The sequence below is a fragment of the Nilaparvata lugens genome, chromosome 1 (assembly GCF_014356525.2).
Source record: "Nilaparvata lugens isolate BPH chromosome 1, ASM1435652v1, whole genome shotgun sequence".
Classification (NCBI taxonomy): domain Eukaryota; kingdom Metazoa; phylum Arthropoda; class Insecta; order Hemiptera; family Delphacidae; genus Nilaparvata; species Nilaparvata lugens.
Genome location: NC_052504.1, coordinates 56,662,846 through 56,734,934, shown reverse-complemented (window position 1 = coordinate 56,734,934; position 72,089 = coordinate 56,662,846). Strand labels below are relative to the sequence as shown.

Here is a 72,089-nt window from a genome sequence, read left to right as displayed (position 1 = left end):
ATTTGCCGACTTTTTGAGTACCGGTATCTTTGGCGGAGTTAGGTATCACTTTAAAGGATGGCCACTAACGACAGGACAAGAGTTGATTATTATTTAACAAAAATCCCAATTAAATGCAGTAAATCACCCCGAAGACTTCTGCTACTGCAAATATTGACAACAGGGTTAACAGCTAGATGGAAATTCGATGAGAGCTACTATCCAAAAATTATTTGCAAGCCCGGGAATCGAACCCGGTACCTCCTAATTGCCAGTCAGGAATGCTCACCCTTACACCAAACTGGCAATCTCTGGATAGCAGCACTCATTTTATAGGAAGCCATAGCGGCCAACTATTCTACAGATGTAATTAAATTAGAGATTGCATTTGTTCACATTTTTTCAACATGTGTTGTATAAATAAATAAGGCCCCTTGGAGCGCTGGGAAAATAAAAGACTCTTACACTTTTTAGCTAGGTTGCACGATAGATAAAAAATCTGAAACTTGAAATTCTCAAATTCTAATTATTTTTAAAATGTGACCATGTGATATAGGCTATAAAATAAGACCACCTTGGAGCGCTGAGAATAAGCTCAATTAAAACCTCACTCGATGAAATATTGAAAAGTTAGTTTGATTTTTAGGGTGAAATTTCTGAATAAAGGGCATAAGCCTACATTATTTCTAAATAACAATCTTCAAACGGGGATGAATTTAAAAATGTTAAATATGCCTATACGTTTCTGCGCCTTGTTTCAAAGTAGGTTACTTGTATAAGTATAGGCTACCAAATTGTATCCATATCGGACCATAACTGCAATACAAACAAACAGATAAACGCCGATTGACTTAAAACATAGAATTCGCTTCATTCATTTGATTAATAATGTCTTACCAATATTTGTTCAGCTTCCTTCAACTGACGTTGTAGTTGTTGAATGTCTTGATCTTGTCGTTCGACTTCCGCTTTCAATGCATCCATTTTTTGATTGATTTTTGCTTGTTCACTGGCAAGTTTGAGGGTGTCTTTTAACTCATCATCTTTGGCGACTAGCATTCGGTTAGATGTAGCTGTTCCTGACCATTCAACTTTTGATGTTTCATTGCAATAGTATTTTCTATGATTTCCCTGTGAGTAGAAAAAACGTATAATTTATAAAAAATGATTTATAAAATTTTATTGCAATATTTTAGAATTAATTCTACTATTTTGCAGGTTGAACTAAAATTCTTATAAAGATAGGCTTAGGTACGCCAAAAACTTAGGTTTATATTTGTATTATGATTTTTGTTAATATTCATTCAAAGCAATGAAAATTTGGTCTCCAGGTTTTTCAAGAATCTAGGGCTTGGCATAATTTATACTATTACATAAATGGATAAATAGCTTATAGATATAATATATACTTACTTTGTAATAAGCTCTATGTCATCGATTATGGATAAAGTTTTTCTCCGGTACTTAAGCTTGTCATTGATCTTGCCATTTTAGACAAATTCGCAAAATAGAACAAACAAAAAATAGAAATGGGGAATAGAACTACTAATAATCGAAACACTATTTCGTTATAGTAGAGGTCTGGTTTACATTATTTTTCTTGTTTACATTGATCTCAAAATAATATCACAATAATATAACCTATAAATCTTTGATTTGGATCAGAATCAGGACCACAGAATAGGTACAGAATGGAAGTAAACTTGTAAACAAACGCCTATCTCACTATAACAAATGCTTTTTACATGACGCAAATACTAGATACAGACCACTCGCGGTCTCAGACAGCACCGTATCGCACACAGTGAACTCTAAACTAACTGGAACGGGCTGTCCAATGCTTAGCTACAACCTAAAGTGTGTAAGGCGGAGTGAGTGAAACAGGCATACCGTGTGGGATTCCCTTCTCTCTCGTACTCATACATTCAAGCAGGCTGTTGCAGCTCTTGAGTACGATTTTTCATTTTTAAAGTTTAAAAACGGATTTGAATGAGTATTAGGGCTATTAATATTAGATCACAACCTTTTCTCTTAAATATTGTGATGTATTTGTAGTGAAATGCGTAGAATTGAATAAAAATACGACCGAAAAATGGTGATGTATTGTGTTGCATTTGGATGCAAGAATGGGCATGTTAAAGGAAATGAAATACCATTTCACAGGTAAGTCAAAAATTTTTATTCTGTTAATTAATTTGTAGAATCTTTTTGTTTTACATACATTTCCAATACTTCTTTCTAATTGATCAGTTATTGACCAAAAATAAAACAACAAATTTGGTTATATTCCTAGTAAGTTATACCGTAGTGTGATAGTTTCTATGTTTATTGAAATTTGGCCTACTTTATAGCATATAAAGTAAAAAACATAGTTGAAGAACAAATTAATCCTTATTCAAAAAAGAATAAATAATATCTGATGCAGAAATTGTGAAGTTTCCCTACAAAGACTATCATTCATTCTATCACACATTCTATGTATGATGTAATTCATGGATATAAATTTGGTGTAAGCATCAGCATATAATGAATATAGTATATTATCATAATATTTGTATACGGTATATTATACATTTTTTATGGTATTATTATAAATTTAGTGTAAGTAGCAGCATATAATACTAATATAATCTGATAGTATAATACTATAATCTAATAGAATCTATAAGTACGAAAAAATAAACATTTAATGAATTTTGTGTAAACACAGCTTTACAATAATGATTGATAATTCTGTGTTATCATCATGAGATGACATAATTTATTTTAGGTACCTACTTTTATTTTGAAAAATATGATATTGCTATCAGCTGATTGTAATTAATTTTTGAAATCTTCCCATTTCAAATAAATTTAATAATCGTTCAATTTACAATTATAAAATAATTTCTGTGTATAATTATAAGTGTATTATTGTTTATATAATTTATAATTATAAAATAATTATTATTTAACATATTTTACTGTTTGCTTATCATATGGTCATAACTATAATACAATTGATGTAATGTTTCTTCATAGATTTCTTTGCATCATTTTTTAAACTCCCACACTGATTTGAAAATAATGTTATCAGAATACCTAGTATACTGCTATCATTACATAATTTAATAATCCTGTGTTATTGAATCATCATAGTTTATATTATTTACCTACTTTTATGTGAAAAATATGAGATTGGACTATGAGCCTGTTTTTTATTCCCAATCATTTCATGACAGTTTATATATGTCCTTGTTGAATAAAGAAAAAAAAATACCGTATTATAATTATAAACCCAAAGATATCTTTAATAGTGAAGCTGTAGAAATGCTCCTCTAGCATGGAAAAGTATGCGCTTGCGCTAATAACTTATTTGCTAGAGCAGTTCCGTTCACAGTGATAACTGTTACTGAGCTGTGTCTGGCATTCAGTGGAACTGCAACTGATTCCATGCAATGCACGAAAACACAACATAACCTCTTTATGTCAAAATCAAAACTTGTAACATAACCTCTAGTCCAGTCAAATGATTGTTTTTAAGAGTTTAAGAAAACAGCCCTGAAAAAAATTTTTTCAACGGTTCTATACATATTTTTGGTCGCTGAATTTGAATCTGGAATGAGCTGACACACCAGAGGGGGCTTCACCCCCAAAACCTCACAAAGTTTCGGACTTTTTCAATTTTTCCATTAATCTCGAGAACCTCATATTTTTCGAGAAAAATCATTCTATACAAAATTAAGGATAATAAGATTTCTGATAAATTGAGTGGTCATACAGGATTCTACCATTTTTGATCCAGACTACAAATTTCCAAAAAAGGGTATTTTTCAAGGGTTTACCAAAATTATTCAATCCTACAACTCTACCCAATACAACTTAGATATTTTACTACCAATGAATAAAAATCACATATCATGTGAAAGAACATGAGTGTGGCAATGTAACTCACTCTTCATCACTAGCACCATCATCATCATCATCATCAACCAGCTCATACTAGACTTTAAATACCTATGTTAAATAAGTTGTCTGGAATAAATTGAAATTGAAATTTGATAAAAAAAAATATAGAAAATTCCTTCTTGAGTGTATTTCAAACCATATTCCCATACAAAAGGAAATGGTCATTTTATATATTCAACTCATTTACCATGGCTGCCGACTGTACGAGCTCATTCGTTCAGGGTTCACGAAAACAAAGTAACAGTTATTTTTCCAAGTAGCAGGTTACAAACTGCTCCAACTCGAAACAGATACTACGCTTGCGTAGTAGAAAGGAGCAGTTCTACAGCGAGCCTCGCCTATATAGGAGGATCATGACGTGGAGTAGGCAAAACCTTAGACCAGTTATAGAATAGACAAGCTGGGAAGTCCACGAAAACATGTGAACTGTGGATTTCCGCGAATAAACCAAGGTTGTCGTGTGCGTGAAGCGACCTAGTTTGTCGTCGTTCCAGTTTGACGAAATAGCCCAATTGTCCTGATTTTTTTGGTTGGGATGGCTGGCGATACAGGAGCTTCTCTTTGTCTCAGAAACAGAGTACGGCCAGCAACAGTCACAGTTATAACATAGTTATTCAAAAGTAGTCTTTGAGTATCTATAGTGAGGTCCCGTTATAATGGTAGTGTACGATTTGCAAATGTGAAAGAGTTAGGGGTTAGGTTTTATTTAGGTATATTTAATAATGTTTTTTTAGGATAGGTTAGGTTTTTGCTTAAAAATTGCAATATGCTAGAAGGGGCTAGGGTCCAGGTAGAGTTATGTTTTTTGATGTTCAAAGGTAAAAGGATAGGTTAGGGGGTTAGGATTTTGCTCTGAACCACATGTTTGTGAACATGTTCATGAAATGAACCACATTTTAGTGAACATGTTCATGAAATGAACAAAATGTTTATGTTTTGTTCTAAAGATGACGAACAAATCCAAGTATTAAATGTGAATGTTAGAGGTTAGGTTTTATTCAGGTTTATTTAATAATGTGTTATTAGGATAGGTTAGGTTTTTGCTTTGAAATTGCAATATGCTATAAGGGGCTAGGGTGCAGTTGAAGTCATGTTTTTTGATGTTTCAAATGTGAAAGGATAGGTTAGGGGGTAGGATTTTGCTCTGAAATCTAAATTATTAAATGTGAAGGGGTTAGGGGTTAGTGGTTAGGTTTTTTTGTTTTATATAATATGTTCCATAAGGTTAGGTTAGTTTTTTGCTTTAAAGTTGCAATATGCTAGAAAGGGCTAGGGTCCAGGTAGAATTATGCTTTTTGATATATTTTCAAAAGTGGAAAGATAGGTTAGGATTTTGCTTTGAAATTGCAATATGCTGGAAGGGATTAGAGGTTTTTCAAATAGTTATGTTTATTGATGTTTAAATGTAAAAGGGGAGGTTGAGGGTTCGGTTTTTGTTTTGAAATGACAATATGCTGCCTTAGTTATAGTGTTTTTTAACATCAGTTAATAACAACTGTTATATTTTATTAATTATATTTTTCAAAAGTACTCTTCCTTATTAAATAAAATAATAATATACGATTGTTATATTGAAGTAAATGATAAATCATCATTGGATAATAATATTTTCATCAAATAGAATGACGATTGGCTCCAGTTACAGTGCTCGGTAACCATCATCACAAAGAACGTTACATTCAAAGAACTGACTGAATGGAACGGGAAAAACCCGTTGCTAACGCATGCGCGATACGGTGCTGTCTGAGACAGAGAGTGGTTTGTCTGGCGATACTCTGCGACCCAAACAAACTCTACAGAATTTTTCGGGGTCGCAGAGAATCGACTGCCCTTGAAACCACCACAACCAACGAGCTAAAATATAGTAAACTATAGAGTGGCAAGTGGCCGCTATTCCTGTTACGAATTGAACATGGGCAGCCATGACAGAGAGTGGCAAGAAGCGGCGGAAAATTGAATAGCCTTATTGATATTATGGGAAGTTGCATAAAAGACAAGACGCAATCAGTTATATTTATAAATACTGTATTGAATTTTTATTGAGCATTTTAAATATATGTATTAAAGTTGTTATGCATCCATAAAATTAACTGTTTGAATTGCTTTATTCGAAACCTTGATGAAATTAATATAGCCTAAGTAAGTTACAGTGTTAATACTGCTTAGCCGTAAGTGCTCTACTAAGTTGAAATGCTATATCATAACTACAAAATTATGATTTCAGAGATTGGATTATTTTATGTTATTTTGACTAGGGAATTCGGAACTTGTTTATGCAGACTTTTCTTTGATACCAGCTTACAGTACTTATTTACATATCTCTAAGTTCAAAACAAGAAGGCAAAGTATGATAGTGAAAAAATAACAAACTAAGGCCGGTATTAGACAGTAATATTTTTGTCATATGTAGATCATATGAAATAGTTGTATGAATCATATTTCATATTTTTTCATATCATAGAACTATTACCATCTAATACCGGCCTAACATGATTATATAATGTAAGCTGATGACTAAAGTTCATTCCAGTCAAGTTTGCATACCATCATCATCATCATCAAAAAATCATAAATATCATAAATATCATAATTAGTCATAGAAATCATTTAACTCACAAAACACACCTATTCCTGCAGTGGCAGACTGGCTCTTCTTGAAATCTTGCCTCTCACTGTCATGGCTGCCTTAGTTGGCTGTGTAACACATTGAGAGCGCTGTATACACACCAACCCAAAGACCTTAAAGAGATCTTTAAGGTCCTTGCACCAACCAAAGACCTTAAAGAGATCTTTAAGGTCTTTGACACCAACAGCCGCTCTATGGTTTACTCGTCGCTTACGTAACTGTAGATACTGTAGAGGTTACCTACCACAGCATCGACAAACCACAGCATCGACACGACATAAACGGTGTACACACGTACGTTTGCTCGGGTGAGCATACGTGTATGGGCTTGCATTCACACGTCTGGACACTGTTCGCTGAGGCATGTGGGCGAACCGGAACCCTGTCGGTATTTTGGCGTGCTCAAAGGCGCCTCGGGCGAGCATTGAATGTACGTGTGGACGCGATTTTGCCATACGGGTGAGGCAAAACGTAAACATTGAAGGCGTCATAACCTAATTCCAATGAATAATGATTAAGGTTGATGAATGACAAATCAAATTGTGATCCAATAACTAATTGTAAATTGTAGGATTTTTGTAATTTTGTAGGATATGTGGATTGTCAAATATTTAAATAAAACATGCATGGAGTATATAATTTGTATCATGATTAACAAATTTAGAACTGCATAATTTAAGTGAAAAAAGCTTCTCTACAGGGTTCCTACAAGAAAGTATAGCTCAAATATTATTTTACTATGGCTATCAAATCATCTTGTGTTTGTTTCATGTTATCAATCAGAGTTGTTAATTAAAATTGTAATCTTCAATATGATGTTATAACGTTTTAGATAGCTAGGCTATCTATAGGGAGATTTATTCAAACTTTGAACTAGTATTCCCTTAAAGGTAAATCTTGAAGCTAATCTTTTGGAAAATCTTGTTTTGTCATGTGTATGAGCAGAGTTAGTTTGAAATGGGCAGCAATTTAGTATTTGATTCAATTTATGGCTAACTTCCTTAAAGAAGACTGTCAATTTTGTGAGACAGTGTTAAGTGCTTTGATTAGGTCATCAAAACTTCTGGAATTATTGTAGAAATTTTCTTTTTTTGAGATTCAGAATAGATATTGGAAACCAACAAATGAATCGCCAAGAATCTCAAAGTTAGAGCCAATCATTCTTGTGGAGTTATTGCTTCCCTCATGATGATATCATTGTTTAGATAACTAGTTGAATTAAATTCAGTATATTAACAAGATAATGTTTTGACAACCTAATAAAGTTTGAATGTCAATCTTATGTCATGTAGCAATTTATTTCCTTACTTCAACCTACAATCGTTCAACCCACCAACATCGCTTGTCAAGTTTTATTTTTGATCTTATTATATAAGTCATTGAAATAAAATGATACTGCTGCAATTTGTGATAACTATCTTCAATGATGGAATGACGCCATTGTTGTCATGTTGTGGAAATCTACATCGACCATGTCTTCGTGTCGTCTGCAAATCAGATAGCTTTTTGAATGCCGAGGCATACGTGGATCGCGTCCACAAGACGTACAGTGAATGTTGAGGCATATGTACATACGATTGTTCGCGTGAATCTGTACGGACGTGTGTACAAGGCTATAGCATCGACAAACCATAGCACCGACAAACCATAGCATCGACAAGTCACGTGACACATCTATGAACCGAAAACCGATATCGAATAACCGCGCAAAATAGAAATAACCTAAAAACTTATCCTGAAAAGAAAACAAAAGTCCGTACATTGTATATTTCATTATATCATTAAGCCTGAGGCTCAATATATTTCAATGATAAATAAAAATTCATTTGAAAAGCTGTTGATAATAATTGTTTTCTATTTATTATTCTACTAAGACTTCATTTATTATATTATTGCATGTTCATTAAGTAAGTTGGTCACACTTCCATAGATGTACCACGTGACTTGTCGATGCTGTCGTGTCGAGGCTGTGTGGCAGGCCTAATTTAATTTTACTTGTCGATGCTATGGTTTGTCGGTGCTATGTCGTGTCGATGCTGTGGTTTGTCGATGCTATGGTGGTTCCCCTACTGTAGATCTAGTAGGCGACAGTGAACTCTATACTAACTGGAAGGGCTATCCAATGCTAAGCTACAGCCAAAAGTGTGTCAGGCGGAGTGAGTGAGACAGGCCTACCGTGTGGGATTCTTCTCTCTCGTACTCACACATTTAAGCAGGTTTGAATGAGTATTAAGGCTATCAGTATTAGATCACAACCTTTTCTTCTTAAATATTGTGATGTATTTGTCGTAAAATGCGTTGAATTGAATAAAAATACGACCGAGAAATGGTGATGTATTGTGTTGCATTTGGATGCAAGAATGGGCATGTTAAAGGAAATGAAATACCATTTCACAGGCAAGTCAAATATTTTAGTCTATTAATTAATTTGAAGTAACCTTTTTGTTTTACAAACATTTCTAATATTTTTTCTATATTGATCAGTTTATTTGACCAAAATTAAAACAACAAATTTGGTTATATTCCTAGTATATGGTGATAGTTTCTATGCTAATTGAAAATTTAGGCCTACTTTATAGCATCTAGAATAAAGAAACATAGTTAAAGAACAAATTAATCCTTATTCGAAAAAAATGAATACAATGATTAATAATTCTGTGTTATCATCATGAGATGACATAATTTATTTTAGGTACCTACTTTTATTTTGAAAATATGATATTGCTACCGTATCAGCTGAATTGTGATTAATTTTTGAAACCTTTCCGTTTCAAATGAATAATCATACAATTTATAATATTATAATAATAAATTATTTAGCATATTTCACTGTTTGCTTATCATATGGTCATAATTATTATAAAACAATAATTAATATAAATGTTTGTTCATAGATTTCTTTGCATCATTTCTGAAACTCCCACACTTACATGATTTGAAATGTTATCAGAATACCTAGTATATTGCTATCATTACATATTCAATAATCCTGTGTTATTGAATCATCGTGAGTCCACATAATTCATTTTATTTACCTACTTTTATTGTAAAAAATATGAGATTGTTATCAGCTGAATTGTAATTAATTTTTGAAACCTTTTGATTTCAAATTGTTCATTTTACTCTGGTAATTATGTAGCATGTTTTACTGTTTGCTTATCATAGTCATATAATATAATAAAATGTTTCTTCGTTATTTGCTTCATTTCTGAAACTCCCACTCTTACATAATTTGAAATTACATCAATGCACACCTACATAATTCTACATTCATAGCCTGCTGTAAGTATACTTACTTGCATACTTGTGATGATCCCACTGGAAGCTTTGCAGCCATGGTCGTCGTTTGTCCGATTCAACTTGAGGTCAGACATCCTCCCAGAACTCTTTCATGGAATAGTAGTTCTTTTCCAGCAGATATGTCTTCAAAGATTTTCTGAAGATTGCAGGATCACTATACCTCCTTATGTCTAAGGGGAGCCTGTTAAACACCCTGCTGGCTACATTCCTTGTACTATTCAAGGCTAGTGTTGTCCGTTGTCTATCTATGTGGACGTTCCCTCTCTGCCTAGTATTGTGGTGGTGAATGCTGGAGTTTCTTTCAAAATGATCAGGATATTTCAGGATTGTTGTCGCTGACTCCAGTATGTACACATCCGTTAATGTTAACACTTGTAACTTCCTGAATATTGGTTTGCAATGTTCAATATAGTGTGCACCACTTATAATTCTGACTATTCTTTTTTGCAGTAAGAATACTCTTGTGCAAATTCCCCAGAATATGATGCCATATGTTAAAACACTGTGTAAGCAGCCATAATAAACTTTCATCAATACTTCAGTGTCCACTACTTTCTGCAGGCGACGTGCAAGGCAACACACTACGTTTAATCTCTTAGCAACATTATTAATGTGTTCTTCCCAACGTAGATTGTCAGCAATGTGTACTCCCAAGTATTTGGCATTTTCATTCAGTAGGCCTATATTATAAAATTGAGATATTTCCTCAAACAATAAATCATAAATCTTTCCTTTGACAATAACAATAAATCATATAATCCAAAAAAATGGTATATCCTATCAAAATAAACATAAGACTGTGTTTAATAGTTTCAATTAAACACAGCCCTCCTTTGACTGTGTACAAACAAAATTCGGGATTGGAATAATAAGGACTATGAGCATGTTTTTCATTCCCAATCATTTCATGACAGTTTATATTTGTCCTTGTTAAATAAATAAAAATTAATAAATGATGAGCTTCTCTGAAATCTGGCCCAAAGTTATTCCCTTGCTTGTGAAAAGTTGACAATACTAAAACTACTGCAGTCACAAATGAAAAAAATCTCTTCTTTATTCATATTCAACCTATTTCATCATTTTTGCTCTCAAAAAGTTAACAGTGAACTGCTCAATAAAGGAAAAATAACGCTTCCATGGAATAAGACATACAATATAGAAATAAAATAGAAATTGAAACTGTGCAATGCATTTTCCCATGAGAGCCAATGTGTTACAAAATGACGAATCCCACAGCAATGCGGGTTGCCTATCTTTATCAGCTGCCTCACTTTCTTTGTGTTGCTAGTCCATTCCAGTTAGTATAGAGTTACTATATTTTAGCTCGTTGATCAGCAGCTTCTCTTTGTCTCAGAAACAGAGTAACGGCCAGCAACAGTCACAGTTATAACATAGTTATTCAAAGTATCTTTTGGTATCTATAGTGAGGTCCACGTTATAATGGTAGTGTACGATTTCAATGTGTTGCTATCCTTGTCTATCGTTCAACAAATGTGAAAAAGTTTGGGGTTACGTTTTATTATTTAATAATGTTTTTTTAGGATAGGTTAGGTTTTTGCTTTAAAATTGCAATATGCTAGAAGGGGCTAGGGTCTAGGTAGAGTTATGTTTTTTGATGTTTCAAAGGTAAAAGGATAGGTTAGGGGGTTAGGATTTTGCTTTGAACCACATGTTTGTGAACATGTTCATGAAATGAACCACATGTTTGTGAACATGTTCATGAAATGAACCACATGTTTGTGAACATGTTCATGGAATGAACCACATGTTAATGTTTTGCTCTAAGATGATGAATAAATCTAAAGTATTAAATGTGAAAGGGTTAGAGGTTAGTTAAATTTAGTTATATTTAATAAAGTGTTATTAGGATAGGTTAGGTTTTTGCTTTGAAATTGCAATATGCTAGAAGGGGTTAGGGTACAGTTGGAGTTAAGTTTTTGATGTTTCAAATGTGAAAGGATAAGTTAGGGGGTTAGGATTTTGCTTTGAAATCTAAATTATTAAATGTGAAGGGACAAGGGGTTAGTGGTTAGGTTTTTTTTGGATTATATTCAATAATGTTTCATAAGTTAGGTTAGGTTTTTGCTTTGAAATTGCAATATGCTAGAAAGGGCTAGGGCTCAGGTAGAATTATGCTTTTGATTTTCAAAGGTGGAAAGATAGGTTAGGATTTTGCTTTGAAATTGCAATATGCTGGAAGGGATTAGAGGTTTTTCAAATAGTTTGTTTATTGATGTTTTTAAATGTAAAAGGGGAGGTAGAGGGTTCGGTTTTTGTTTTGAAATGACAATATTTATCTGACTTAGTTAGGGTATAGTGTTTTTCAACATCAGTTAAATAACAACTGTTATATTTTATTAATTATATTTTTCAAAGATACTCTTTCTCTTATAAAATAAAATGATAATATATTAATTATTATACTGAATTTAATGATAATGATCATTGAATAATAATATCTTCATCAAATAGAATGACGATTGGCTCCAGTTACAGTGCTCGGTAACCATCATCACAAAGAACGTTACATTCAAAGAACTGACTGAATGGAACGGGAAAAACCCGTTGCTAACGCATGCGTGATACGATGCTGTCTGTGACAGAGAGTGGTTTGTCGTTGATCAGGACACGAACAATGTTGCCACTACAAGTTACGAAAAATTAAACTTTTTCAATAATATACTATGTTTGATCTGGCTCAGAATGATTAAAATTTTTAACGAATTTGAATCAATTGATAGATATTGGATCAGAAAAGTTCTAAATGATATTGAATAGAATCGAAGAAAATAAAAAAATATCTTGGAAGTGTTTGTTTCAGTTGGCTGAAATGTGCTGCTTTTCGTCTCGTAGTAACGTCGTCTGCTGTTTGTCAGTGCCACTGTCAAAATTTTGTTTGCTATTTGCTAGTCGGTATCCAATAATAATTATGGTGTGATAGGTAAATTGTTGTTTTTCTAATTGAAGTGTAAAGATATGCGTATTTAAAAAAAATATTATGCTTGTATTCATGTTTAAATTGCATTTTAATAATCATTATTGATACCAATTATTATTTGTAAGCTATGGTATAGTGTAATATACAACTGGGATTGCAAGCTTCAGATTAACGATTGACAGGTTGGTTCTACTTTTATTTAGCCTTATTATTGTATATAATGTTATCTTAATTTATTAAACTAGTTTGATTGAATTTGCCATCAACATTATTTTTTTCAAAGTATAAAACAATAATAACTTATTTTGAATCATTTATATTTATTGAATCATTTTAATAACGGAACTTATTTTGATCATTGGATGAAGCACTACCTAAGTTTTTTGAGCTGTGATAATTTTGAATATTCTATTTTGTCTAACAATTTCCAAAATAAAAAGCTCCGCTTCAATCATTTTAGGTTATTAGAAGATTTTATGATATACCAACGCCCATCTCTACTCAAACGTTTTTATAGTACGGTACGGTAAAAAGCTCTAGATAGATAGATATATATTACGTCTGGTTGGTCTCAACGGCGTCAGACAAGTCAAAGTGCTAGCAAAAGCTAGACACCATTAATTTTTCATGAAATTTATATCTAGTATACAGGGTGATTCATAATTATGGTAAAATAATTTGATACGTGATATTAGAGGTAAAAATAAGAAAAAAAGCTCTTATAAACATATATCCATAAACGCTTCATTAGCGAGCTATACAGAGTGAAAGATTTCGCCCGGAATTCAGTTCCTCTGGTGAAATACACCGATGCTGAATTGTTTGGGGACTAGTTTTTGAAAAACTTATCATGGATTCATATAAAACTAAACTATTCGAATAAAACTAGTCTGGAAGCTGTAGTGTGAGTAGTTTTCGAGAAAAAAGTTGAAATAGGCAAAACATCTAAGTAGAAAAACACAGACTTCTACGTTTGATGCTCAATAACTTTCTTTAATGACCAGTAAACAAATAATTTTTCGCAATACAAATTGAAGAGAATTTAATTCTTAAAAGAATCATGTAAGCTGTGTAAACTAAATTTGAATAAAAATTCAATAAAATGTATTCTTATGTAGTATATTACACCACAAAAATTTGCTGTTTCATGAGGAGAGAACTAATAACTTCTATAGGTTGTAGCTGATTGCAAATAAAACATGCATTCAAATAACAGCTGTTCCAAAACAGCTGATTCATTTTGTTCTAAATAAGAGAATATTTGAAAGAAATTATCAGCTGAAAATTATTTTCAGAAATATTTTAACTCACTGTTGAAAAAAACAACAAACTGTAAGTTAGGCTTACTGTTAGTAACCGCGCTGTGTATTTTGATTAATCTATTAACCAGTTATTTGTAACCATTTCACTGTGCTTTTGTGTTAAGTGTTAATTTTTTTTTAAATGGCAGGTAATTTTAGACATTATTCATACCCCGAATTAGCTGAAATGCATTTAATGTATGGGATGGGACACTGTAATACTGCAGTACTGAAGCAAGACGTTTGTATCAAGAGAATCTTCCTAACTGAGTAGGTTCAAGTTCAAGATTTTTAGCCACTATTCATCAACGTATGTCAGAAACAGTCTCTTTGATGTCCAAAGAGCACATTTATGCAGGCAGACCACGATCTACTATGACTGTTGAGTTAGAAGCTCTTCATGAAATTTATGAACATCCAGAGAAGAGCAGGAGAGAATTGTCAGTGCAGTTTTATGTCAATCAATATATTATTTGGAGAATACTGAAATGGCAACAATTACATCCATACTACCACCAGAAAGTTCATACTCTATTGCCACAAGACTGTATTCCCCGTGCTGGCATTTGCCGATGGTTTTTAGAAAAACTTGTTAACTCAAACTTTTCAACAACCGTTCTATTTACTGACGAGGTACACTTTACAAGATTAGCTATCGTTAACGTCCACAACCAACATATTTGGGCAGATGAGATTCCTCATGCCATCAAGCCTAATCGTCCACAACATCAGTTTTCAGGAAACATTTGGGCAGGAATCATAGGAGATCATCTACTTCTGTTTGAGCTTCCTTGCAGGTTTAATGGCATAATCTACTGAAACCTTTTGAGAGAGGAGCTATTTATCTTACTTGAAGATGTACCTCTTCAGTTGCACCAAAACATGTGGTTTATGCAAGATGGAGCTCCAGCACACTTCAGTGTTGCTGTTCGTGAACACTTGAATCACAGCTTTCCAAATCAATGGATAGGCCGAGGTGGGCCAGTACCATGGCCAGCTAGGTCACCACACTTAAATCCTTTGAATTTTTATCTTGGGAACACTTGAAAACCTTAGTTTACAATACTCCGATTGATATCATTGAAGAACTCCGATTAAGGATTTTGAACGGAATAGAAATGATAAAGCAGACTCCTGAAATATTTGAACGGGTCCGACAATCCATGAGAAGACGTCTGAACATATGCATTAAGAACAACGGAGGTCACTTTGGACATCGTCTTTAGTCTTCTGGTATAAGTTTAATGTCATTTAGATATGTTACTTTCATATAAAAATAAAACTTCATAAAAAACCGAATATTCTATTTGCAATCAGCTACAACCTATGAGTTATTAGTTCTCTCCTCATGAAACAGCAAATTTTTGTGGTGTAATGTACTACATAAGAATACATTTTATTGAACTTTTATTCAAATTTAGTTTACACAGCTTACATGATCCTTTTCAGAATTAAATTCTCTTCAATTTGTATTGCGAAAAATTATTTGTTTACTAGTCATTAAAGAAAGTTATTGGGCATCAAACTTATAAGTCTGTGTTTTTCTACTTAGATGTTTTGCCTTTTCAACTTTTTTCTCGAAGACTACGCACACTACAGCTTCCAGACTAGTTTTATTCAATGTTTCAGACATTTTTCCATATGAATCCATGATAAGTTTTTCAAAAACTAGTCCCCAAACAATTCAGCATCGGTGTATTTCACCAGAGGAACTGAATTCCGGGCGAAATCTTTCACCCTGTATAGCTCGCTAATGAAGCGTTTATGGATATATGTTTATAAGAGCTTTTTTTCTTATTTTTACCTCTACTATCACGTATTAAATTATTTTACCATAATTAAGAATCACCCTGTATAATTACTATTTGTCTTTGACTCTTATTACAGTAGTCAAAATAGTCCTTCAGACTATAAAAGTACCTTTAGAAATAATTTCAAACTTCGTGTAAACTCTTTTATCGTTAATATTTCTCGCAACCGAATTGGTAGTACTTGGTAAATCTTTCTACCAATATAACTGGGTTTTTCTTCATACAAAGTCAATCTATGATATTCCGAGAAGGTACACTTATGCCGTGTATTATATTCATGCATCTTATTAATAGTCTGTAGTGAACACCTTCTAATATATACACACATTTCCAAAATATAGAGACAGGGAACACTGAGAACCTCCATTTCAATAAAATAGTCCCTACAATGTGTTTGTGGATGCAACCTCAACATAGTGCGCAATGCTTTCTTTTGACAAATGAAAATTTGCTGAAGGTTACTCTCTCTAGCTCCCCATAGGGCCACTGAATATGTAATATATGTGACTCCACCAAGCAATGATAGACCGACTCCAATAGAGGCTTAGCCTATTATTTAATTTACTTAAACTCCTTAAGACAAAAATTCAACTCGCTATTTACTTTCAATCTTATCCAATTGTTCCCCCCAACCCAGCCCTTCCTCCAGTCTCACTCCTAAGAAGTCCGTTGAGCTCTTGATTACCAATTCCGACTCTCCAATGAATAATTTAGGTGTTTCATTGTGTCTTAACCTCCTACTCTGATGGGTTTGTAAACACATATAATTTGTTTTCGAGGCATTCAACATCAATTTATTATTTGCAAAATATTGGCAAAGACTATTCATCTTAACATAGGATTCAATTTCCAATTTTCTCAAGTCTTGGCTTCTTGTCACCAGAGTCGTATCATCTGCAAAAACATACAGATTCTCAATGGGAACCGACCCTGCAACATCATTCACATAGATCAAGAACAATAAGGGGCCCAGAATAGAACCCTGAGGGACCCCAGAAACAATTAATTCAGGCTTTGATCGTGTGAATTTTATTTTTTTTTTTAGTTTCATGTTGAATCTGTGTGACTTGATACCTGTTTGTCATATACGAATCCACCCATTTCAATGCAGAGCCCCCAAAACCATGAAGTCTGAGTTTATTCATTAACAGATCTAAATTTACACAGTCAAAAGCCTTGGAGAGGTCGGCAAAACAAGTGATTACCGCCTCTCCCGACTCAATCGCATCAATACAGTAGTTGAGGAAATCTATTAGTAACAATTTGGTAGACTTGGATCTGCGGAACCATATTGCTTATTACAAAGAATGTCGTTATCCTCCAGGTAATCTATAAGCTGATTACAAATGTTATCTCTGAATAGCAGAATTAAACAATAAATTTTTGATGCTATAGTCGATTACAATATTCTCTTCACGTTTTTATTTTTCTATAGGCCTATTCTACCATTTTTACATTATAAAATAAGAATCAATCCAGAAACTTTCTCAATCAGCAATCAATCCAAAGAATATAGGCTACAATAACTTGCCCGAATGAAAAAATAAATCAAAGTCAATTAAAATAGTTTATTTTCCTCATTGCACTCCTGCGCATTGGCTTTTATCAATCAATGCTTCGTAACTTCATTTCAATGCTTATAAGTCATAATCAAACATTCTTTATAGGCTATCTATAATTTTTTCACAAGTAGATTTTTATTTATTTATTTTATTCCTCAATCACAACATTAAATTAATTATTGGTAGTGAATAAACAGGATAAACCCAAAACTTTTTCTCTCCATTTTTGATAAATATAGTTTAAATGGGATATGTAAACATATAAATAAATAAGTAGGGTGAACCGATGAATTATTACTGAAAATTAAAACTTGAAAATGTATCAATAAATGAGAAAATATTGAAAAAACTTGATGAATTTGAAGCCAGAAAATACAAAACCCTTCACTAACACTAACAGCACAGCACACAATTCATTGTAATTGTTCTATACAAAACTTGTATTAATCTTAAACTGATCTCATTTTTCTCTCTCCTATTTCAGCGCTGATTCTCAACATCTCGACACAATTTAAATTTTCATGTTGACCCGCTGCCCAATCCGCTAGTCATGAGAGCAGTTGCCGATAAATGGAATTTGGGAGTGAAGGCCAGGTCTCGCTCGGTCACGATTTGAGGAGTTTGGAGACAGTTCGCGCTCTCCACCAAACTGTAATCTCTCTCCGCGTCGCTTTGGAGCAATCTCGCGCCGAGCTTCATTCGCTGCGCTCAAAGTTCCAGACTAATTTTGATCAGTCCCTTTATACCAGCACTATTGAGAAATTATCGTTGGAGAATCATATTTTGAGACAACGGGCGCTTTCAGCTAGTCACGGCAATTTGAACGCTATTACTAACGGTACAAGGGCTGTGTCGGCTAGCCATGGCAATTTAAGTGCTATTTATGACGTCCCCAGGACTGTATCGGCTAGTAACGGAAATTTGAATGTCATTCTAGACGTGCCCAGAATATTGCCATCTAGTAATGGAAATTTGAATTCTATTCTTAACGTTCCCACCACTGTGTCACCTAGTACCGGAAATTTAAAGACGATTTTGAAGGTTCCTAGATCTGTATTATTGTCTGATAACGAAAATTTGGAGGCATCACCCAGGTCTGTTTCCTATAGTAACAGAAATTCAAATACGATTTTAGACACCTCGAAGGCTTCATTCTCTAGTAATGGGAATTTAAAAACAATATTGCACGCTCCCCCACAAATAAAAGTCTCAATGGAACCAGACACTGTGAAAGAGAAAGAATCAGAACAAGTAACAGATGAGCTAGATGAAGTAGTGGAAGAGGACGAAGTAGAGGGTTACGATGAGAGAGATGAAGTGTTTGAAACAGATAGTGATAATCTACAGAATGGAGAGGAAAATAAAACAGGGGATGAGGAGGATGATAATAAGCCGAAGATAACCAAAGGAGAGTCGGAGGACTCTGAGGAGGTGGATGATATTGAGCTCATATTCACGACTGAGGACACCAAAGAGTTGAGTGCACTTCAAGAGGATCTAGTTTCGATTGCTGAAACTGACTGTTGGCCTAGTAAAGGTGGTGGCAATGACGGTTTGGATGGTGATACCAAGAAACGATGGACACATTCTGTGCTGGTTGAGACAGATATTTCCAAGTGTGGCATATTTGATGAGAATGATGAGCCTCACATGCCTGATCAGGGAAGACGGTATACCTTACCGGATCCCGCTCCTCACCGCCCTATAATCCGCACATTGTCTGGTAGTAGAAGTCAGTTGCTGGATTGTAGTGGTAGTACACCACAGCCCACACGACCGTTGGCTGTCAAATTTATGCAGCACAATAATAGCATCAAACAACGCACGGCTCGTCCGATTTTGGTAGAGAAGGAGACAAGTAAACAGGAGTCAGAAGCTCAGACAGATATCACAGCGCTTCCAGCCCACTGGCGGTCGGAGAGTTATCTGGCACACAAGGTGTCCTATCAGTTCACGACGTTACCGTCTAAATTCGCGTTCCCTGTGCAGACTCCTCCCAGAAAGCACTCGTTGAAGCTGTGTGAGAAGACACAGGAGGCTAGGAGGGTGTTATTGTCTGATATCAATTTCACAAGTATGGTGCCGGAGTTGTCTAGGAGTGCTGATCATCTGTGTAATAATGAGGGCGTGAATATCAATGCGAGTATGTTGTGTAAAAATTATCCGCGGGCCTTTTCCTACATGAAGAACCCGGATGTGATGTGTTCGGGATGGTCGCCATGTGAGTGCACGGGCCAGATGAGCAGCTGGGATTGCTACAGGAGTGGAGGCGGATCTTCGATGTTGTCGATGATGCAGTCGCCGTCGGCCCAGGACCTAGTCGACCACCAACCCAGGAGGCGTCACTCGATGCGGCCAAGCACTTCGTCGACGGACACGTGTTGGGGTTCGATGACGTCACGCGGAGGCGCCAACTGGTCGGTGCCCTCGTCACCGACGCACTGTCGTCGCTCGAGGAGCATCCCCTTGCATCAGGACGGTGGGGTGGGGGGAGGGAGCGGCCGCAGGTCGGACTCGAGGTTTATGTCGTCATCAGCGTCGTGTGGACGCGCCCCCTTCCGCAAGGCTAGGAATCGGGTCACCTTTCAAGGTAAGTCAATGTTCCAGTTCGTTTCAAATCTATAGATTACTACAGTATTCGTATTCTATTAGTATTTTACTCCTCTTTCTCATGACAAGTATAATACATTTCAAATCCAGTTTTCTGTTACTATCATCATTACGGAGAATTAATTTTGACGAAAGTTTGTTTGGGATTATGTAAAAAATCTGTGGTGAAATTTACATCAATACTTTATCTGATAAAATAAACTCCAATAAGAAAACTATTGCGGTCTTCCTGGATATACGCAAAGCTTTTGATACAATACCTCATAATACTTTGTTCAATAAACTGTAGTCCTATGGTTTCAGAGGAGTCTCGCTTAAATTGTTCAAAAGCTATCTGAGTAATAGAACCCAGTCCCTAGCCATAAATGATCAATACAGTGTAACTAACTTAACTTCTTATGGTCTTCCTCAAGGTACTGTACTTTTTCCCATCCTTTTCATACTCTATGTAAATGACTTTTTAAATTTAAGACTTCTAAACTCAACTGTGATATCCTTTGCAGATGATACTGCAGCTATTTTTCACGGTAATTCATGGAATGAAGTTCATACCATAGCTGAAAATAATATGCTTTTAATTAAGAAGTGGTTAGATAAGAATACCTTAAGTTTAAATATTGAAAAAACTAATTACATAACTTTCTCAATTACATAACTTTAGATTATAATAATTAAGAGTAGAGTTTATTGTGAGAGGAAAATCGGATCTATATTTTATTAAGTACTCAATTACGGTTTTTATGTATAATTGACGTAGTAATTTAGGCAGCCTAACGAGAATCAAGATTTGAGACTCCATTCTCAGTGCAATTTAAACATGGGTAATTGTGATTGTCCCACCATTAAAAAAGTCAATAATACTAAGTATTTGGGAATCATAATTGATGAAAACCTTAAATGGGATGTTCATATTAAATACATATGTAGAAAAATTAGATATTTATATTTAAATTTTAGCAAGTTAACAGAATTCTTAATAAGAACCACCTGAAAATGATGTATCATGCTCTAGACAAGTCAATTCTGCAGTATGGCAAAGTTGTTTGGGGAGGCTGTTTCAACTGTCATATTGCTGAATTATTTGTAGCACAAAAACTGATAATTAAAACTATATTAAGCAAACTCAGGCTCTATCCAACGGATATGGTTTTTAGTGATTTTGAGGTCATGACTATACGTCAATTATACATAAAAACCGTAATTGAGTACTTAATAAAATATAGATCCGATTTTCCTCTCACAATAAACTCTACTCTTAATTATTATAATCTAAGGGGCACTGCTAACAAATATGTAACCTATAACACTAATATTGAATGTATAAGGAGGCAATCAATTTACATAGGTACTAAAATAATAAACCTCATTCCAAATCACTTTCTCATGGACAATAAGATCAGCGGAAAAATCAAACTGGATATAAAAAACTGGACATACAGTAATTTATTCTTCCATTTAGACATATGACTCGAGATTTCTGCTCCAGCATTGTTTCTTCATTAGTTTTTTTATTTTTCAGTGGACTCGCTTACCTTTATTTTGAGTACCTATTCCTCTGTTTTCTTCCTTCCCCCCATTTCTCCCTTCCTCTTCTTCCTCATTACTTCTCTTCTCTTCTTTGCCTGCCTATTACATGGGAAACCATAGTTGGCTAGGTATCTTCCTCTCTTTTTTTCTCTTCTGCAACACACCCAAACACTAAGCCCATGGTTATTTTATATTTGTAACATGTTATTGTGTTTTATTGTTTCGTGAATCTTTGTAATTTTGTTTTGTCTTGTTTTGTGTGTTTTAAATGAATTGAAAAAAAATGAAAAATCGGCGGCGGCGGTTTAAAACTTAGAAGGACAACTCTTGAATAGATTTAATAAAACTGATTGAAAGACAATACCAAAGAATGAAACTTCAAGAAATTGCACACTTCCTAAATTTTAAAGATATTTTAGATAAGAATTATATTGAAAAGTAGCATAAGCTTCAGAAATATTTTCCAGCGTTATTATTTTTAAAGCCTAATTGAACAATGAATTTCTAGTTTATCAACTTTCTATTAGTATTTACTTACGGTGAGATTCACCTTAAGCTGTCAGTGATGGTTGAATGGGAAGAATTGAAGTATTCATAAGGAATGTCAATGAATTTTATTAGAGCGTCAGATGTACTTTTACCATTTTTAAACCGAATTGGTTCTTGTTGATTATTTTGTTAAGATTCAAGAAAGAAACAACTCTTGACTTTATTAGTTTCTCCATTATTTTAGCAAGGTTGCTGATAAGACTAATCGGTCTATAATTACAGGGATTAGTCGGGTCACCTTGTTTGAATAGAGGTTTTATTTTGGCTGATTTGAGGTACTCGGGAAAATATCCCTCCTCAAAGAATCTATTAAAAATGAAAGCGAGAGGTTGAGATATAAAATTGGCTATTTTCTCCAGCGTAATATTACCTAGACCATCAATACCAGGACTGCAGTTGTTCTTTAGATCTTTAATAGTTGCCTCAACTTCAACTGGGCACGTTGGTCTCATAAAAAACGTATTATCGATATGTATTGCAGGAAATCGATCACCAATATTATCAGGGATATTGATAGTTTGAGCTTGTAATTTACCCACATTTGTGAAATAATTGTTGGGGGAGTGAGCATCAAGTTCAGTACTCTTGTCCTTGATACTGTCCTCACCTATAACTTCGTTTATGCACTTCCACAACTTCATGCTGTTGTTATTACAATTTTCAATTTTCCCTTTATAGTAGACTTCCTTTGCATGATTTATTATCTTATTCAAACCATTACGATAAGCCTTATATTCATTCTTTAAGATATTGTTATTAGGATCTCTTCTGAGTCTAGAATGCATCTTGTCCCGCGTGATTATTGATCTTATGATGCCTTCAGATATCCAGGGCTTCAGGGGACGAAGTCTGTTAGGTATCACTTATACCTTCTTGCATTGATTGATGAGACTCGTCAAACGATCGACAAATTTATCCACAATAGTGTCAATGCTTCCATTCACGGTATAGATTTCTTCCCAATCTTCATTCCTTATGCGTTCCAATAGTGCATGATAGTTGATTCTAGTTAATGTGTTTATCAATACGTTTCTATTATCCTTATTGATAGGATCCTTCACCATGTTCAGTACAACCGCGTAGTGGTCAGTTATGGTGGTCCTAAATATAGCTCCTTTAATGGACATAGAATGGTTGCCTGAATTTTTATAAAAAATGTGGTCAATGCAAGAATTTGTTGTGGTTGTTACTCTGGTATCACCAGTTATGTAAGACTTAAGAATTCCCACACCCAGACTTGTTGTCTTTGTGGGGAATATTCACTATTTATCTAATGTTTCTGCTGCTGTGTTACTTTTTTTTTGTGAATAAAGATCATTTGAATTTGAATTTGAATTTGACTTATAGCCATTACTATTGAAAATATGCAGATAATCTTGAACAGGAACACTAGTTGAATGTGTATTTATATTCATGTCTCCCGCCACACATACATTTATTCCATTAGGAATTTTACTGATTTCATTACTCAGACTATTAAGAAAATTATCAATATTTTGATTACTTGGTGATCTATAAACCCCAATCACAATAAAATCATCAATTCTTAAGTCAGCACTAACTACATTGGCATCAGTAATATCGAGTGAAACTTCATTGAATCTTATGCAATCTTTTATGTACATGCATAATCCATCACATTTATTCTGTTTAGTGTACTTATTTATTGCCGTATATCCAGGAATATTGAAAATGAACGGCACATCTGCAGTCAACCAGGTCTCAGTTAATATTATAATGTGAATATCAGTTTTCAATTCATTGAGGCAGCAAATAAACTGATCGAAATTAGCATTCAAACTACGTATATTCATAGATATAATATTGAAACACTCAGCATCCTTATTTCTGTCCTCGTGAAAGTGATAGTTCAAATAATCGTCGATTACATCTGTTTCATTTTCTGTTTCTAAAATATTAAGAACTTCTTCAGTGTCACTCATAACTTACATCATCAGGTCCACTTCTCTTTTCCTTGTTCCATTTAACAAGCCCCTCACTATCTATGAATTTAAGTTTCTTAATTAGTTTGTCCACAGCATCATCTACCAGACTGGTTGTTAAATACCTGAAAGTTTCAGTGTGTCTAGACAAAGCAACAATCGCATGGGGCATGCTGTTATAGATTTCATTCTCCTTGTACTTAATTCTGATTAGAAAAAAAATTATGAGTATGCCCTTGTGCTTCGTGGATTGTGTGAAGTGCAACATCCTCTCTCCACTTTATAGTATCACCCACCATAAGTTTTTCCTCTTGGGTGAATGTCAATATCAAAGTGTCGGGTTGTATCAGATGGTATTCCCCATTTCTGTATGTAGGCAGAATTGAGATAGCTCTTTCATTAAGCGTCGTAATATTTTTATAGACAGTGGAAAGGACAAAACAAACATCGATAGGACATCTACGAGTTACCGTTTGTCTTGTAAAAGGTTCGCAGAATTCAGAAATTTTATGCCATCTTGTGGCATAATTACTTCTCTCAATATAGGGTATTTGGTTTGCGTCACCAACTACAATATATTTCTGAGGCCTTACTCAAGTTAGCAATAAAACCGATGTAACCCGCATGCATAAGTAGAGCTTCATCAATAAAAACTCTATTGTATGTTTTATTCTGATTATGATTTATTATATATGAGCCAACTGTCCTGTAATCAAGCTTAAGACGATTACAATGTTTTCGACCATACCTTTCAATGACAGTTTCATGGATTGCTTTAATACCTGCCCGTGTTTGAGTGAGTACTAGATCCTTGCCAGGCTCATGATGCGAGACTATAAAGTAAGATTTACCACAGCCGGGAACACCGTCATACCATTTTATTTTAAGAAGTTTACACTCATGAAGAGTTATTTTTTTATAGTTTTTATTAATTCGCTATTCAGCATAAGTGTAGTATTACGTGTGACTAAAACATATCGTTCTTTAGTAGAGAATTTTAAAGTATCCTCTTGAAATTCTACGTAACTTCCACCCTGCTCCAAGTAATATCCCATTCGGTATTTAGAGTTTGTTTTGAATAGGAATCTTTTCAAATTATTATCATAGATATTCATATTGTTATTCAGGACGCTTATTAGTTCATCACCTGATATTAACATGTTTCTATGCGTGACCCTAAGAAGAATATTCTTATATATTTTAGCATTATCGTTATCAGTGTTTTGAAGTAGGGTCCGTAATTCAATCATAGAGTTTATGAATGCTTCACGTTTATTATTATCTTTAAAGAAACCCACAGGGTACTCAACTCCCGGAATATCAGATAGCTTAGGTATATTAAGAAAATTAATTTCACAATAACCTCGATAATAAAAAATAAACTTCAAATCTCTAGCTCCTATGACAGTACTCAAGAGTTCAGTGGCACGAATATCAAAATAAGTTTCACCCAGATTGTTAAAAGAATCAATTCCTATAATCAAAGGGTAATTGAATTTACTCCAATCATTTATTCTATTCAAAAAATCAATAAGTACCCCATTTTCACCATCATTTAATATGAAAATAGGAATGTTTTTATCAGAAAACAAAACTCTTATACTATTAGAATCCCGTAACACATTCAGGTGATTCCATTCTTCAAGAGAGAAATATTTTTTATTTCTAAGCAGAGAAAGACCTTTGGATGTTTTAATAATATTTCCTATTTTTGTAAAAGATATCATAACATCAACCCTCTCACCAAAATTATAAACCAGACTTATCTTACTTTTATCAGTATTAGTTGTTACGTAGAAACTATCAATTTTGTTAAGGATGGAATTTAAGGTAATCATTTTGTGTTGTGTTGATTGCTTGATTTTACTATCACTATTATTTTTATTTATCCTCAGTGTATTTAATATTTTTCTTTCAGATTCCATAATCAGTTCTATCAATTATTTGTTGTAGCGCTTTTTGATAGGAAGGGCACTCTCTGTCACCTACTTTGTGATCGAAAGCTTTTTTATCATTGCGGCAATTTAAACATGAGGGCTTTTTGTCTCTATTAGGGCACTCTTTAACATCATGTCCTGTAGTGGAACAGTGACCACAGGTGTTTTGTGCTTGAGTGCAATGCTTACTGATATGTTAAATTTTTTGGCACTTGAAGCAACGAGAGACGACAACATAGTCTCCAACTCGGCACACCCTCCAATCAATACCAATCCGCGATTTGTTAATAAATTCTTTTCTCAATTCACCAGTGCACTCCACTACCCAGTGCACGGTGTTTTTGTTTTTCGGTCCTATTTTAAAAATCGGCCTGAAGTTTCTCAAGAAATTTTCCCTACTCAATGACGATGACTCGAGATTTCTCTCAAACACGTCGTTTGCCAATTCAGCAGCAGTTATATCTGCAGCGATGTGATAAAGAATTATTCTTGGCAATTTGGATTGTGGCTCGCTTACCTTTATGTTTGGATGTTGCAGGACCTTATCACCCAAAACATTTTCTTTATTGGCCCTTGGGTGAAGCACTAACAGCACACCCCCACCACGGACATCAACGGCTTTTTTAATGTTCAAATTTTGTTCACGGGTGATGTTCTTCTTTATTGTTTCTCGAATTTTTCCGCTTTGTTCCTTTTCCGTTCCATTTTTGCTGGCTTCAGGATGATCACATTCTCCTTGGGCGACAGCTTCTTGGTCCGGGGCGGAGACTCCGTGGCTGCAGCAGTGGAGGCGGCACTCGATAATGTAGAAGGTGCGGTCCTCTTCTTTGGCAGTTGCACGGCCTCAGCAAATGAGATCGGCTTGTTGTGGCTTTTTGCAACTTCACTTGCTAGTTTATTCACACTCTGCTCCAGAGTGTGAATTTTTCCAAACATTTCCGCTTGTTTTCTTGTATATTTTGCTTAACGTCTATTCTTTCGATACTGATGTTAAGTTCATTGCACACATTTAAAAACGAATCATAGTCCTCTCTGGATACTTTTTTTTCACGATAATTTCACTCCCCCATTTTAGAAATTTCTCTTGTATATTTTTAAGAGAACGTACCTCGAAACGTATTCCGCTATCGTTTTTACTTTTCGGTGGCAATTCGGGAGGCATATTCATTTCATCCTTTTCCTCCTCTTCCTCGTATTCGAGCTGCGCGGATGGTGGTAGTTTTATTGGCGAATGGATCATCTTAATTGGCTGATAGATCCAAAACACCATAATTTATTGATAGTTTGATAATTTTTTTTAAAGAAACAGAACCTAATTTTTAAAGAGAGCAATGTTCAAACGAAAAATTTGGTGACACACTTTTCACTCAGAAAAAAACGTTGAGTAGTTTTCACTTTGAAAAACTGCTGAGTAGACTGCTGGTTGTTGGTGTTGACACCACTTGTTCCACTTTCACTACTAAAACTACTCTACACTAATATTATTATTCGCTACGATCTGCACTCTACGGAGGTCTGATTACGACTGTGAATGTCTGTATGCTATCATTGATTGACAATATCAACAGTTTATTAATATACACACACATACAAGATGCAAGTACAACACAGTGTATGTAGAACAACAGGCTTTCTGACCAAACTAAGTTTCTTAGTTCAAATAATGATCTGTACAAACTGATGTTGAGTATGAACTTCAAATTCAACCGTACGAAAAACAACAAAAGACAAAGCATATGACCAGAAAAATCAGAATGTCTCAAAACTTTTATCTGAGAAACAACATACCAAATGGCAAAAAAATGAAAAATTCGGAAAATTTTATCTGGAAACAGACACAATTTGATTTTTCTTTCGTACGGCCCACTTTATAATGGCAGTGGAGAAAGATAGAATAACGTTTCCGATTCTCTGCCTTGCCACTGCTCTTTATAGCTGAAAGCTGATACCGATGTATCTGATGTAATATTAACCAATTATAATCAATTTCAATTATTTTATTCGCCAAGAAAATATATTACCCAATGAATAAATGATGAATTTTCATAATTAATTGAAATAAAATATTTCGTCAAGGTAAAGGTAGTGAATTATATTTCTACATGTTTCAAAAACGATCTGGCAATGTTGAAGAACCAGGAAATAATAGCGCTATCTGTTTTGTCAAATGATAGACAAGTATAGCAGCACCAATGCTAATTCAATATTGCCATTATTACGTGGACCTCACTATATAATATACATTATTCACTTCTAAATCAAAATGTTGTGAACAATTTGGAATATCTTGTGATGTTGGGAACAATATTTTGAATAAACATATATTTTTTTGAACATCTAGTAAGAGAAATAATCATCTCCGAAAATATATTAATACAGTAATTAAAAGTGTGAGTAAGCCCGAATTAAATTAGAATCTTAGTTATTAATTATCTAATACTTCAATCTTGAAAAAAATGGTTGCATTATTTCATTAAATATGTTGTAATAATGTGAAATTGGGATAATGAATGGAATGATCATCACAAATTGACTCAGTGGTCGCGCTGATAAGCTATCGCTTAGATAAGTTGAGAATTATGCGCCTGTTACTCCCGTTGGAAGGGTGACCGCTTAAGACAACTCCTCTGAATATGATTCATGAGTTGTAAAATCGCTTCCTGGTGGTTTAGAACCCTAGTAAAACTTTAGGTCTATCCATTTCTCATTATCATCCGCCTCATTACCCATGTTCAAGCCTAGAGCTCATGTGGGCATCACCCTCGGCAAAAATTAACAAATCACAGTGATTAACAGATTGACAATAATTACAAATGAAGAAAATTACATTGGACTACTTTGACTCTTGTATATGTATTCTTTTATACACTAATGTAGATGTACAGAGAAGCTTCTAAGTATTCGCATTAAATGTTGTGAATATGCTTAATTGAAGAGGGGCGGTGCCGGCGCCCCGGCCAGTCGCTACCCGACCTGCGCCTGCCGCTGGAGGTGGCGGACAGTGGCGAGGACTCGACCGACTCGCTGATCGAAGAGTCAGAGGACTTCCTGCGCCAGTCGATCGACTCGATGCTCACCGGAGCCAGAGCCGACTACTCGCACCTCAGTCGCCACAGACGCAAGCCGCGCCGCCACTCCGATCCTGACCCCATCACAGGTCAGTCACCCCATCACTTCATTCTCTATCTTCTTCTTCATCTATTATATTATTAAGGAAAGAATCGGCTTACACATGTACGGGATAGGTACGGGAAATACACGAATGACGGACGCATCATCACTTCTCAACTACTAAACTGATTAACATTAAATTTTTCATATTGATTCTTAATTTACCGAGAATGATTATAGGCCTATTTTGAATTCTTCAAGATTACAGTAGTTCAAGTTTTCAGTTTGTCAGTTTTTAATTAGACCCTCGCGTAAAGTGACTCTGTTGCTTAGTTGGTAGCGTCCGCGTTTCTGAATCAGAGGTTGCGGGTTCGAGACCTATCAAACACTTTTTTTTGCTGGAAATGTTCAACTCTATAAGATTGATTATCCCCGTAATTTTGAAAAAAAATAATAAATAATTATTCAATTCGTTTCCTGGACATGAGGAGATTGCATTTTACAACACCAAATTTTCCCCAGTACAAGGCACGTGTTACCTAAGGCTAGTCTTCTATAATATTCTATTTTTATCTATATTAAGAATAAGTTTGAATCCATTATTTAGCCCATTTCCTGTAAAATACGAGTGTAATAAGAGAGTAATTTGAAAATTGAACTGTTTTGAGGTGATGTGTTGGTTTTGCACAGAATACGAGCCGCCGAAATCAGCGCAACCGTTCCTGGCACGTGTTGCGCGCGACCTGAAGCTGGACTACTGGGTGAAGGTGATTGGCCCGGATGGCGGTGGAGCGGGGGGCGGCAGAGTGGTGGTGGGGCGAGTGAAGTACGTGGGTCCTCTGCCGGGCGGGCGAACCGAGCCTCATGTCGGAGTCCGCCTGCCGAGAGCCATCGGCAACTCAGACGGCACTGTCGACGGCCGCAGGTTTTTTGACTGGTTAGTATACTCTTATCTGAAGAAAATCATTTTTAACAATTCAAAGTTTTGTGCTTCACAAAATAAATCAAATAAACATATTATCTACAAATACCATTAGGCCTATTCAAACCGACAGACACGAAAAAGCAATGGTTACACAAATTACATTGAAAATTACACATGGTACTGTGACTGGAATGTTATGTGTTTGTCAAGTGTCACAACTAGCAGCACAGACACCAAACATCAACAACCGTAATACAAATTACTGTATATTGAAGAATACACAAAGTGCTGTCACATTATTTGTGGCAAGTATCGGTAGATGTCAGTGAAGCTTCTACAAAATATGAGAGTTGGGCCAAAATTCCTGATTTATTAAGAAGGAATTTCATTATATTTTGATCATTTATCATCAAATTAGAGCTACTCTGTTAACATTTTATGTACAAAACTGTATCTGATTTTTCATTCTTCTACTCCTCTTCTCCACCTTACATTTTCCATTTTTATCTACTGTTTCTATATATTCACTCAGTGTTCGCGCTGATAAGCTATCGCCTAGATAAGTTAAAAATCATGCGCCTGATACTTCCGATGGAAGGGTGACCGCTTGAGCCAACTCAGAATATGATTTATGTGTTGTAAAATCGCTTCCCGGTGTTTCGGAACCCACCTATGCTGTAGGTCCATTCATCGCTCGTTATCATCCGCCTCATTACCCACGCACAAGCATAGAGCTTATGTGGGCATCACCCTCAGCAAAAAAAAATAGAAAAATATCCTTCATTTATCAGTTTATATTGATTTTCTATCAATTTTTGCAGCGAACCAGACCATGCAGTTTTTGTGCCATTCAAGAAGGTTGTAATGGCGTGGAGCAACTGAGGTAATTACTCAATCATTCATCTCATTATTCTACTTCTATTTTCTAAGCTGGCATTGATTCCTATAAATTATCATGTAATACTAATGACTAGTGAATTATCTCTGTCTTACGAATTGGAAAATAATTAATTGGGTGGTAAATTGTTTTATTGTAAAAACACCTAACTAACAAAATACCCTCTCTACCTGAATAACCGAAGTACCTAACATTTCATTTCAATCAAACGTTATATCTATTTCATTCCTGGTCATGTAGCTGTTTTAAATGTAGGGGTGTCCATAGGGCGACCTTTGTGCCAGGGTGCCTCACTTGTGGGGGAGCAGTTTGGGATATTTGGAGAAGGGGTGCATCATTGGGCTTCACCCCTGTTGTCTAGGCCATTGGTAAAACTAGAAACTATTATTAGTATTCTATTCATTACCTAGGATTTTTATTCTTCAATACTGTAATTGCGTTGATGAAACCATAGAGAAGATTTTTTTATAATAAAACGTAGTGTCATTGATATATTAAAATGAAAGTATTATTTTTCACACTTTCATTAATCAATATTCACTATTTCCTATTTTTGATTTTTTTCAATTGGCATTGAAAGTACCATAAACTAATAAATGTAGACGTATTATTCCAAGTTATAAAACCAAGGCGTTACTATACTTTATCTAGTCTTTCAGCAACATAAGATATGATTTTATTTTATTTTTTGGTTAAATCTCATACTCCTAATTCTATCTAAGCTTTGATTCTATTGAACTTTATAAGCTACAAAAAAGAAGTTTTTATCATTATTTTTTTTAATTTCCATATTTCAATCTAATAAAGATGGAAAATCTGGAGTAGTCGAGTTTTATATTTAAGTATCTTGGATTTATTTCAAGTTTCTAAATGTTTTAGACTTTTTTGTTTTATTTGATTTCATTTCAAGAATAAATTATATTAAACATATTTCATTTTTATATTCTTCAAGTTTTCTTTATTAAGAAATTTCTCTTTTCGAGATTTATTTTCTCTACATCGATCTTCATAATTTCTTTGTTTCAATTATTGTTCATGAACTTCAACCCATTTCTTGAAAACCATTTTATATTATTGATAGATTAATTACTTTTATTTTGCTGCTCTTTTATTTTGCTGCTCATCCCTGAATCACTCTATTCAAAATGTGTTTAAATTAATCGTGTTTACATTATGATGCATCTTAGAACGACCTCAACAGTGTTGTATTGTATATTATATGCGTAGGTTAATTATCTTCTATACATAGAAATTGTCCCTAACTCAATATAATCACAGTCACAATTAATTTCTAATAATTATTGAGAGAATAACAGGAAAAATTATATTTATTTTCAAAGAAGTATTGATACTTATAACTTTTTTATCTGTGGCATCTTCAATATAAATTTGACCAACATAACACAAAATTCTTGAAAGAGTTTGCTTATCGGACCAACTGCCAGTTACTTGATCGTTAATCTTCAATTAGGCTTCGTAATGGTTAATCGCAGATTAACATTTTATTCAGTACGTGCAACTGGCTGTTAGATACATACATAATAACGACAAAAAATCACATTGTATTGGTATTATAATTTTCAATCTATAAAACTAGTATATTTTGATAATGCTACTACGTTCTATTTGTGGATATTGACAAATTCAACTCAGAAAACCTGATTTCGAAAGAGAGAAAATGATGAATTCCAATCACAAACTTAATTATGAAAAAATAGAGAAATTGCTGCATAAATGTGTGCATTTACTCAACAATGTGGATTTTGTGATCAATTCATTGATGGCTAAAATTATAAATTGAAGCTTTCCCACAAGGGACTCACACCAACTAAAGGTCATACGAATTTATTTATTTGTAAACAATAACATTAATTTCGATATCTGGATTTTTTTCAATAATTTTGTGTTGTAATCAAAGGTGATGTAATAGGTGTTGTACTGTGTTACGGTAATGATTTGTTGAAATATTTGATGTATCTACATATTGTGGTTCCACTTCAAAAAATGTACCAATTTGAAATATCTACTGTAAAACATCTTAATCCAACCTCGTGCAATATTATTCTATCGATTTCTATATAACTAACTTCAAACCCGAGAGTATACTACACTCGATTTGTTGGTTCCATAATTATTATGTATGTGTACGAATGTGTCCACATACGTACTGTGTATGTACACTGACGTATAAGTAAATATTTAGATATACATGGAAAACGGTATTGTAATTTTTGAAAAATACCTCTTCGAATTCTTTACTCTATATGTATTTTTGCGGTGATAATATTCAAATATCAATGACTGACAATTATTCATTGAATATATATCACTTTAATGGACAAATAGATGTTTTTAGAAAATGTTTAAAAAACCCGAATTGTTGTTGTTGTTGTTGTGAGGATGCAATAGTTAACGAGTCTGATTGATAAAGTTCATAGTTTTGGATGGAATCTGTAGGATCAGTGGATACAAATATAAATATTCTATTATTTTATCAGATACTTGATGTTTGTTGTAACTAGATGAATTATGAATAATTTACAACTTTTATAGATTTTCAAAGTTTTAAGATAGTGATATTACCATGTTATTCTATGTATTAATTTTCCCAATGCCAAATATTCTATAATTTTGTCAGATTAATAAATAAATTATACCATTATGAATATTACTAACACCTCACGTATTAGTGTTACGTAGTTTAGGGATGGTAAGGTACCAAACCTAGTCGAATTTTCCTGTCCTAGTTACTGGTGACAAGCGGTTCACCTCAAATCATACCAAAGTGTAATTAATTTTTAAAGCTTTAAAGCAAGATTAAGAATAAATGAATATAGGAATTGATGAGATTTTTATGAGTTATTATTTTATTGGATCTATTATTCATGAAACATATTCAACTAAAAATTTTAGGTTTAGTATTGTGCAGTATTCTGAAGTTTCTAGGCTGGTTTTTAAGGTGATATTTTATTTATTTTAAGTTCAGTAAATTATTATTTTTATTCTTCTGTGATATTGCAGTAACAATTAAATTCAGATATCTAATTATTTGAATGATTTGCGTTTCTGATACTAATGTTGAAAATATTGTAAATCAAAAATAGTCATTAGAATGTCATACTAATATACCACGGTTAAAATCCACTAGATAATATTCATATATTGTGATAATAATTTATAGACTATACAAAGAATCAAGACGAAGTAATTATTTCAGAAATAATGAAAATTTGGATTTTGTTTCAATATATTACATCGCCTTCAACCAAATAATAGTAGCAAGTCAATCAGCTAAAAGCATAATCCATCAAATAATTTTTTATAAATTGATTAATCATTCATAGGTAATTAACGAATAGGCGGATACTTATTATTCAATTAACGAATAGGTTGATTAATGTTGGAACAACTCATTCCAAAACATATTTACAAAATATTTTGAGAACTGTCCTAGGGAATTACGAAGCACGCTTTGGTAAACAGTTCTTACAATCTTTCATAAATATGGTCCTTAGTATTTTATCATGGGTAGTTTCGTTCACGCTTAATTCATTTAAATCCATTGTGACTGGTTATTTTATCACTATCTATAAACAATAAATTCATGATAGCTTTCTATCAATGAAATAAAATGTCAACGCGATAATCGCGTTTCTCTAGTCGTATATAATTAATTGGTATAATAATATTTTTCTTCTTAACTCATGTTTGTTCAGTTTTAAATCTAAACTGGTAGTTTGTTTTGTAGAATTGCACAAATTGTTTTGTTTTACAAAAGTTTATTTTTTGGTTTTATTTATAGGCCTATGATTAATTCTGTCAGGTTTAGCACAAGTTTTCAACTTATTGCTTTTGTATTGAATTTTCTATTAAAGACTAGCACTATATGGTATAGTAATATTTTAACCTATATTTTTATAATGAATATCACTTGTTTGATACCAAAGTTTCAAGGTTTTTCAAAATTTGGTGCTCTGAATTTTCCATAATTTTTATGTTGGAAAATAAGAGAAAAAATTAAGATCAGGAATAGAAGATTGAGTTTAATTTGGAATTATTATAAGAATGTAAATTCTCAAGAAAGTAAATTTGTTACAGTGTTAAATTTCAACAGCCTGTAACAACACTATCAATCATTGTTAGATTTGTGATCATTGGTTAGCTTATAACAGATTAAATTCTGTCAATTAGTTATATTTTTGTGTTCCATTCATGTACAATTCTCCACAGTATTTCTGAATGTTATACAGATCTTATTTATCAGTAAGGTGCCTATATAGAGTTTTTCAACTGCACTGTTATCAATACATTCATGTCGATTTGAATATTTTAAAATCAATTAATTTAAATCATTCAATAAAATCATAAATTTCACATTAATGTGGTCGAATTAAATTAATGCAATAGACAGTCTTTTAAAAGTATGTCTGGATTCCAAAATAAATAAAATTCCAATGTAATTTCTTGCACAATACCCAAGACTGACATTTTTTGTCAAGTTGAAGAGTTTGACAACTATTTGATTGTTTTTTTAAGTGTGTGTGTGTATGTGTGAAAATTTGTTTTCTTCTAATCTTGAGAAAGATTTATTAGCATTAAGTTGAATTGAAACCAATATAGGTACTTGTTAAGTGGTAATTTGTATTATCCTATGTCAACCTAATTATAAATCCACCTAAATCTACTTATTCAATATGAACATCTGATAAACAATCCTGTCCATACCCAACACCTCCATGAATCTAATAATCTATGCATAAATTAAAATAGCCTCTAGACGTTTGTGACAAAAATTGTAGGTAGCCTAGTACCGGTACCTATACTTCATATCCCATAGGATAGGAGAGACTTTTCTAAATACAAATGTTTGTGTTGTAGAAAAATCATGTCTCGAATCAGCAGTAGGCTTATGGTTTATTCTGAATAAAATATGTTGAGACTCGAGCTTCCAAGTGATCAAATATTGGTGTTACGAGATTGTGTGAAATTGAGACTACTTCTTCTGAAAGTCCATTTAAATTAAATTCAATGTGACACCGCTGCATCGTCTTACGCCAGCTGCATTGTCACATATAATTTATACCTTAATTCATGATCACGTGGGCTTGAACTGGCAACGCCTTGACTGGCAGTTCATGCCCTGGTTGACCGGACGCTCAGTCTCAACTTATTTCATTTCATTAGAGTATATTATTATAATCATCTGTGCAAAATGAAGTTTGAAATCAGCAGCTCTAGGTAAATATTTGTTGTTTAGCAATAGAGCGTTCACAGGTAGTCAATATGACAACGCTCGCAGTATACAGTTTCGATTGTCAAGTATTTTAGTCACCACTACAAATCCGTATTTTAATTTCTTGAATATTGTTGTTTACATCAGTCTTTCCTCCTAATGAACATAGTACAGTTGAAAATTATGCATATATATTCCGACGAACATTTAAAACTTTATAATAGTATGTACCAATAATATTAATAATCGACGTATTAATTTCAATAATTATAAAAAACTGGTGCCAATATTTTTTAAGTTTTGTGACCAAATTGTAAAAATCCATATTATTGTAATAGTATCTAATTAGTGTGCATATGTTGCATAATATAACTTAATTGTTATTAGGAATGATAACTCATCTCTGTAACAGAGGTGGTAATGTTATTGAAGAGGCATATCTTTGTTATGATTGATAACAAATTATGTTTGATAGGTCATTAAATGAAAGGGTAATAACAATGTCTTAGACTGAATCAATGGCAGAAATCAAAATATGTTGTGTATTTTTAGAATTAATTTTATCGTGTTTGTATAATGCCTATAATGCCAAAGAATAACACTTGTTTTGCTTCTAGTGTAACATTTAGTTATTACTGTATTTCTTCATGTAATTAATATAATTTTTCAATCAATACATAGATTATCCTCTAATCAACAGTAAAATTGCTCTGATTGTTCTGTAGTATTTACTTTTTTACATCTCAATTTCATCGAATTTTATATATCCAATTTTTAATTAATTGAGTTCAATTTTCATTTTTTCTTCCTAATAGAGTAAAACTCGTTTATAGTTTGGGATTTGAACCGGTCTAAAATTGTCGGTTGAAATTGAAATAATGTATTTAACCAATAATTACAAGTTGTATTCAATGGACGTTTATTGAAGCTGTGAGAATGTTAGTTATAAAGGTGTAAGTACGGCACTTTTATTTTCTCTTCATCACTAATGAAATAAATAAATTTGTCGCTTTAATTTTCCAATGTTATTGGTTTCAACAACTCCCCTGCTTTTTGACGTTGAAATGAATATTGCTTCTAGGCAAACTTTTGTATTACTTTTCGGAGATCGTGTTTAGGTCGATCTAAAAATTAATTTTCAATCTTGATACTGATGTTTTCTTTAAGATCTTGAATAGTTGAATATACACATTAATTTTTTATGGTTGGTACTGAGAATAGACGAGCACTGGTGAGTGTCTAGAAATCTAGTATCAATAGATAAGTCAAGGTTTATAATAATTTGAATATTATGTATTCATCTGTAATAAATAAAGCTTGTTCGAAATGCAAGGTTATTATTTTTTCAAACCTTTAGAACTGCATTTTTATTTGATTTTTGAAAAATTTTGCCAAGACGCTTAGAAAATGTTCATAAAAACTGATGGCTGAGCTTGCTGCTTGAAAACTATTCATAAAATGGCCCTTAAGGTTTAGCATTTTTCTGTAAGTGTAAACCCCAAGTTGGTAAAATTCAATATCAATATTTCATTGGAAGAAATTAATTCCGGTAACTGTTTCAATAACTGATTCATTGTAGTTTCTAATCATTTTTATTCATGCATCCAAATATAACAAATGCCCTAATCAATCAAAATGTTATATAACCAATTATATACATTTGAAAACAAATAGTAATATTGCTCTGTAAATCAGAGCCTTAAATACCAATAAATTGACGATGAGGAGAGATCTAAATTACATCCAGTTAAGATACATGCTTTTACTCAATCTATTGATCTTACAGGTACTAAAATACAAAATATCCTTATCAATAATTGATACAAATTGGTTTCTCATGATGAGAAACATTTAATTAATCATGCCCACACACACTAACATTTTTAATGATACAACTTTCAAAAGTTCTTTCACACAGTGTCAAAATTCAAGATCATTTATAAAAACATTCAAGCAAATGGCCTGTTATTAGGTTTCTCTGTCAGTAGAATCAGCACACCTTCTAAGCAAGTCATTCGTACATAGTTCAACATTCTATCAAAATTCAGAACTACAAAAACGTAATATTTCATCGAAGTTGAAAACTTTACCAGAATTAATGCAAATAGCTGTTTTTTGTCAGTGTTCTGATACTTTAAAATCAACATAAGAGATATCATCATAAAAGATTTATCAAAATTCTAACAAATAGCAATTGTTAGTGATATGTTGATAGGCTGTTGTTAGTGTTATGTGTAGAAAAGCAATAGACTATACCACCAATAGAAAAGTCAATTAATTTTCAAAATTCAACATTCCATCAAAACTCAAAGTTTTATTCAAATTCAAAATTTCGTCAACATTGGTCATTTTCAAAAAAAAAAAAAAAAATGAAACGTTAACAACCTATAAAATTTGAATAGTGTTTTGTTCGTAATCTGTTGCGACATGAGAATCAACACCACATCGAATTTATTGTCAAAATAAAATTTTGAAATGGTGCCAAGAGTGGAACAGTATTGTGTCAGTGGTTATTAGTGTTGCTTGACGGGGAAATCGGCATACCATCCGAACGAGCCGTGATGGCCGGTGTGAGCACCAAAGTCAACATACTCATGATGATCGTGAGCCTGCCGCTGAGGTCGCGATGCATCAGCTGACAGATCAGCAGATTGGTCTGAGCTCTTTATGTGGCGCGGAACTCTCACCAATGACGAGCCGGGCAAGTCTTCGACTTCAACCAGTTGCACGTCCTCCAGTGGAATTGCTATGAAACGCGGCTTTGGCTTGGCTAGTACAACTGCTACTGCCAAACTAGCTATCAGTAGGAGTTTTGGTAGTGACTGTAACGAAAGAGGAATGATTTGTTAGTTTGTTGTCTTCAACATCTTGTTTTATTGTTTTCGCTCATTTCATAATTATTTGGCTATGAAAAACAACGGTCTTGGCTTGGCTAGTACAACTACCAAAAATCAAATAGCTATCAGTAGGAGTTTTCTTCAGTGCTTGTAAAATCGCGGGATAATGTTTTATTGGTTTGTCGATAAACTCCTTTGTATTAAACATATTGTTTTATTGTTATTCACAACTCAAAATTTCTGTAAGGACAGTAATTTTCCAGTTTTACTATTATTTTATATTTAAAGAAAATATTGGTTTTAATGTTTTATTAGCATACCTATTCAATTATTAACTGAATTCTCATTTGGAAGGTTGTGTAAAGCAATGATATACGGTAACTATAATATTGAACAGATATTTGTTATTGTTGTAAATAGTCTTTCCAAAGTAGGTAGTGTTGGAAGGCGCACATCATTCAACATTCAACAAGAGAGATGAAAAACGGAATGATAGTTTATCACTTATTTTTAATAGGAGTTCATCACTTATCATAAATAAGAGTTTATCGCTGAAAATATGGTTTTAATAAATTATCATAATTTATTTATCCTGGAAACCTGGATTCCGAATCAACATCTACTTAAATATAGATATTCAATAATATCGGTTCATGAACAGTACGAAAGTATGGTACAGAATGACTGAACTAATTATTCTACCTAGAATAATTTCTGACTATTTATCCAACCTGAATAGTCTCAACAGTGTAAAAAAAATAGCCAGGACGGTAATTGATTGAATGAAGGGCTGAACTGATTTTGGGAAAGCTAGGCCTACATCGAGAGGTTGACGAGTTAGAAGTGTTGGATCGAAAACCAATTCAAAGTTTTCACATTAAAGAGTTTATCATTGGGCAACGATTCATTATAGAAAGGCATTTTACTTCGGTGCTAAAAGTCCCATCTCCAACTATATAATCAATAAATCAAATCAAGCACATATATATAAATAATATAAAACACTTGTGAAGCAGGACAATAGAGTAGAATTATTGTGTTTTTAAATAATATATTGGGAATTTCATTGATTGATATTTGATTTTTTGAATGGACACAATAATCGTTTGTGTTTTCTCTTCATTATGTATGTTTTAGAAGTTAAGGCTCATAGAATGTAGGTATTTTTTAACGAGTCCCTAATATACTTTTGACTTGAGGCTCAAGTCGTATGTTTGTTTTTATATTTACGATAACGTTCGGGTGCTTTCATCAATCAACTTCAAATTTTCAAAACATTTTATACAGATCGAGGTCGTTAGCCAACGAAATTGACTCACTTCTTCGTCCTTTCTGAGAATATAGCAGGATAACATTGTAAGTAGTTTATAAGAAGGAAATTGTAATAATGCATCATCACAAATCAGCTGTCAGCTGGATTATTAATTGCATGAAATGAATAACTCAATGACCCGGTTGCACAAAATCCGGTTAAATTTTAACCGTGATTAACTTCACGAGAACCAATCAGAGAATGCGTTTTTGATAAAACGGCTTCTCTGATTGGTTCTCGTGGAATTAATCACGGTTAAAATTTAACCGGCTTTTGTGCAACCGGGCCAATAACTTGAAACTACAGCTCCGCACTCATGATTCGACCCTTTCTGGACCGATATTTTGCCTCTTATTCTATAACATCAAGCTGTTCATGCATAGAAATAAGCAATATAACTCTTGATCATCCAGCTATTTGATTCAACCAGGCTCAAATTATTTATTTGATTATTAAGGCCTTGAGCTTATTATTTCACACCACCGTAGTGTCGCTTGAAAGTCGTAGCCGACGTAAGTTATCTCCTATAATGACCTAATGTTAATCTACGCAATAAATTATGTAAAAAGTATAAATAAAGAAATTATCATCAATATATTATGGTTTAACCTGTATCATCTCATTAATAATGACACTGATTGAAATATAATTTCTAGTAAAAATAATAACAGTAGCCTCTAGGTAGTCGTCCAAAAGTCAATCTAATCAGAAACTTCAAACCAACTACAAACAAAAATGTTTCAAATAAGCGGTCTTATTATATGTCTATTATCCATCCCAATCAATCTCGATTGATAGAATGCGGTACCGTAGTGAATAGTTTGTATTCATGTTTGGAGGACATTAAACTCAGTGAGTTTGATCAGTGATTAGATTTATTGTGAGGTACTTACTTTATGCATTGCGTGATTTGTTCAGATATCAATAATCCAGGAACCCTCTTCTGAAGTTTGAACTTGGTTACAATAAAGTTTCCGGTCGCTGATTGACTGGCTGCTACTATGACGTCACTGGCACTGTTCAGCGGGAAATTCAATCGATGACTGGACAGTTCAACTAGCAGACCTTAGTTTTATAGGCAATGTCTTCAGTCTATAGCTATTGTTGACAGATAAAAACAGTGAAAGTATCTGGAAACAGTTATCCTACTGTACAGCTACCTCTCCTACACCTTTCTTACAGATTTGTGGTGAAGCTAAAAAAATCATTTAGAAACTATAACTCTGAGACGGCATGATGGTCTTCCCACACGTAGTGACTAGAAAGAAATTAAGTCGATTGTTTTCACTGGTTGGTTTTTTATTTTATTTCCTGATATTTTCACTAACCTGTGTAGGCTGTATTTATGACTTACGCTCCTAGCATGGAATATATGAGTATTTTTAGAATTATTACAATCACTTCCGTTGAATTAATAAGGATCAAAAGGTTTATCAGTGATTTGATGTTTGTTTAAGTTTTTTATAGTAAACATTATAATTCAGGAACTATAATAGTTATTTATAGTCCAGGCAATGAATGCTCAAAAAATTTTATAGGAGAAAAAGTTTGGAAGACAGTTTCTGATCCCGCAGTTCTTTTTAGGGAATTGAACATTCAAAAGTCTCCACCACTACCCCCTGTGCTAAGTGGGTGGCGGTGGTTCAAAGGTAGGCTACCATTTTTTGGTCTGTCACATATAATTCGAAGATTATACATCTTACGGATATGACTATTCTATACAAAATTGAAGCTTACATTATTTCCTACAAAAATATTAATCAAACCGCTTTTTCTGTTTCTTTCATAGTTTTTGATAAATCCGCTCTTGAAGGTGTGACATTTTTGAAAAAAAACACGTTTGCTTCCAATTTTTCATTAGTTTTGTTCTTATAACTTTTTAAAAATTGATGGGAAAAATCCACGTATATTACATCAAATTTTGTAGATAATTTTACAAGTTTACGCATTTCCCCACCACTGTTGCAGCAGCTTTCTTGTTGAGTGTGAAACCTTCAGTTTTGCAACAATTGACCAAGGAATTTGGAGAGAATATTTTGAGCAAAATTTTTGCATTTTTGTGACCAGTTAGTTAGGGGGTGGACAAATATAAAAAATCCTATCTCCCTACCCCTTGTGCTAAAGGGATGAGGTTGGTTTGAAAGTTGCAATTTTCATTTTTTTGCTTACACGCTTATAGGACTATCTTGGGAAAAAATACGTTCAGCAGCCTCCTAACTAGTCCAAATTGAGCTGTATAGTCAAAAATTGTATTTTAGACATTCCCCTCAAATTTCATTGATCATGCAATTTTTGCATAGTTCCTATTTCACCCCCCCTCATGGAAGTTGCCATAACGTTGAAAGAAAACATGAAAAAGTAAAATACATCATATTGAAGGGAATTCAATGCTTTACAAACCTACGATAGGGATTCATCATGATTTATTATGAATAATTCTGTAGTCTGATTTTCACGGTAATATTAGGGAATGAAAGAAACTTTTTCCTTTCATATATTATCCGTAAAATGTAAAATTTCAAAAATCTTTACATATACAACGACGCGTAATCCAAAAAGGAACATTCCTGTCAAATTTCATGATTTTTTTTGACTCGTTTCGCAGTAAATGCAGAGCAAACATGCATATACATAAAGAGAAATGCTAAACCGTCCAACTTTGCTTGGTCAATTATATTAATTATTGTGATTCTCTAATGGTTTACATTATTATAGTGATAGTAAATTGAAATTATTATCGCCAATTTAAAAAAAACAAATATCTTTATAAATTTTACAAATAAGCTTACTGTTTGTAAATTTTAATTGATAAAAAATATAAGACATATTTGAAAATGATAGGATATATTGTTTGGATAAAATAAGTTTTATTTTTCAGTTTAATAATATAGTCTTCAGCTCAATCTACATAACAAATATTATTTCCACATTAAAATTTTTGATACTTCTTATTATATCTGATAATGCAATCGATCCTGATATATCGTTAGTTTTGTTATTTTTGAACATATGCACACTTATATTAACTAAAAATGATTCTAGTCTATCTATTCAACTCTATCTATTATTGCAGCTACAAATAACTTGGCCCACTTGTTATTACTGTATCTGCTGTCTATTGATTAGTGTGAAGGTCATTTCTGTTCAGTGACATGAGAAAAAAATCCTGATAGATTTTCAGTGGGGACATTAGGAAATCCAATCCAATCGTAGATAATCATACCTACAAGCTACAATCACTCTCTCTCTCTCTCCTCTCTCTCTCTCTCTCTCTCTCTCTCTCTCTCTCGTTATCATTGTTTCTCGTTCTTACAGATACAGACTGAAGTTGGCATCTATCTATCTATCTATCAAAAACCAATATCCAATATCCAGTTACCATTTTGTTATTAGTTACTGATCGTTGTTTGTAACTAACAATGTCGTCAGTGTTGTCACTGTAATCAAGCGTGACCGCTCTTTTAACAGTATATTAGCTTACAGTGAGTGCTTCACACTATTTCTCAATATTGTCATCCCAACATATCTATTGTGATACAACAATATTATTGAGTTGTGCGGTAGTGAAGAAATTGATTTTCAATTGGTATATTGCTTATAGGTGATTTTTTGTTGTAATATTACATTTTCTCTCGATTAAAATCGAATCTTCAATTCGAGATCTATAAAACTTGATAGTAATATCAGAGTAATCGATATGCGGACAACTTTTAACTGAGAATTTATCATAAATAATTGTGTTGCACATTCCATGGTATCACCGAAACAGAGTTAACAGAATTAACAGATCATTATAAATAGCATAGAGGATAAATAAATTTAAAATAACAGTTTCGAAATAAAGTTTTATTGAGAACAAATGTAAAATGTAAATTCTAAACTTGTAATTTATAATTTTTTGGAATTTAATATCGATGACGTGTTCATAACGTCATCACTGTTTTTGGCTTCATCTAAAATACTATCTTTGTAGCCCTTCTCTAAAAAATGGTGGCTGGCTATGGAAATTGTTTTGTGCTCTCTGAATATTTTTCTGTTTAATTGAAATTTATAATGTTTTAATTTGAGATTTGAACAGTTTTATGGTGTTCTAATTTTGTATAATTTGATTTGTGTGTCTACAAGCCTATAGCCAATGTTTTCAACTATATAAATGGATAAGTATTTTAGCTTGTAATGATGTTATATGTTTAAGTGTTGTAAGGTATTGTTTTGTGGATTTGTGTTGTATATTGCCAAAATTCTTATGAAGATTATAAGTTGATTTGCTCTGAAAACTGGATTTCCTATTCATTAGCAATAGTAGATCCATTCATAATTTATCAAGAATTTACCATTTTGGAGCCGATAACTTTCTTTAGGTTAATAGGTGAAAAATGCTATTCTACCTATTTAGGATAAATTGGTAGCACGGCATTGTTTATCAAAAACGATCAATTAATCTTTTGTCAATTTATTGCTTTTTTGTAGCACGAGAAATAAAGATATCAGTCAGTAGCACGAAAATCAAAACATTTTCAACCACCGTAGAATAATGTCATCTAATAGAACCAATGAACGAATCTTATTTCATCTTACGGTGTTTAAATTTATTGTATTGAATTGACTCTACAAGTGTTAACTTGTGATTCCATACCTACAATTTTACAGAAGAGGCAAACCTAAATCAGAGAATATTTTTCCAATCACGGTAAATATTTTACTATGTAACACCATAATAAATGCGCTTATGTGACACCTCAAAAAAAAGAGGAAGAGGATATTTTTAGAAGAGGTAGGGAATGAAAATACCATCAAAGGAATATCTATTGGAATAGCTATGAGGCAAAAGAACAGAGAGTACACCTATAATGAATTCATTTTTAATACTAGTTTTTATGTAGTTGTTTTACTTCTAATGGCATGTAAAGCTGCCAGTTTTCCAGGTATTCCAGTAACCCCCCCTCCGGGATGCACTCCAGATCCGCACAACAAGAGTCCTCCGACGGCGGTCTCTGGACCATATCGGTCACATCCGTAGCTGGCTGGACGGTTCAGCAATATTTGATCCAAACTCATGGATCCGTGGAAAATGTTCTGTTGGAGAAAAATTGGGATTATCTCAATTCAAATACTCATAGTCTGAATAAAGACATAATTTTTTACTTTTAAATCGACTCGCAGTCAATCAATTCAAATGTAAGAAACTATTTATTTGCTCACTGACTGCAGTGATTTCCAGTTCCATGAACTCATTTCCAAAAGTCTATGAGTGAAAAAATTGTCTCTTACATTCAAATAGTTGACTGGTGAAAGTGGAAAGGTTTATATTTTACATAACAGTTTGGAATGGATAATGAAACTGGCATATCTATTTAGGTCTTAATAAATTAAAACTTAAACTTGAGCCACTTGTATGCGAAATATTGTTACCTTCATATTTCTTATTCAGCCCATGTGATTCAATACACCCAATGAGCGACAACCCTGTCTGTGTAGGCTTAGGCAGTGTTGCAAAACGGTCTTTTCTCATTACTAGAGTCGCTCTGCTATAGATACTAGGGTACTAGAGTCGAATAGTCTCTACATTTTTAGCATTTGCAATGCGTACTCTGCAGATATGCATGTTATTAGATAAGATAGTATAAGTACTGTACGATATACTATTCTAATTTTCAAACAGTGTTTTGTTACTCGTCGTCAGCTCACAAACCAATAAGGTTTTGCTGGTAAGGCAAGAAATTTAACATGATATTTGCTGTACTTTCAAATGATTTTTTTATGTTTTTATTATTTTGAGGCAATAAATGAAATTTGAATTAGATTGATATTCATTTCGTAAAAATAAAATATACTCACCCCTCCCGTCAGTCCAAACACTTCTTCCAGATCAGGAGGTGAGAGGACTTCTTTCCCAACAATACTGGATTTGAAACCAGGAGCATAGTCTTCTATTGAATCAAATACCTGATACAAAAGTCAAAAAGTCAGGATAGTTATAAGCTGCGTTAGGTACCTTCCTATTGGTGGTTTGAAAGTTTTCCAAAATACAATGAAACTAACTTGTTCAAGTATTTAAATCTGGCTATAGTAGAAGTTTGTTTTGAACCAAATTTGTTTACATCAATGTCACATAAAACAATAAAGTAAAGCATTCTATAATAAAGTAAGTAGAGTGAAATTTTATGTTTATTAAGTGCATATGTTTCTTATTAAGTTTGTTAAGTGTATAGTCACTGAAAAACAATGAAGTGCCAATATTTTTTAACAATATCCCACTTATAGTATCCACATATCAGGAGGCCCTGATAAAATACCCGCTTTTGTTGTCAAGGGTTGCTGGGAATTTTTGTGTGGCCCATTGCATTACATTTTCAATTTGTGCGTTCGTAAATCCGAATTTCCGGGGGTCTGGGAGTGCTCGCGGGGGACACCAGTGTTCAAGTCTGGAAACAGGTCTTTTGCGAGTAATTATGGACCAATTGCAATTTTAAATGTTTTTGAAAAGATTTTTGAGAGGATCCTGTACAAGCAAATATTTTCATATGTACAATCCAAGATTGTTTAATCCCAACACGGTTTCCTCCCTGGTCGTTCAACAGTGACGAACCTTCTAGAGTTTGTTGACAAGGTGTCGGGGGTTTTGGATGTTGGGGGTCGTGTTGATGTGATATATACGGACTTCTCGAAGGCCTTTGATACTTTGGATCACGGTATTCTGCTCGATAGGATGGAGTGTCTCTGGTTTGATGAGCGTGCTTTGGTCTTTTTGAGGACTTACCTTTCAAATAGAGTTCAATTTGTTTGCTTCAATCATTGTCAATCCGAGCCCTACTGTTGCATTTCAGGGGTACCACAGGGTTCCAATCTTGGTCCCTTGTTATTTTTGTTATATGTGAATGGCCTTCCCAGTGTGCTAAATAGCTCGGAGTGCCTCATGTTTGCAGACGATACCAAAATATTTAGACAGATTAGGTCTGTTGATGACTGTTCGTTGCTTCAAAAAGATATTGATGCACTGCAGAAGTGGTGTTTGGAATCAAGACTCACGCTGAATGTGGCAAAGTGTAAGGTGGTGTCGTTTACCAGACAGAGGGAACCTTTCCATTATGACTACAATATTGGTAATATTCTGTTAGACCATTCGCAAGAGTATAGGGATCTGGGAGTGATTATGGATGCTCATATGGATTTTGATAAGCACATTGAACACCTGTTATCAAAATGCAATCAGATGATGGGCTTTGTTTTTAGAACATGCTCAAGCTTCGAGAGGTGGGAGCCCATTTTGTACTTGTTCAAGTATTTGATTCGAACCCAGCTTGAGTACGCAGCGCCGGTCTGGAGTCCTTATCAGATCACCTATGCTATAAAACTTGAGAGAATGCAAAATAAATTTCTAAGATTCCTCTTCTTCAAAAAATTCGGGCATTCCTGTGAGAGGGGGTTTCCTACACTTCGATTAAGATCATTGTTTGAAGTTGATGCTCTTAAGCTCAGGAGAGAGGTATCATCTTTGATTCTTCTCCGTAAGATACTAACGAATGAGGTTGATTCTTCTTATCTCCTGGGAAGAATTGGATTCGCCGTGCCCACTCTCAGGCGAAGATGGCATTCCCTATTCGCGGTACAGAGGTAGGACAGTTAATGCATATTTTCCCCCCTCAACCACATGCCAAGATTGTTGAATGGACTCGGCTGTGGGGTGGACGTGTTTTCTGATGGCCCATTAAGTTTCAAGCGCACAATAACGATGCTTCTGAGAGAGAATCAGAATAACTGAATTTTTAATCAGCAGCCATAATTTTCGCTAATATTTCTATCATTATAAAAATATCACTCTTTATACATTAATTTTCTTTATTTGCACATTCAAACTCAATTTATTCTTACTTACCCCTTATTTTCAAAGTTTTTTGCTGGCAGTTATCATTATCACCCTCATCCTATCATTCATGAGACTCATCATCTTTATTAATAGCATCTCTCCTTCATCACTTCATATATTCATTTTCACCATCAACTCTATTAAGGAATGTTTTAGAAGTAGTTTTCTAAGTATTATTTTCTTTTCTTTTCAAACGTTAGTTTTAGTATCTTTTTTTTTTGTTCTGATTGAATCGTATACTTTACTTATTGTTGTGTTAAGGAAACATATTTGGGTCATTACCTGTTGTTTCCGATGTGATATTGTAAATAAATAAATAAATATAAATAAAACAAGTTAAGACTAGGAAAAAAATCCACTTTGCCAAATTGTGTGGATTTACGACCTTTCCATGCAAGCCCAGCATATGAATGTAGCCTATACATTCAATGAAACAACTCTAATTGTATCGTCTATAATACAATTGGAAAATTGAATATATCTAATTGTATCGACTATAATACAATTGGAAAATTGAATATAAAAAGTCATATATGGGCTCCCATGAAAATAATTTAAATTTCACACAATTTATTGGTTTAGAATAAAAAAGTGTTATTTATAGTAAATGATATAGGCCTCTAGACTCATGAACTATAGCATCAGTGATTTCTGATATACTGTTCAAATGTACAGCAACGCCTGAATAAAATATCCTCTCAGGTCTCAAAGTAAATTCAAATTTGACTCATAAGATTGAAAAATAAATAACTTTACAATTTAAAAGTAGGCGAACGTTATTGGTGTACTTACAATGTTTGCATACTCTTGTTTTACTTGATTGGTCCACGTTTTTCCAGCTAGTTTGTAGGGCGTGAACTGAGTGAATAGGAGACAAACGTGAGCTCCTGGAGGAGCAATTGTTTTGTCCAAACTGCTTGGGATTACCATTTCAATCATTGGTCTGTCATCAAATTATTTCATTATTAGTTATGGAAAATATTAGACCTATACACAATTATTACAAAAAATATAATATGATAAAGTTTTATACTTTTATTATCAAGAAATGCCTATTATATACTATTTACGGTAGCTAAGATGTAGGTACCGGTAGGCTACACTACATATTGAATTGCAAACCGTGACATAAAATCAATGCATTAAATACTCTACATACATTGAGCGCATCTATATTCTATATCAATCTATATATATTTAAAAGCGAAATTGCACTGATTCATCTACTCACACTCACTTATCCATAATCAACAGAACTAAAAAATCTACTGGACCAAATACTTTTAAATTTGTCAGGTTTGTTTAGTTGGCCTTCTAGAAGCTTACTAAAACGCATTTTGAAAAAATCCGAAGATACGCCCGAAATTTGCGTTTTTCCAGCGTTTTCTTAAATTTTTCAAGAACTAATTGGCAAAAAGTGTTCAAATTTGGTACACAGGCTCAGCTGAGGTATAAAAATGTTGTATTGGAAGTTACAATACAATTGGAAGGGTTTTGTAATGAAGCCTGAGTTCCGCTTAAGATCAGCTGTTCTTGAGGGTTTCCTGCGTTTTCTAGGCCTTCTCAAGAACTAATTGTTAGATCATGTTCAGATTTGATACGGATGTTCAGAGGGTCTGGACACTTTTTTCTTAAGAGTACTTCAGAATTACGCCCAAGATAGGCGGTTTCAGTATTTTTCGTAGCGTTTTCTTAGATTTTTTCGAAAACTAAATGAGAGAAAATTTTTAAATTTGGTACATTATTTTCTATAGAGGACTTCTTGATTACGCCGAAGATATACGAAAAATTAGCGGGTTTTCAGCCTTTTCCAATATTTATCTGCGTTTTCTCATCACTTTCAAAAGAATATAATTCACAAATAATGTTCAAATTTGGTGTACAGGTTCATCTAAAAGTGTTCAAATTTTGTATTGGAAGGGCTTTGAAATAACGCCAGATCATACGCCCAAAATAGAATTTTTTTTGCAATTCAATAACAGATTGACAGAAAACGTTCAAATTTGATATACAGAGGTTTAGCTAGGGACTAAAAATTTTGGGATAAAAGGACTTTAATATTTCGTCAAAGATACGCCCAAAATCGGCGTTCTGAGTGTTTCTTGAGCGTTTTTCAGAGTTTTCTCCGTTTTCTCAATAATTGATAGAAATTATTTATTAAAATTTGGTACACAGATTCACCAGTAGCTGAGGTGGAACAATGTTACTTCTAAATCCATTCCAACAGAAAATCTCTGAATAACATTTAGCCCATAAGTATTGATAGGTTTAGCATTGCTAGTGAATATACACATAGCTACATAGGCTTCACCACCACTTCTATGAGCTGTTCTACAAAATACTGATTTCAATGAATAACCTGGAATACTCACTTAATTGATTTCATTAACTCTCAATCCATGCTCTTTAAATATAACAATGTCAGGATCCTCTTGTTTAAGAAATACTTCTTGTCTGTCAATTTGGTTGTGAAGGTACTGAATATTCTGATGATAAGCACTGCTAAGTTGGAGGTTTTTCTCAAGTTTTTCATCGAGTTTTCAATGCATTTCTCAAGTAAATTCATACTTGGAAGAGTTTATATAAGGAGGTTTGTTAAAACCTCTCCACATCATTCGTGTTTCAAATTTCAAAGAACTATTAGACTGAAATACAATAATTCTCATGATATCTTAATGAAGTTTGTGATTAAAAAATAACTGAATATTTATTAATTCTGAAAAAAAAATATTTTTGCAACCGTGCGCTACTCAATTCAAATAAAACTGGTGATTGAATCGAGCCTGAAAGTCTCTTTTGGCTTTTTGACGGAAGGAAGCAAGCTCAATTGAAAAATGCAGGCGAGCGACAAGCTAGTGATCCTATGTGAAGTGATCCTATTCCTGGATGATCCAGCATGGGATCCAGGGGGTGGAATCCCCTGGCTAGACAGATAAGGCGAGCGAAGCGAGCTCGCTGGCTAGTGTTGGATAAATACAATTTTCCCCCCATCTATATATCTTACATTTACTCCCTGGAACAGAAAACTAGATTACTAAAGCACTAATTTTTCTATCTGGAGGGATTATAGTGAATTATACTCATCCCGAGTAAATAAAAGTGACCCAATTTTTCTTAATATCTGGTCGGAAACACCGCGATGGGAACTTAAAAACAATAATAAACCTTTCAAATGTATTTCTATAATAAATCTTTGTAACGGTATCTATTTTCATTCAAGTTTTGTAGCATGGAAATATGTTATATTAAGCACTAATTCTTGGAGCAAAGGTTGAGCCAAGCTACATTATTATATTGTTGTTGGTGTTGGATAAATATTGTGTGCATCATGGGATAAGGTACTTTTTATACCTCAGGGTGACATCAATGTGTTTCCCTCATGGATGAGAAGTTCCACTTTGATTTCTAGATATACAAATAACCATCACAAAAAAGTTCACCTTGATGGCAGATTTCCATTAATTCCGTCTTGATAAGCTCCATTAAGAAGGGACGTAGTCTCACAATTCAAATGTATTGTTGCCTGGTGGTGTGGCATTTCACCGCTGGATGTTGTTGATGGATCAGCTTCGAAATCTGGAATTCGACTCAAGGCAACTGAAAACAAACAAAGAAGTATTACATTAACTTGTAAAAGCAATATTATACTAAATAAGAATTTTGAAATTTAGAAATTGGGGTACCTTAATTTTTTTCGGAAAGCAATACTCTCCTTACCTACGGTAATAGGGCAAGGAAAGTTATAAATCAGAACTACAATATAAATTGCACGCACCAATGTATACAGTGACTGGACTATATCTCCCTTCTTGAAAAGAGATTTGACTGTAGCCACTTTCCAAACTTCCGGGATCCTCAATAATTATTGTCTCCAGCACATATCAAATGGAGGAAGCGAAGTTTGATGAAGAGTTCCCTATGCTTGAACAGCTCCATATTTAAACCATCCGGTCCAGCTTATCTTATTTTATGCTCTTTTCTCACCTTGTATTCTGCAGGCTAAAACCTATTTAATTTTAAATTTCCGTTGATATTCCTAAATTGAAAAATTTTGAATTTATTTTAAATTGAAAAATTTTCAATTTAGAAATACCAATAGAAATTTAAAAATAAATAGGTTTCAGCCTGCAGAATACAAGGTTAGAAAAGAGTATAAAATAAGAAGTTTTATCACCCAGCATTGGACAATGAAGCGACCAATGACGACTTGCAAGTTGCAGGGACACACACACACACACACACACACACACACACACACACACAACACACACACACACACACACATACATACCAATACCCAAAAACCACTTTTTTGGATTTTGAAACGTATAGAAATTTAGAAATTGGGGTACCTTAATTTTTTTCGGAAAGCAATACTTTCCTTACCTATGGTAATAGGGCAAGGAAAGTAAAAATAAACCACTGTTCATCCAATTTATCAAAGTTAGTTACTTATCTTTTATTTTTTTAAATGCTCATCTGTCTCTAGAAGGGAAACCACAAAACCTACTTATTTTGAAAAGCAAGTTATTATTTACTGTTCTTTTTAATTTATCCAATTCAACTATCCTTCTCACCATTTATTTTTGTGACAGGTGAAGTGTAATCGATGCGTTGAATTGTGCGTTTGTATTGGTTGGTGAGAGCATTTTCAGGGAGAAGATTGACGGTCACCAGAGGAGTCGCATTGGAAAGCAACAGCTTGGTCTCGATTTCGAGTCCATCGCTGGTCTCAACAGATTTAACATGTTTGCTGCCATCCAGTACTATGCTTTTCACGCACTGAAAAAAATAAAAACATCAAAGGTTACCTATTTTTATATAATTTGTAATAATATATTATTTTATATAAATATATAATAAATGAATATATATTTATAAATTATATAATGTATAATATAAAATATATATCATATAAAAATATATTAAAATCCTTTGAAACTTTTTAATGAATTGTAGACTTTCGTTTAGTGACCAAAATTGACAACAGACAACAAACGACTCAAATAGCTGATAAAATACTGTCCAAAACATTTTCTGTATATTAGTGAGGGTGATTTCTGGTAGATATCCATACCGTTACTGACTGAAATGACTAGAAATTATTCCTAATGAACAGAAAATTTCAATAAAACAGATCCATCAAATCAATAATATTGTTAAAAAATTATTTATCCTTATTAATTATAGGGCTACTTGATAGTTTTTATTCCAATAATTATTAGTACCGGTACCCTTCCATTATTTGTTTATTCTGTGCAATGCAATCAAACTCCAGTTGAAGAAGGATTTAAATAAAAGGATGAACAAAGTTTTTTGATATTTACCGGTACTATAATTATTTCAATCTACATTTCGTTTCTAATAACTATCAAGACAAACATTGTTTTTTATTTGTTTTTATTCTAGTATTTTAAATAGCAAAGAATACAAAATACATATCCCTTGAAATTAAAACATTGCACATACCGGTACTGGAAATTAAATATTACAAAATTTTATACGTGAGTGATGCAATATTTCTTATTGCAAATTTAATTTTGCTCTGTTACCGTATTTACCTTGTTTGAGATTAATGTAATAAAGCAATTTTTTATGTAAGATTAGAAAAGCTACACATATTATTAGCAGAATAATAAACAATCAGGTCTCTTGTCCCAAACACTTCAAGTGCTTGCAGTTTCAAGTGATATTTTTTTATAAAATTGTAGCAGATAAGATAAACTAAATCCGACTGATAGAAGAGGTCTCTGAGAGAAACCCAAACTTGCACTTTTTATTACTCTGCATGTTGTGTTTTTCATTCACCAGAACGGCTTCAATTCACTTCACAATATAATTCAACAAAACGTTGATATAGTATGTTGTTGGATTGGATTTTTGAAACAAAATAGACTATAAAGAAACACTACCATGTTTGGAAGTTATTTTAAAAAAATGAAATTCTCTTTAGATAGTGAAATAGTTTAATTGTTTATTGAAGTGAGTTTCTAATTACACAAAATAAAGTTGGTTTAGATAACCCAAGATTGTTGATTTCTACAATAGCACAATAATAAATGTATTGATAATAATATTGTACTGACTGGATTTTTTTCTCATCATTGATTACAAGGTATGTTGTCTAATTTCACTACATTGTGGTACTCAATTCTAAAGTAGTATCAGTTATTGGGAACAGCCCTATTAAGCTGCGTTTACACCAAAGAGTATCAGTTATTAGGAACAGCCCTATTAAGCTGCGTTTACACCACAGATACTAACAAAATTTTAATTACTTAATCCTTATAGATTCTATTAGATTGAACGGAACTTGTCAGTCTTAATAATTGTATTATTATTATTATAAATAAGTATTCCGAGTCCTGCTATATTTGAAGTTTTTTATCATTATTATGACAATCAAGTGTAGAGAAAAATGTTCATATTGATATTAATTTTTTTTTAACAAACTGTATAATCAAATAATCATGTTTTGAAGTTGAAAAAATTAAATAAAATAAAAAATTAAATTTTTTTATAGACCAGTAGGCCAATAACAGTTTGGGAGATTAGAATGGAATACTACTAATTCAGGCTACTAATTTAATCAATATTTTTTATCTCTGATTACTCATTTATTTATTCATCATTCCTATTTCATGAAACACCTGCTCTTGCTACAATTTTATGTATGAAAAATAATTGAATATCTTTCAATAAATAAGTTATTATAATGATAGATAATAATATAATTCTCCTTCTGTAATAGAATTCGTTTACAAAAATAAAAAAGTCACTGTAAACCTTATACTGGACAAATAACTCAAAGTTTTTACCAAAACAAAAGTTTGATTGTATGGGAGGAGAGTTTGCGGTATTTTCTCCACTTTAGTGGTATTGACAACATCAACGTATTCTCTCAAAACAAAAGTTGATTCAAAATATTTAAAATTGATTGCGGTGATTATTCTAGTGGCTAACCAATAGAGCAGCAAAATTACTGTTTGGATTTGATTCATTGACAGAGTATAATCAAGGTGGATAGGATAAGGTGAAACATAATTTTGTTACCCTATTATTTTTTCCAGAAGAACCAAACCTATAAACATCAATTCAAAATGGCCGAGTCCGAGAGTGTACTGAGTAGATTGAAGATGATGTTCGCTAACAACAGACGATTTGAGCCTGATGACAGAACCACAGAGAACAGCGTCAGTAAACAAACTGCTGACACGTGCGAAATCTACAACACAGAGCGTCGTTTCTCACGCTCCAAGTCTGGCCGCGTCAAAAATAAAGTCAGGAGATATTCATCGATAAGTGAGATAAATTTCACGGCGCCAGTCCAACCCCAAAAATCTTTGCAAGCTATAGACGAGGCTGGACATCGGAAGGACGGCCAATAAAACAAATAATTGAGCATTCAAATTAACAGGCATGATATAAGCATGAACAATAAGGCTGTATAACTTACAGGCCATGATATACCGGTACGGCTTAGACAACATCTACTAATATCATATTAAGCTCACATACTAATATCACAAGATGTTGGTAGAGGTGATGATGGCTTAGGGTACTCAGTATAGTCTATGCATTGTTTTCTCATAAAAAGTGGCTGTTGCACGGCTCTCGAGCTCTGAATAAGTGATTCTTCAATCAGAGCTCTCAATAAAATTCATTTGATTGAAGATAGTAATGTTATTGTGGTACCATACCATGGGTGAGTTCCCTTTGAATATTTAAATTTTTCAATACAGAATCTACAAATCAATTTTAATATTGTGTAAGGTATTATGTATCCCGATCTACCGGTACGTTAATTACTGGGATAGGAAGAATATTTTTTATTTTTCCAATAATTCTCAATTTTGCTATATGTTTTCTCATCTCTTTCAAATGAAAATACCTAGTTGTTACAAATACATACGATAAACTCTATCACCTATCCAAATGAGCGATCCCGTGAAGAAATATCGAATAAGTAAGTTTGATTTAATCTTATTCAAAGGACAATGATACAGAGTGTTCATTATGTCGCGCACATAAAAATAAACATGGTTTGTGAAAGTGGGTTTTTTTTAATTGGTGTGTGGTCACCGCAAGAACGCATTACTTTCGTATAAACAATATGTGAAGTTATTTAATGTGTACAGGTTACAACAGGTCTGCAGTTTTGTTTTGTGTTACATAATGTAATCATGTTGTTTTTACAAGAATAACGAGTGTTCCTTCTTGAATAGAATTCTACCAGTATTCAACGCCTCCAGATTTTTTCCTGTGGGGTTATCTCTAGAGGGTTTGATAAATAGGCCTTATACTTTGAATAAACTTGAAGATAGTATATAGCAGGTTGCCTTGATCCCATAAGACGCGTGGAGAACGCAGCCGGCTATAGTGTGACGTCATGCTCCGACCTCTCGGCCCGGCTTAACATGCGGTTAAATGTAAAAATGCCTAACATTAGCAAATTAACCATCAACACTACATATAACTACGTGAGTGACATCAACATTTTCAGCATATAATCCTTTTTATACTAGTAGTTTTGTGAACAGTAGACCTCGTGCAGTTATAAACCACAGCCTCCTCTTATACTGTCCATCAGAGTAAATCTTGTCTGTATGTCGTGTCGGAGAAATATCGGTGTGAAACGGCTAATGGTTGTTGGGGTTCTTCTTTTTCTTCTATATGCCGGCTCCGCGAAGGAGATTGGCGATCATCAATGCAATCTTGATTCTATTGATTGCAGCTTGGAACAGAGATTTTAAGTCAATGTTGAACCACTCTCTCAGGTTCTTTAACCACGATGTTTTCCTTCTTCCAGGCCAGCGTCTTCCTTCAATCTTACCCTCCATGATCAACTGCAGGAATCTGTACTTTTCATTGCGCATCACATGTCCAACATACTGAAGCTTCTGACTCTTAATACAGTAAACAACCTCCACTGTCGTCTCAATTCGTTCTAATATACCTCAGAATTCCTCACCCTTTCTGTCCATGAAATACGAAGAATGCGTCGATACAATCACAGTTCAAACGCCTGCAGCTTTCCCTCCAATGCCTTCGTTAATGTCCATCCCTCATGCCCATACATCAACACTGGAATGATGTAGCACTTCAACAAACGAATTCTAGTCTTGAGAACAAGGTTTCGATTGCATAATACCCCTCTCATTCTGAAAAATGCTGCCCCTGCCTGTTCAATCCTACTGCTCTTTAATTACCTCCTTGTCGAAACTCCATTTCTCATGGCTGGAAGTGCAGACGATCTTCAACTGCTGTTGAACCATGTCAATACAGCCAGCAATAAGTATGGATTGTGTATGAATGTACGCAAAACAAAGTTCATGGTTGTTAGCAGAGAACGTGTGGTTAGCAGAGAACAGTGAGGATTGCTGGTAAGTTGGTGGAGCGTGTACAAAGCTTCAAATATCTTGGATGTTGTGTTGGGGTTTGTGTATCAAAAATGCTAACATCAGAAGCTAATCTCCTTCAAGACATACTGGTAACAGGTCAGCCCGAGTTCAAAGCAGAGAAAGATCGAGAGACAATACTATGTTATTTTAGTGATTTATTGCATGCGATCAATAGTTTATTTAATAGTGCATAAAAATTGCATTTAATGAGGCATGCAATAACACAGCAGGTGATTTTTTACCAAGTTACATTGATATATTAATTGCATACGCTATTACATGCAATTAATAATTCACTCGACAGCTGATGATTAATTCTATAGTCTGATTTTTACGGTAATATTGGCGTTAAAAGGAGACTCCTTTTCCTTTTGTATTATCTTTAAAATGCAAAATTAAAAAAACCCTATATATACGTCGACGCGAAATTCAAAAAGGAACATACATGTCAAATTTCATGAAAATCTACCTATTGCTGCGTTTTGCCGTAAATGCGGATCATAAATATAAAGAGAAATGCAAAACCATCTAGGTACTTGAATCTTAGACCTCACTTCGCTCGGTCAACTATCCTTCAAAATGTTATCATTTTTATACTATCCTTTATACTGTATACTATCCTTAAAATGAACTAACTCTGATTGCTTTCTTGTGGTAGCCACACACCGTGTATATAAAAGCCCCACTTTTTGCAGACAAGTTTATTTTGATGTGCGCGAAATAATGAATGCGCTGTATATTATTTGATTTATTTATAGATATTTGATTACTGAGGTTGAATTTATTCATTAACGAGAAACCACTTCTGTTTGTTACACATTTATCATACTTAAGCAGATTTATTTCCTTGCTATTTTATAAATAAAAATATGATTATGTGACAATAGCTTGGAGTATTTTTACTAGGGTATATATTCACATAATATTAACTTTATCACTATTTACTGAACAAAAACTTTCGTATTTTCAATTGTACCTTATAAAACACACAGTACTGTACCTGCCCAATTCAATATAAATATAGGTATATAATCACAGATAAATAAGTAATATTTATAAGTATTATTTACTTATTTATAAGTAATATTACTATAAGTACTCTCTGGTATGGTGTATCTTGTCTACATATTATTAAGACAACTTTTAATAAGAATTTATATAAGATAAATATATTAAGTTCTAAATAATAATAATTCTTGGTGATTGAATTTGAGGTTAATGACAAAATAACATGAAATAGATGAAGTGATAAATTAATAGGGCCTACCTTATTGACATAAATTTCAGCTCCACTGGAAATTGCTGATTTGGCAATAGATTGAGTGACTGCACCCATTCCTCCCTCAGGATAGGCCCATGCTCCTAGACGTCCATCAATGTTACCCATCATGTGGTGAAGCAGACCGTAACTATTTGTAGAAACATAAATTTCATTCAATAGTTTCAATAAAGAACTTGAGCAAAATAAACTTCAGACAACAGAAGACAAGATAATTAGGCCTTTTTCTCAAATTCAAATTCATTTATTGCCAAAAAGAAAACAAACAATAATTTACTCATACACATACATACACGAGCAAAAATGAAAATAAAATGTTCATAATACAATATTACACATACATGCATATACATGAGAGCAGAAAAAACCAATTATAAAATTTCTAGGCATCACCAGCAAAAAGAAAAATCTTTGCCCGCTGGTGAGAGTTGCTTAAAAAAATCCTTAAAATAACTAGAAATTGAAACGAAAAGCTTTATAACAAAAGTAGACACAAAATATACTTTAAATCAATATACTCTAAAAATGTGATCCAAAGTAGAATAATTCACTCCTATATTGATAATTTATAAAAGGTCAGAATTCAGAGAAATACCAAACTGAAAACTGAAACAGAAAAAAAACAAATCACAATGCTAGGTTCAAAGTGAAGAAATATTCACCTTTAATCCATAAATTCCTGGAAAATTAAATGAGTGGGGTATAATCTCGGTTTATTCAAAATGGTTTGGAATTTTTCTATCATATTTGGTCTGAAGTTGTAGACATGTCTATTTATTTAGGAAATTTGCTTTTATTTTTTAATAATTTAAGTAAAGTTTTAACGTAGAGTTGTCTAACTGTAAATACATAAAATTCCTGGAAAATTAAATGAGTGGGGTATAATCTCGGTTTATTCAAAATGGTTTTAATAATTTGGTAAATTTTTAAAATAAAATGGTTTTTATGTGGTAGGTTATTATATATTGAAAGTAGATAAAGATTTCATACCATAATATGAAATCTTCCTGATGCGTTTGAATGGAGTTTTTGGAATTAGTATATTGGTGCTGTGAGTTGGAGAACATAGGTCATTTATTATTATGTACGGTACTCATTTGTATTAGCATTGTATATCGTTCTGCTCAAATAGCTACTATTATCTATCTGAACTTGAGCCTGATATTTCAACAAATATTATGGAAAAACATTTTTTCAAAGGTTTCTAGAGAATAATTTCAAAATACATAAATTATTATTATTTAATGATAATTCAAAGTTAAAAAAGTCAAGTTGATTGAAAATTAAAAATAATATATTTCTGATTAAAAACTTTATCAACATAGAAATCAGAATACATTTATAATAGGCCTAGATTGCATTTTAGTTCTTTCAAATGATATACCGTAGCCTACTTTTGATCTTATTCAAGCCTAGTTACGACGACCTGTGCTAGCTTGTTGAACGATTTTTACAATTCGTCGTCTGTTGTTTCCATTTCGGCGCAAACTGCATGAAAGTGGGTGCAATGACAACGTAGACGCTAACGTGAGACCTTGAGCACTATAAAAATATAAATAAAAGTGACCAAACTCACTTATGTTTGAGTATTTTCGGAAATCTGACTTAAGCCTATAGTTTCTGGAGTGCTGGATCCAAATCTGAAAACAGAATCTTCATATATTTATAAGGAAGTTGGAATTTGAGAGGAAAGGAGATGAGTACTCAATGGGTAATCAATTACTAAATACAGGTACGAATCAACAACACTTTGTGCGGCACATTGGGCTGGCGCAAGGAACTGCCGAGTTGCTGACTGTTTCCATTATTATACAAGTTCCCGTCAATCGATCTCTAGTCATGTTGCAGCACTGAATCTGTGGTAATAGAAACGGGGCTTTATTGATATTTTTCAATTTTTCTCACCCCGTGCATAAGGAATTGCAATCAGCCATTGTACCAATGAGCGCATCAGTGGCTAGAGTCGCCTTGAGGGGCTCTGACTCGAACCACTCGTCCAATATTGATGATATTGATGTCGTCAGGAAAATGTACAAGTCTCTGGTTTCACTTCTCATTGTCGATAGCGCCAAAGCTGTGAGGTAGGCAAAATTAAAAATGTAATACACATTATATGTGCTGAACAAGCATTCCAATGAAGATCAAAAGCGTATTTAAAACATATTTTGAGCATACAAAACATTGATTCGATCAAACATGCATGTATTGGGCTGTAAAATTTGAGTGAATTGCCTTCTACCAAGGTGAAATAGCAATGTATGCGTATAGCATGTAATGTAGACACTGATTATAATTTCAATTTTCACTTGGCAATTCTGTAATCCGGGATCAGCACAATATGATCATTAGATATGATAGGCTGATTCAGGTTGGTGCAACCCAGCATTGGGTTATAATCAATATTAATCATTTGGGAAATAATTTGCACCTGAATCAAACCAATCATCTTCTTCTCAACGATAGAAACTATGGAAATATAACATTTTCAGTTTAATAATAATATTATTGGAGTACAAGGTGAAAATGTAACATTATAATAGTACAATGGAAATATAACATTTTCAGTTTAATAATAATATATTATTGGAGTACAAGGTTATTGAATTCGGTAATTTGGTAGAACACTTTAGTGATGTATACTTATTTGCACACGTACTGTACTGAATATGGTGCAGTTCCATTAGAGCGGATGATCAACGACAAAACTGTCTGAATACTGGTTTTAATAGTATTCAATATTGAACTCATTCGTTATTAAATCCTGAAACATTCTGAATGTAATCAGGTAAATTATTCGTCAATTTTCGAACATCAATAACTTCAATAACGTATTACAATTTTCAAATTAATTTACTTATAAAAAATTCTGTAAAAGGCAGAAATAGGTAGGCCTATGATAATAATTTAAACAATTTACCAGCATTCCTGAGGTCCTTGTTTGTAAAGAGGTTGAGAATTTTCCGAAAAGCGTTTCTGTTGAAAAACTCCTCCATTAATGTATGTGTTGAGAGATCCATTAGAGGACTTATTGATTTCACCAATTTGAACAATAATCGTTCGTAGTGCAAAAAATTCTAGAATTAAAGGAACAATAATCATTCAACATTTATTAATTCATGATAAAATTGAATTTCTTATAGAAACAAAATAATTATTCAACTCCTAGCTATTTTGCTTGTCAAATTTTATTTATTTGTAGGTTGATAAATATGAGTTCTAAGAAAGTGTGTAAATAATAATGTATTTTTTCTATAACTGCTGATTGTGAAACACTTCTTCATGTACTGATAACTCATGCATCTTAGAATAGCTGAGTTTTGGGTAGAGAACTAATAATCTATTTTATGCTCGCTACATATGCGCAGTACTTTTTCCACTTTACCACTTAATAATAATACTAATAATAAATATCTTCATTTGCAATCGGGACCACGTCCCATACAAAGTCACAATCATCATGATACAAACAGACAAAATACACAAATAATATGAAAACATTTATTATAATTACAAACAGGATAACAAAATTCATTCAATTGAGTGAAATGTCATGATTAAATTGATGCGATTGTTAAAAATGTTCACTGCCGGCTCAACCTGTTACGCTTAGTATCTCTGATCTTGAGCGCCTCTACTGTAAAATTGTACACGGAATTTATTTTTTCTACACTCAAGTTGGATAGCAGTACTATTACTTTATCTGCGTCATTTACAATATTCTGAGTAAATTTGGCAGTGAATTGCCTCCTGATGTGGCAATACATGGGACATAGGTACTAATAAAAAATGTTCTACCGTCTCATCAGTTCTAAATATGCAGATTGGACAGTGCTCTTTGCAATTTATCCAAATACCATTCCCTTCAACTTACAGGTAAATACTCAGGTCGTTAGCCAGTCTTAGTTGGGATAAACAACGAATCTTCGAAAAGGCCAATCTAAATCTGAACTGCTCACCTAAAATGAAATTTGGATTCAACTGCGTGTATCTGGGAGAGGATTGGGAATCGATGGCTCTACCTACATCTAAGTTGTACAGATTACCACAATATGCTTCTATAAGCTCCTCATAGCGTTGTTTCAAAGCATTCACATCAATACTAAATTCGTCCACAAATTTTCAGCTGAGGCATTGAAAAACTGGCTTTTGAGTGAATGTACCTAATTGAATCTGATCTTTGAATTATCAATTCTGATACCATATAATATCGTAGCACTTCCCAGGGTATCTACTATTTGGCATTTCCAGTATTCGAATCAACCATATTTTACGGCTTTATATACAGAACACAATGGGAGCCACTTTGATCCTTCCTGTCTCAGTACGGATTTCCCAGTCAGGAGTCCCGCTATTCAAGAAAAGTAAACATTTGAAAAATTGACATTGAATTTTTTCTATGGATTCTATGCTGAACAGACCCCATATTTCAGAGTTATATAATAGTCTCAAATAACTTTATCTTACTTTCCCAAGTATTGCATGTCGCCTTAGCCAGAGCATATCTAATAGCTGCACAAATGCTCTTTGCATTTGTACACATGGATGAGCAAAAATAATTGAATCTACCTGAACTGGAGAACTCAACCCCCTAGTATTTATACGTTTTTGCGGTTTCTATTTTGTCATTTAGGTAGTAAAAAGGTAAAAACTTTCCTAATCCTCCTTTGTCGAAAGGTATCACCTTTGTCTTATCCGTATTTATTTCTAATTGTATGCTCTGACAGTAGGTCTCCAAGTACCGAAGTTTTCTACGCATGTCTGAAGGACTGTCAGCCAAAATTACAATTTCGTTCGCGTACTGGAGCATGAATACATCAAACTGGCCATTCATATTTATACCGACGAGTAAACCCTGATTCCTGAAATAATCCTCTATATCGCTTATATAGAGAGAGAAGAGCAGCGGACTGATGGAATCGCCCTGCAAAACACCCCTCTCCACAGGAATGATATTATCACCTACTTTTAATATTGCATGGCCATACAAATGATCGAGCAATCTGATAATTTTACTGCTAACTCCCATGCTTCGAGGCTTGTACCACAATTTGGCGGACATTATCGAACGCAGCCTGGAAGTCAATAAATAGTGCAAATATATTCCTATGAAGCATTTCAACATAAATGTGTTATTACCGAATGCGAAACGAAAATGTTGTCTACACAACCCCTATCCTTTCTGAAACCACATTGGCCTTCTGGGAGCACGTTACACATTTCTGCCCACGTCGCGAGTCCAATACTTTTGTAAATATTTTAACCATAGTAATTAAAAGAGCTACTACCGTATCATTCTGTAATTTTTCGGATCCTTATTACAATCGCCTTTCTTGTGAAGGAAAAATATTAAATATTGAAACATTCCTTGGGCATTTTCTCTTCTTCAAATACTTTATTTAACAGTCTTGAAACATAGTTTCTCCATTGCGGTGGGAGGAATTTGAAAAACTCATAGGTAATGCCATCAGTTCCGGGAGCTTTTCCTGAGCTTAATATTGCAAGTACACGACTCAGTTCATTCATAGTTATTTCTGACTCTAGACATGGATGAGCTACGTCTTGAAAAGTTGGCACTGGAGAATAAACATCACTATACTTGGTAAGCAAAAACTCAGACCAAGTTTGAAAATCAATCATATTAACTCTCACAGGTTTTCTGTGGAAGTATACTACTGCCTTCCAAAATTCTTTTACATTTCTACAGTTGGAAAATTTATCTCCAATATAATTAATATATATATATAATTTTCTTATTGTAAATGATTGTTTTGTAATTAATGCTTTCCTTTGGTCAAATACGGTAGGAGGACATCATTAGAAAAGTTTCCTTTTTTAGCAGTTCGAAAAGCTTTACGGCCACTCTTCTTAATTAATGTAATACATTCTTAGTCAAACCTTGGTTTATTTTTATTTATTCTGTAATGGGTATTCTTAACAAGGGTCAGTTGTTCAGCAGCTTTTTTATAATGGACAACAGATAAGAATAGCCACAGTCAATTTCGGCTTCATCAATATTTAATTCGGTATTAAAAGACAACATTAAGCTACGAAAAGCTGACTCCTTGTCTGATGACCAGATTAATTTTTTGAAGTCTACCCTGTCGGTACAGATTAGTTGTTTATTTTCAATAATAAAGCTAGTTTCAATTGTAATTGGCAAGTGATCAGATGAGAGAATAATCTCTTCAACCTTCATATCAGTTACAGTTTCAGTGAAAATACTTTTGACCCTTATCATATCAATCGTATTCTTTCCTTGCATGCTAACAAATGTGAATTCACCACATGAGTCACTCCTACTTCTGCCATTAATAGTATTAAATAAATTACTTTCCATAATTTTCACAAACAATTTCCCTTGTCGATTTGTAACTTTATCCTTAGCCTGTCTAGTTGATAAGATATTATGTGTTTCAAATACGGTATTATCTAATATTGAACTATTTAGTTCTCCAATTCTTAAGTTGAAATCGCCTCCTATATGTACAGCACAGGTAATGATTGAATAACGTGTATGTTACTCGAAAATTTTTTTCAAGAGATTCAATGTCTTTTTGAACATCATTATGACTGAAATATACTAGTCCAATTATTAAAGTAATTTTATCGAAAGCAGTTAATTTCACAAAAACAAAATAGTCGTTACTCTTGATCACCGTGTACTCGAAGAAATTCCTTTCTAACAAAAGAAATCCCCCACTAGCTCTACCGGATGAATTGTTTCGTGTTGCTGTTCTCTGTATAATATTAAATGATTCATATCCTGTAATTTTACCAACATCATTGCTTGACCAAGTTTCGCAAAATCCTAGTACACTAAACTTATTGAAAAAGTTCAATTGTGCTTCATTCATGCTATATATATTGGAAATCCCATGACAGTTCCAAAAACTTATACAAAGATTACTATTAGGTACCTTTTGTGGTAGATCCTCAACTACCCTCGGCCCCTGCATAATCCTTATGCACTTTATTACCACTTGCTACACATGCATGCGCAGTACGGATTTTACATTATGCTCGCTACACATGCACATATGCACACATACACAGTAGTAGGCAGCAGGTACGTTTATGTGCAGTGCGAGTTTACTTTATGCTCGCTATGCATGCGCAGTAGGCATCAAGTACAGTATTTCTGGTTTGCCGTATAGTTACAAAATTATTCATAACATTAACAATAAAGTGAGTATCACAGCAAATTAATATCAAAATAATTTGACTAGATAATATTAAAAAGATTAATTTTAATAGTAATAAAATTTTATGTATTTAATTTTCTCACAATAATCCCAGCATTTATTAAGCAAGTAAATCATATACTTACATCGATTTTTTTATGTATCCCAGTATTGCAGTTGTGAATCATTGTAATTCAAACGTAAAACTTCTTTATTGCTTTCACAAAATTATCGTGCTCCACTAAGTAAGTGTCCATGATAACTGTTTTGCTCAAGCAATAGAGTCGCGTTTTCTGCACTTAATAACAATATGAATAGCTAATATCTAATTTCAAAAAGATTAGCTTATGATAAAGTACGGTATGTCTTGTCTGCATTCTATATCTGTAAAATGTATTCATTCACAGACACTTAGTGTAATTTACAATATTTAGAGAGAAAAATAGACAAACCCTGATCTATTATTATTTCTCCCAGATTAAGATAGAATAACATATAGTTCAGAATAATATGCATACTGCACACTACCAATTTCATTAGGAGATTATTATTTTTTGTTTCTTTTTATAATTAATGAGAGAATAAAAACCAAAGTTACCTGGGCATCTTTCTGAGAGAATTGTGCAATTTGTCTTTGGTTTTCCTCATCATTTGAGCCAAGTTTGAGCGATCTGCCATTTTTGGGTGATTGCCAATAATGTTGTCTCAGTGGAGTATACGAGCCTGGGTTACGAAAATGAAGTTTCAACCCATGTTTCTGAAATTAATAATCAATAATTATTATCAATGTGTTTATAATTGACCGAGCGAAGTGAGGTCTAAGATTCAAGTCGACGGTTTGGCATTTCTCTTGATGTTTAAATGTTTATATGTTGCGCATTTACGGCAAAACGCGGTAATAGATTTTCATGAAATTTGACAGGTATGTTCCTTTTTTAATTGCGTGTCAACGTATATACAAGGTTTCAGGAAATTTTGCATTTCAAGGAAAATATAAAAGGAAAAAGAAGCCTCCTTCATACGCCAATATTAGAGTAAAAATCAGACTTATCAAATATGGAATTATTCATCATAAATCAGCTGACAAGTGATTACACAGATGTGTGGAGAAGCCAGTCTATTGCTGTATTTCCATAAGGTCTATATTTCAATCAGGTACTTTTGGATGAGAATACTGCGTGAGGTCTACTGTTCACAGAACTACTAGTTGAAGATAAAACTAGTAGACCTCACGCAGTATTCTCATCCACAAGTACCTGATGTTACTTGTTTATGTTAACAAACTCAGTTCACGTTTGAATTTGTATTTCATATGATATAATTCGATCATCCAGTTCCGTGATAATCTTTCTACCTGATGAAAATTATTTTTTTTACAAAAAACGACTAGCAGTCAGATATTTTACAATAAATGAATTAATCACTCACTGTGACAACGAGATCTTTCGGCAGGTCCGCCATTTTCTTGCTTGACAACCAAGAAGGTTGCGGACCTGCCGAAAGATCTCGTTGTCACATTGAGTGATTAATTCATTTATTGTAAAATATCTGACTGCTAGTCGTTTTTTCTAATAGCAAAAAGTTATTCAATAATAAGCAGTTCGTGATGGGAAACAACATTGAAGAATTCATTTGTTTATTTTTAATCACCTATTACATTAGTTTTTTCGAATGTGAGAATATTGATACTATTGGGCACGCATAATAATACCATTACTGCAAAACAAAATATTGAAACCAAAGACCTTAAAGCTGCGATTAGACCAAAGTTATTAACAAAATGTTAATAACTCAATTCCTAAAGATTATAATAACTTATCATACACATGATGAAGATGTGTGTTAATATGTCAACTTCCGTTCAATCTAATAGAATCTAAGGATTAAGTTATTAACATTTTGTTAATAACTTTGGTTAGAACCCAGCTTAAAGATGCATACCTTTTTACTTTCCTTGCCCTATTACCATAGGTAATAAGGGAAGTATTGCTTTCTGAAAAATATCAAGGTACCCCAATTTCTAAACGTTTCAAGGTCCCCTGAGTCCAAAAAAGTGGTTTTTGGGTATTTTATGGTCTGTATGTGTGCGTCTGTGTACACGATATCTCATCTCCCAATTAACGGAGTGACTTGAAATTTGGAACTTAAGGTCCCTTCACTATAAGGATCCGACACGAACAATTTCGATCAAATGCAATTCAAGATGGCGGCTAAAATGTTGTCAAAAACAGGGTTTTTCGCGATTTTCTCGAAAACGGCTCCAACGATTTTGATCAAATTCATACCTAGAAAAGTCATTGATGAGCTCTATAAACTGCTACAAGTCCCATATCTGTAAAAATTTCAGGAGCACTGCACCATCTATGCAAAGTTTGATTTTAGATTTTCAATTATCAGGTTTCAGATACAATTTAAACAAAAAATTCCAATTGGAAAAGATTGAACATGAAAATCTCTTCAATTAATGTCCAGTAACATTTTCACCTAAAATTGAAAATAAACTCGAAATTAGAGAAAATAAGATTATTCAATTGCAAACTGTTGGCAACTGTTGATTCTATTAAATCATTCACTATGAAGAGATAGCAGACTTCGTGTGTCTCCAGCGATATTGTCCTGTCACCAGCTGGCTCAGGTCTTAGAAAAGTGGACTTGTGATGCACTAGCGTCAGTTGATCAATTTTCATAACGGCAAGGAAAGTTGTGTGAGAGCACCACACCAGATTTTTAAGGTCTTTGATTGAAACTATAGACCTTATACAAAATACAGTAATAGACTGGCTTCTCCACACATCTGTGTAATCACTTGTCAGCTGATTTATGATGAATAATTCTATTGTCTGATTTTTACTCCAATATTGGCATATGAAGAGGCTCCTTTTTCCTTTCATATTATCCTTGAGATGCAAAATTTCCAAAAACCTTGTATAAACGTGTCGACGCGCAATTATAAAATGAACATACCTGTCAAATTTCATGAAAATCTATTACCGCGTTTCGCCGTAAATGCGCAACATATAAACTTATAAACATTCAAACATTTAAACATTAAGACAAATGCCAAACCGTCGACTTGAATCTTAGACCTCACTTCACTCGGTCAGTAACATGTAATTTAGGACTTGGGTAATTTACTTTGAAAAGTAATTATTTAATTTAATTTACTACTTAGAAATAATATTGTAAGTTACCTAATTTTACACTATACGTTATACGGGACCAAATTACATACGATTTGTAGGAGAGGCTACCAAAACAAACATCAACAACCCAAAATATGCATATTTATTTGTGTTATAATATTTATTGTAATAATTTATGCATACAATATATCATAATAATATAATATATACATATAATAATGTATACCTACATATTTATGTGTTATAATATTTTCAAATGAACCAGTTCATGTGGTTTTGTCACTTAATAGTACCACTACTGCTTGATTTCTATACAGCACCTACATCTACACTGCAATAGCGCATTATTTATTGTAGATCTATATGCTATTACCTTAAGATCTAGTTCATGGATGATCTCAGGTCTGAGCAAGCTGAGCACATAGGACGCTCGCGAGAACTGGAATCCAGGGATTATTTGCTCGGTGACAGCTGCCCCGCCGACAACATGGCGACGCTCGAGAACGCACACCTGTCGTCCGCTGCGGGCCAAGAAGGCAGCCGCTACCAGCCCATTATGTCCTGTTATGTTCAATACAGACAATATTGATTATTATTAATTCTCATCGAAAATATGCATAGTGGAAAAAATAATACAGTACCAATAAATGTATTATATATAATTCAAATAACATTGGTCTCTTCTAGTTGTTATATTCACAATTCTGACAGCATTGATTGGATGCGAAGCCACTTTTATAAGGAATAATGACAGTGAGAGTTTCACTAGAAGTGCCTAATGCCTACCATTGACGCTTTTTCTCTCATTTCTTTTCCAATTATTAGGCCTACTCAAAAAACAGTATAGGATAATCCTGAATTGAAAATTCTTGGATAATGCATACTTGAAAATAGTTGAAAAAATTAAAATGTAAAATATTTCCTGTTATTCCAATTGATTAACACTTTTTCTATTTGCCTACGGAATATTTTATACCAACTTATTCTCCAACGCGTACCGGTATTCTAGCTGGGTTCTAAACCACAGGATAAAACTATTATTTGTAAAGCTAAGTTAAACATGATAACAAAAGTATTATTTGCCCACTGCTGTATCTATCAATAGAATCCTGTTGAGCTCTGATATTGAAGGAAATATTTAAGTTGGTTCATTTTATTTCCTGATATTGAAGAATAATTACATGCTATTCCATTAACTTGAGGAGTGAGTTTTATTATTGTTAAATTTGGTCTTGGTATGCCAATATTATTTTCACAATATATTATATTCCAAATCAGATAAACATGAGGACTAGGATATTGATAACAATAAATTATTTTTTCATAATTTTGTATCCTGATAGACCCCATACTATTAAACTTTTTTATGAAATTGTAAAAAGTTATATGGAAATAAATTAGTAGGTTGGTTGATCATCTCCTTTTCAGTGTTTCACTGATAAAAACATTTACCGGTATTCAAACTGATTGAAATTTCCATGTTAAAAAATGGTGGAAAATGGCCAAAATACGATCTTCCGACTACTTTTGACAATTGAAAAAATAAATTAAATTATTTCTGAGAAACTTTCTCGCTTTAACCACCGACTTATCTTTTGAAACAAAAAAGTTTCCAGCATGTCGAAAATGTCAAATGTTTTCTGCTTGAAATGTCTCGACATTGACGAACATAATCATCAATTAAAAAATCACTATAGGTTGAATAAAAATTATCCAGAGACCAATAGAAAGGTGACATTCTCGCCGTTAATTTGATATAAAAATTATCACGCATTACGACGCCCCATGATTCTGAGAGAAGTGATATTCAAGAGAAAAACAAATTTTTGCGATGTTTCCAATTTTATCATAAAAGTTCAATTTCCTTTTAATCCTTCAAACCTGGATCTTTTCTAGCACTACTAGGATATAAGGGATGATATTCTACATCCAATTCTGACGTTGAATTGGAAATTTGAGAAAGTTGCAATTTTACACGAATTGCCAACCATGTAATTTCTTCAGTTATTGGAGGGCCAAGTCTCAACTTATCTTACACAAACTATAGTAATTTATATAGATGATATATTGAAAATAATGGAATTTTTATGAGTTATTAATCATTACTTTACTATAATTTATTCTATTTATTTAGATAGATCTTACCTCCCCCAATTATAACAGCATCGTACTTGCTCTTTGGAGTACCGGTATACGAATTAATGTTTCTGATGAGTAGTCTTATGCATCTCAGACTGCTACATTTTGAGATTAAATTGTAACCCTGAATGGTTCTCTGAAAGCGATACATATACAATCAGTCATTAAACAATAAACACTGCTAATAATTAAACTTTACAGCACATTTAGACTCACATTTCAAACAATGGAAAAAAGTTTCATATTTGGAAAAGTATATCGATAGGCACGATTTTTGTAAAGGGGATAAATTCCAACTTTACTTTTATCTAATGAATAGTAATATTATTGATTGACGAAATGCAACAAGTGACCTTTGATATCAATAATAGCCTAATTAGTACGTTACCGTACAGCTGTGTTTCCTTTATTACAGTATCTGATTATCATGAACTTGGTAATAAACATTCATTTTTATGCTTCCCAATAGACTTGTACTAATACCAGAGTTCAAAATAATATAGTAATGTTGGTGAAAAAAATATTGGACTAGCTGAATGGAAAAAATACTATTAAAATCAGTCAGGTTATTGAATTGTAATTCCTAAAAATATAACCTCTTCAATTTGATTACTCTTAATCCAAGAAAACTTTTTCTTGGACATTTCCATAACATTAAGGTAGGTACCCTAGATCTGAATAAAATTCAAATTGAAAATTCAATAATTATGATAAATTAAAATTTAAATGAAA

General features: G+C 33.3%; 3 protein-coding genes and 1 long non-coding RNA gene across 5 annotated transcripts; 2 read left to right on the top strand and 2 right to left on the bottom strand.

Annotated features, from left to right (window-relative positions):
* The first annotated feature begins 12,718 nt into the window (after positions 1–12,718).
* On the top strand, positions 12,719–46,729 carry LOC111061908. 2 transcript variants are annotated; one of them, XM_039437489.1, is made up of 6 exons: positions 12,719–12,973; positions 17,950–20,055; positions 28,967–29,188; positions 29,833–30,079; positions 30,889–30,950; positions 45,258–46,729. In XM_039437489.1, the coding sequence occupies exons 2-5, from the start codon at positions 18,036–18,038 to the stop codon at positions 30,947–30,949; spliced, it is 2,550 nt and encodes an 849-aa protein (XP_039293423.1). In that variant the 5' UTR covers positions 12,719–12,973; positions 17,950–18,035; the 3' UTR covers position 30,950; positions 45,258–46,729. The 2 variants fall into 2 exon arrangements, with proteins under 2 accessions (XP_039293423.1, XP_039293412.1); XM_039437478.1 differs by lacking the exon at positions 45,258–46,729 and having other exon boundaries at positions 30,889–37,530.
* Positions 37,775–41,851, bottom strand: LOC111061907. The gene is made up of 2 exons (XM_039437516.1): positions 41,241–41,851; positions 37,775–39,020 (listed from the first exon to the last, which is right to left on the bottom strand). Exons 1-2 carry the CDS (start codon positions 41,247–41,249, stop codon positions 38,712–38,714), a joined length of 318 nt encoding a protein of 105 aa, XP_039293450.1. The 5' UTR covers positions 41,250–41,851; the 3' UTR covers positions 37,775–38,711.
* Positions 45,097–71,677, bottom strand: LOC111058827 (pyridine nucleotide-disulfide oxidoreductase domain-containing protein 2). Its single transcript, XM_039437503.1, has 11 exons — positions 71,364–71,677; positions 69,592–69,779; positions 66,674–66,832; positions 61,812–61,968; positions 60,800–60,968; positions 58,883–59,024; positions 52,792–52,996; positions 51,655–51,811; positions 49,007–49,157; positions 46,186–46,293; positions 45,097–45,423 (listed from the first exon to the last, which is right to left on the bottom strand). Exons 1-11 carry the CDS (start codon positions 71,506–71,508, stop codon positions 45,223–45,225), a joined length of 1,782 nt encoding a protein of 593 aa, XP_039293437.1. The 5' UTR covers positions 71,509–71,677; the 3' UTR covers positions 45,097–45,222.
* Positions 53,932–58,501, top strand: LOC120353544. The gene is made up of 2 exons (XR_005572443.1): positions 53,932–54,329; positions 55,285–58,501. It is a non-coding gene; the product is annotated as an uncharacterized LOC120353544 (long non-coding RNA).
* Positions 71,678–72,089: the final 412 nt, after the last annotated feature.

Coding starts and splice junctions, on each gene's coding strand:
- LOC111061908 (XM_039437489.1), top strand. CDS start 18,036: ATGGAATTTGGGAGTGAAGGCCAGGTCTCGCTCGGTCACGATTTGAGG. Junction 20,056..28,966: donor GAATCGGGTCACCTTTCAAG/GTAAGTCAATGT, acceptor GCTTAATTGAAG/AGGGGCGGTGCCGGCGCCCC. Junction 30,080..30,888: donor GGCCGCAGGTTTTTTGACTG/GTTAGTATACTC, acceptor CAATTTTTGCAG/CGAACCAGACCATGCAGTTT.
- LOC111058827 (XM_039437503.1), bottom strand. CDS start 71,508: ATGTATCGCTTTCAGAGAACCATTCAGGGTTACAATTTAATCTCAAAA. Junction 69,780..71,363: donor TGCTGTTATAATTGGGGGAG/GTAAGATCTATC, acceptor TGAACATAACAG/GACATAATGGGCTGGTAGCG. Junction 51,812..52,791: donor ACCTGTCACAAAAATAAATG/GTGAGAAGGATA, acceptor GTTTGTTTTCAG/TTGCCTTGAGTCGAATTCCA.